Source organism: Silurus meridionalis, chromosome 14 (assembly GCF_014805685.1).
Source record: "Silurus meridionalis isolate SWU-2019-XX chromosome 14, ASM1480568v1, whole genome shotgun sequence".
Lineage (NCBI taxonomy): Eukaryota > Metazoa > Chordata > Actinopteri > Siluriformes > Siluridae > Silurus > Silurus meridionalis.
The window spans coordinates 18,534,749-18,595,696 of record NC_060897.1 but is presented as its reverse complement, the minus strand read 5'-3'; the positions used below and the strand labels follow the sequence as shown (position 1 = coordinate 18,595,696).

Genomic DNA, 60,948 nt, shown 5'->3' with positions numbered 1-60,948 from the left:
GCTGAATGAAAAAGACATGCAGTACACTTTATTTTAAAATGTATTGGTATTCTTACTGATTGGTATTATTGTTTTCCAGCCAATCAGAATCGAGTATTCGGACTGACCAAAGTTTAAATTGATAGATATAATGCATGTTGTTCTTAGGCATTGTTGGCTTATTAATAGACGGGCTGTTATACAGTCCATTCCAGTTTGGTATTATTTATTTATTGGTGATATTTTTTCTAGCTGATCAGATTCGAATATTCGGACTGTCCATTGTAATAACTACATATAATGCATGTTGTTCATAGGAATTTTTGTGCATATAGAGTATAGATAAATGTACAACATTGGTATAATATACAGTATATTATTATGATTTTTTTTTTATTAATTACTTGATTTCTGATTTATCCTATATGGAATGACTGGATCACTTCGGCGCGTTGTGTGTCTTTTGGCTTTCCATAGCAGAGCGCTCCTAAAGCCGCTGATGCTTCTGTAGTCACATTTGAGGAGCAGCAGCAGGACAGGAGCATCTTCATTTCCCAGCCCAGCGCCGGTCTTCATTCTCAGCACACTGTGTGTGTATATATAAATGAACATATATATACATATATATATATACACCGACTTTTGTTCCTCTGACAGCGGGGGAACATGGCAGCACGGGAAAACGATGCAGATTTCATTCCTGGGTCTGAGACTCGGCAGGAAAACGGCTGCTTTCTTCGGGGGAAAGAGATCTTCCTGCTGGATTAACAAAGTGAAGGACAATTTCATTCGTTTGTTATTGTGTTGCTTGGTTTCAGTCGAGATCCAGGACAAAAAAAGGGTCAAAACGGCAGGTTGGATATTATCAGGCTGTTCTTATGACTTGGGAAAATGTTACACTAAAGACAGTTGCTTTTAAAATAACTGATTTCCTATAGAAAAAAAAGGAAAAGCTTCTTTTTTATAAGAAATTTTAATTATTGAGATATTTTAAAGCTTTTTGGCCTGCTGGTTCCAAGGGAGAGAAAATTAAACAAAATTTTGGTGGAATTTCAATTGCAAAAAAAAAAAAAAAAAAAGATCTCAGACAGGGTCACCCATGTCAAAAAAGAGATAGATATCTAGTTAAGCAGATATCTAGTGAACAATAAATTCACCACTAACATTTTATCACATCCCCGTGTCAAATCTACAGCACTATGATGAATTGATCGAACCCCAGACCAGCGGCGCCTTCAGACGTGACATTTGTGTATGTTTGAGTTTTGCATGTCGAGCGATGCTGCTGTGTGACCGAGGCGTGCAGATGCTCATCACCACAGTGGGCGCGTTTGCTGCCTTCAGCCTCATGACAATCGCAGTGGGGACGGACTACTGGCTTTACTCCAGAGGAGTGTGTAAAACCAAAGTCAACCATGAAAACGAAACGAGCAGGAAAAACGAGGAAGTGATGACCCACTCGGGATTGTGGAGAACCTGCTGCCTGGAAGGTAAAGCACTCTGCTTACACCTTGGCAGTGTGTTCACCCCATCTCCCCAGACCACCTCTTTCCGTATGATAGTGGTACTATCTATTTTATTTGAATCCATCTTCATTCCACCAAGCATCAATATAACAGTCCTTCTGAGAGAAAGAGAACGAGAGTATGTGTTCATGCACCTGTGTGTGTGTGTGTGTGTGTGTGTGTGTGTGTGTGTGTGTGTGTGTGTGTGTGCGTGCCGACAATATTGTTTCATATTTTCATTACAGAGACGTGGGCGGCACGGTGGCGCAGCGGGTAGTATTGCTGCCTCACAGCTCCAGGGTCCCCACTTTGATCCTGAGATTGGGTTACTGTGTGGAGTTGATCTGCATGTTCTTCCTGTGACTACATGGGTTTCTCTCAGGGTTTCGTAGTTTTCTCCCACCTCCCAAATGGTGATGCTACACAAAGAATCGCTCATTAGGGTGGTATATGTAGTTGTGTAGGTGTATATATATAATGTGTGTGTGGGGTGGAGTTCTAGAATGGACTGTTGTCATATTCATGGTGGAATCCTGCTTCGCAGGCAGGATCAGAAACCAACAGGACCCCTGACCAGGATAAAGCGTAAAGATTAATGAATAAATGGCACTCATTTTGGAGAAAAAATTACCTTTCCTACCTGTACGCTTGAGCTTGCCATTAACATGGGAGACAAAACAAATTTCACAAATGAACACAGACTATAGAAAGGGCTGGCAAAAGTTTATATTTAATAGTGTAGATGGCAGTTTATGGATATGAGCTTGTAGTGTACAAAAAAGGGTAAGAAATTAAAACTGACACTTTTTTTTAAAATGTTGTTCAATCAGTTACATAAATTGGTCATCAGGGTGGTAGGGCAGGTACCAGTTTCAGAGTTCCAGGGTCTCTGGATTGAGCTTGGGGTGATGCCTATATGGAGTTTTTACGTAGCTACACTGATGTCAGGTTCTCTGGTTTCTTTCTCACATGCATGTATGTAGGTTAAGCACTGTGTAGCGTTCCAGTAGTGCGCTCTACACTCTAAGTACTGTAAAGTAGATGCAAGGTGTATTTCGGCTTTGTAATCTATATTCCCTTATAATAGGCTCTAGATCATAAAAAAATTATAGAATTGATCCACTAAGAATCCGACTGGGGTTTAACCAGTTACTAAAGACAAATGATGACTCGGGACATACTGCACCACAAATCTGGTCATAGTCACTGCAAAAAATAACTACAATAATAAAGCCCACAGCTGCATTGTTTAACTGAGCGGTAGCTTACGATAGCTGAATCATGTTGATGCATCCACACTAGGATGTGTGGGTCTAGCGATCAGTCAGAGGGGCTTAATTATAAATTATGAAATTATGACAGTGCACGGCTGTTTGTCATTGCATTGTACACATGAAAATGTTTGTAACTACATTCTGATCGACACCTTACCCGTGAACACTCCAGCAGCATCAAGCCGTAGGAACGTTAATAAGCAACGCTTTAGAGAGCAGCTCTGGCGAATTTCATGAAAATTGCAGCCTAAAGTTCTTTATTTATCACATCGGTTACAGCAGTGAAATTCTTCTGTTTGCTTGTTGGAAAGTTGGGGTCAGAGCACTGGGTAGGCCATGATAAAGTGACCCTGGAGTGACCCTTAAACAATTTTGGTAATAGTGGTGCTGGTACACAAATATTATAAAAGAGCAGGACTCTAATAGACCAGTAGATTTTATCAGAGAAAGGTCTGAAACCAGTGGGGACTGTGAAAAAAGCTTGAAAAGCAACTATTATTTGTCTTAATTCAAAACTTTACGGTTAATTCATTAGGGCTTTAAAACCCTTCAGGCTACGGTTGCATGAATGAAATGCATATAAAAAAAATGCTTCTGCAGTGGTGTTTACTATTGAATAGAGTTCCACATTAAACAGTGTAAAGCAAAAAGTCTTTAACATGCCGGTCCAGCTTTTTGTAATCATACTAGCTGGGATGTCATCTGTTAATCAGAGTTTCAGGTATCTTCTCATTATTAAGAAATGCATACAATCAAACTGTCTCTAAACAGAGATTACGATTACTATAGACATACATTACTGCTGTATATGACATGATATTGTTAATTGGCTTAAGAAGTTAAGTTTAATGTGCACTAAGCTAGTTTCTGCACATTGGGTGTCAAATGAGAATTTTTTTAAGTGGTAATTATCGCACTTTTTTTTACATTTTACACAAGTACCAATCAAAAACAGAGCTGAGGCAGACAGCACAGTATTTATTTGTACCAGTTTGGCCAAGGAGTTATATACCGTGGGATTTGTAAAGCGATCAGTTCCCATAAATTTAAGGACTATTTATTGGTCGTGAATTTGAGCTGGTTAAACGAGAGAATATGCGGATGTGTAAATGCAGAGTGGGCAAATGCATCGGTTTTGCTTAATTGTGAAAGTAATTTAACAAATATTCATTTATATCAGTGTACTTAACTATGACAAGGACACGGCTCCAGCCTGCCACCATCACGCCTGAGACGTTTTGGATAACTGGGCAAAAGGGGGAAAAAAACGATATAGAAATTTGCATCCTAGCTAGAAGTGTCTGGTTTCTGACAAATGAGGACTGGATGAATTGTTGACAGACTTGTTTAGCAAATTGCAGGATGCAGGATTTGTTTATTCTAACATACGCAAATAGCATTACATGCCTATGGTGCATTTGTCAAAGCAGGTAGTCTGTGCTTGGAAGAATGAATTGAATATTCTTGAATGTCTTTCCGCCTGTGAATGGGACTCACTTTTTAAAAAAGCCTGAGCTTTTGGCCAAAATGCAAAACCAAGTAAAGACGAATGGTGTTGCATCACTCGGTCTGTGTGTAAGAATCTTAAAAGAATCTGAAAGAATGTGAAGAATATAAATGTTTATGAAAGAAGTCATTTGCAGGAGTGTCTTTAAGATGCACATCATCTTATCATGTTTTTTTCCCCCTTTGTCTTCTCAGCAATTTTTCCTTCTCATTGTCACCTCTGTTTTGCAAGGTAACATGTCTAAGAAGGTAGTTTTGAACAGAAAAGTTCTACTACAGCTCATATTCTGCAAGTACAGTTGTTGCATTTACGACTTGATGCCCTTCTAATGTACATACAGTATATCTCAAAATTAAACAACCCCAGGGATAGATTTTGCATCTGCATCTGCACACACTCCTGACATGCCCTTTATTTTATAATTATGAATAATGCGACTGAGAATCATTTTTGACATCTAATCGCACTAATGATACATAATAATGTATAATTTATGATTTTGCTTCTTTATGTATCTGTCCTCTCGCTGTAACTGTTATTGTGAGTGTATGTGTTTTTGCGATGGAGAGATGGAGAAGTGTGTGATTAATGCAGTAGGTCTCAGAGGAGTGCGTTTAGGGAAATCTAGTGGGGGATGCAGGGGAATGGGGGAGCAAAAGCACAAAGAATGAGTGAGGATAAGAAGAATCCGCCCTCAGGGAGAGCAGAGCCTGTCACACACACTCACATCACTCACTGTATACACACACACACACACACACACAAGCTCACACACGTCACCTTGGAAACAGTCCTCTCCCGCCTAAAAGAGACTGAGAGAAACTGAAAGAACACACAGAGACAACAGGAGAGAGAGAAGGAGAGAGTCATTCTTCCTCCTGCTCACTAAGGCTTATCAAGAAATGGTGAAACAAATAATCTAGTTGCTTCTGGTGAATGTCACCTTACAACCCATTTCTAAAGGAAACACACCCATACTGGCATGCTGTTGAGCCGCAGAGATGCATGAAACCTGATGCAAGGCAGCTATTAGGTGAGATGGACACTGGGGAATGGCAGCAGCAATCATCACAAACAGAGATCCTTGGGACCAGGGCACCCAGAGCTTCCTCATCACAAAGAACCTCGTCAACCGAGCAGGCAAAGTAAACAGTCACAACTTGGAGCACCACCACGACTGGAAAAATGGATCCATCCCGTGATCAACAGTTTCTGTTACAAAAAAGCTCTGGGATAAGTACCATTTATGTACTCTTCAAGTATTCCTCAAAAATAAGAAGAGGGATTTGAGAATGCTAACTGCAGAGAAGGTAATGGAGCTTCGTAATGGCAAGTCACTGGTCAGTTACTCAAAGACATTGGACTTGATGGTACAACACTTTACAAGGTGGTATTAAAAGGTTTTGAGAGTAGCTCTGTTTACAAGAAAGTACTTTATTTATCACCTTCAGAATATTCCTCTTGCACAGCAATACAGCGCTCCCAGGGTTCCTGACACTTCTGGAATGTGTCTTGGAAGTCTTCTTTTCGAAGCGTTTCAAGCACCTTTTGCGATTCACACTAAATCTCTGCAATAATGTCAAAACGCCGACCTTTGAGATGGATCTTCATCTTCAGGGAGAGAGCGAAGTCTGCAGGAGTGAAATCTGGCAAGTAGAGTGGGTGTGGAAGTGAGATCATGTGGATTGTTCAAGAACAAGTTGCCAATTGGTTTTAACATTTTGTGGGGTTTGAGCTTGTTGAAGGTCTTCCTGATCTCTCGTCATCTTCTATTGATGCTCTTCCGCTTTTAAAGCACGCGTACCCCTCGAAACACCTCAAAAGACTTGCTGTTTGTCAAACGTATGTCATATCAATCGTATCTCTGGCCGATTTGCCCAGTTTCCTGCAGAATATCATGTTTGCTCTTTGTGAACTTGATGTTCATGATGAAATCGCAGGTGTGGTAAAGCACGTTGTCAGAATAGCACCAATTAGGTGACCAAAAGACAATAGGAAGGATCGTATTTCCAGAACAGAGCTACTCATACAACATGGTACCACACAGCTTGCATAGCCGTAACGATATTGTGCAGCATCACTCAAAACACTGTGGCATGGATTCAGATAATGAGCACATGAATACACACATTACATATGGTGGAGCAAAAACTGGGAAAACCCTTCACATAAGACTACATGTGGAACCACAACTGGCAAAGAGATCAAGCCAGCAAATAAAAAAACAACAACAACAACATACAAACAGGGAAAAAAAGGAAAGAATAAGCTGAAAAATTTAAACACTTGTCAATCTCCAGGAGTCACCAGGACCCTCTTTCTATGTATATCCTCAGCCAGTCTTTTTGAAAGACGTCCCACTGGAGAAACCTTATCAAGCACAAAGTAGCTTATTGATGTTGCATTCCGTGGAAGTGGAAGCGATGGTGACTGTTTACGTGGGTGGTCATTCCATTCCATAAGATTTTTAGCTTTAGTATTGTCGGCTATAACGCGCCGCCCACTTGTTTGGAGTTTATGAGCTGATATCTGAGTCATGTCCTGAGTCTTTGAGCTTGAGCATTTAAGTTACATGAATCTGTGTTGCATATTCAAGTTTTTTTTTTTTCTAAGCTACAAGTCTGCGGCAAGTCTCAGAGCTGATAAATCACAAGAGATTGAACTCGATTTTCTAAGCGGTACATGACAATTCTCAAGTTTCTGAGCAGACATCTGAATTGTATCTCAAGTCTCTGAGCTGCATGTTGAAGTCAGGGTTCGCTGAACTGCAAGTTCAGGTCTTTGTGCTGACATTTGAGACAAATCTTAAATTTTGGAATCGAGATATAGGTCGCATCTTACGATCTCAACTGAAATCTGATAATGAAATGATTTTTTATTGTTAAAAATAGTATTAAAAGTTTTATTAATAAGATCAATCTTGTTAATCACGTATGATTTCTATCACCGTGTGTCTGCATACTGTAGCCTCTGTTTAAGTAGCACTTCAATAAATGGCAGACACTAAACTAACAGACAGCCACACATGGAATAGATTTATTTATGTATTACTGTGTTTGTTTCCACTCTTAATTCATTACTATTATTCCTGTTCATGTGGGGGTTTTTTTTCCAGGTTTACCGTATCAGACAGAACTTTTTACAATACTGGACTGCCAAACATATTGTTTCCTCATGGGGACCAGTCCAATGTCCTCACAAGATTTACATTTTCAGATAATTTGATCGCGATTAGAATTCCTACAAAAACATAAAATATGACCTCCCCTTCACTCACACCATACACAAGTCCAGTCCAGACAGGATAGATTTCTATGGGTGAAATTTGTAATTTCTTTTTATCTCCTCTGTGGTAAAACCCTCATGTCTCAATGACAATTAAATTAATGGGAAAGAGACGTCTTTTAATCTTTGAACTTCTTTGATTACTTTGCCACCAGTTAGCATTAGGAGGACAGCATTAGATGATTAGTACTTCTTTTATATTTATTTGTTTCTAGAAGATTATGCAATGGCTGATGTTATGGTATGTGAATATAGTGTATGAGTCAAAAGTTTGGACTTCAAACTTTCCTTGAATGTTTTTTCTTTATTTGTTTATTTTTATAATCATTGTACAGTAATACTGATAAATTGTACTAATTGTACTAATACTATGAAATTGCAAAAACAAAAACAAAAACGTAATCTTCTTCTTCTTCTTTCGGCTTCTCCCATTAGGGGTCGCCACAGCGGATCATCCGTCTCCATACCCCCCTGTCCTCTACATCTGCCTCTTTCAACCCAACTACCTGCATGTCTTCCCTCACCACATCCATAAACCTCCTCCTTGGTCTTCCCCTTTTCCTCCTGCCTGTCAGCTCCATCCTCAGTATTCTTCTACCGATATACCCCATGTCCCTCCTCTGCACATGTCCAAACCATATCAATCTCCCCTCCCTCACCTTGTCTCTAAAACGTCTAACATGCGCTGTTCCTCTAATAAACTAGTTTCTAATCCTGTCCATCCCTGTCACTCCAATGAAAACCTTAACATCTTCAGCTCTGCTACCTCCATCTCCACCTTCTGTCTTTTACTCAATGCCACTGTCTCTAAACCATACAGCATTCTATACAACATATAAACTTTCCCTTTCACTCTTCCGGATACCCTTCTATCACAAATCACTCCTGCCACTCTTCTCCACCCACTCCACCCTGCCTGCACTCTTTTCTTCACTTCTCTAACACACTCTACATTACTTTGCACTGTTGACCCCAGGTACCTGAATTCCTCCACCTTCTCCACCTCTTCTCCCTGCAACCGCACCACTCCACTGCCCTCCCCCCCATTCACACACATGTACTCTGTCTTACTCCTACTGACTTTTATTTCCCTTCTCTCCAGCACGTACCTCCACCTCTCCAGGCTCTTCTCAATCTGTTCCCTACTCTCACCACAAATCACAATATCATCCACAAACATCATAGTCCATGGAGACTCCTGTCTGACCTCGTCCGTCAAACTGTCCATCACCACTGCAAACAGGAAAGGGCTCAGAGCCGATCCTTGATGCAGTCCAACCTCCACCTTGAAACAGTCTTTTGTTTCTACTGCACACTTCACTGCTGTCACACTGTCCTCATACATGTCCTGCACCATCTCACATACTTTTCTGACACACCCGGAATATGTTTTGTATTTTTGATTTTTGAAATAGCTACTTTTAGCTTTGGTGATAGCTTGGCATACTCATGCTATTCTCTCATCAGATTCACAAGATAGTTACCTGGAATGGATTTAAATTCACAGGTGTGCCTTGTCAAGTTACACTTTTTGTTTCACTTTTTGCCTTCTCATTGTGCTTCACACCATCAGTTGTTTTGTGCAAAGGAACGGTTAAGTACAGAGACAATAGACCTATTAGTGCTACTACAGCTACTGTAGAAATGTATATTCTGGAAAGAAACACTCAGTTAAGTAAAGAGAAAAGACAATCCATCCTTACTTTAAGAAATTAAGGGCAGCAAATACAAAAAAAAATCTTAAGAACTTTAAATGTATCCCCAAGGGCAGCCTCTAAAACCATTATACACTGTAATTAAACAAGCTCTCATGAGGACCATCCCAGAAAAGGAAGACCAGGAGCTACCTCTGCTGCAAAGGATACATTTATTAGAATTACCAGCCTCCAAACAATTTACATACATGCTTCTCAGATTTCAAACGTCAAACACTTTTTAATAGCTACAGTGTGGGTCAGGACTTGCTTATGTCTTTGCTAGATGTACAGAGGGTAAATGTAAATGGAAGTTTCCTAAATGTGTGGCTCCCACTGTGAAGCATGAGGGAGGAGGTGGGGGTGCTTAGCTGGTGACACGGTCGGTGATTTAGTCAAAATTGAGGGCACATTTAACCAGCACGACTACCACAGCATATTGCAGGGATATGCCATCCCAGCTGCTTTGCACTCAGTGGGACCTTAATCTGTTTTCCAACAGGACAATGACCCCTAACATACCTCTAGGTTATGTACGAGCTATTTGTTTAAGAAGGAGAGTCATGGAGTGCTGCATCAGATGTCCTGGCCTCCACAATCACCTGATCTAATGGAGAATAAAGGAAAAGCAGCCAACAAGCACTTAACACCTCTGGGAACTCCTCTATATTGTTGGAAAACTATTCCAGGTGACTACCTCATAAGCTGACTGCCAGGAGTGTGCAAAGCTGTCATCAATGCAAAAGGTTGCTACTTTGAAGAATCGAAAATATGAAACATATTTTATGTTATTTAAAACATTTTGGTTTACTACATAATTCCATACATGTTCTTTCATAGTTTGGACATCTTCAGTATTAATGTAAAATGTTGGAAATAATACAAATAATGAAAAACCACTGTGGCCAAACATTTTACTGATACTGTATATGTTTATACACATGCATACATTATATTGCTTGTACACAGTGTTTGTGCAAACTGCAGTACAAAGTGATTGTGGATTGTGTGAGTTTGTATGTGGTTTCTAAAAGCAGACTGGTGAAAATGTATAAAAAAGAAAAATACCCTAAAGAGCTAAAATGTTTCTTTCTTGTTAAGAAAGGCAGCAGATGTAAGTGCTTGCATATTCTTAATTAGCTGCATTAATAATGATATCAGTGTAGGGTCTTTACAACAATAGTAATACAAGTATTTGTGAGTTTCTGGGTGGGTGGCTGTAGTAATGGAAAAATCTTGTATTTCTTTGTAGGCTATTGCTGAAACTATAATGTAACTAAGTGTTCTATTCTGTCACTGTTTTAAACTGCAGGTTTGAATGCATAATGGATTTTTGCATCATTTATTTATGCTATTTTTATATGCAACATCGGTTACAGACTTCTCTCGTTTTATCCAGCAGGTTGACACTCATTTACTTTTTTGGAAAATAACAAATGCGAATTAATCATGCTCGGAATACAGCTAGTGGCTAATGGGTGCTATGAGTTAAGCATCAAGACTGAACAAAATACTCTGTTACACCTTCAACATTATTATTTTCCCATCTGTTTGGCAGAGGCCTGATTCGAAATGCATTATGTGATAAGGTCTGTCTCATTTGAAATGCCTCATGTAGACCGAAGTGAAGATAGCATTGGACAAATTTGAATTGGCATATTGAGACAGCACCGCAAAATTTGACTGAACAATGGAATTTAACTGTCTCATAGCAAACAATCCTATTTATGTTTGATTGTTAGGTCATGTGCTGCCATGCTGCCATGGCTATATTTAGCTAGGCCAACATAATGCTAGCTAGCCTCACAGGGCCAATCGTAATAAAAGGATAAATTGTTTTAAGTTTTCAGTATGATATCATCATCTCTGGGTTTTTTTTTTTTTTTTCACAATTCTTTCTTTGCAGTCATTGGACATCCAGGCAGAGTTTTGGGGTGATTTGTTAATAAGACAGCTGAAAGAGGTTTAATAGATTACTTTTTAACGGCTTTTGATAGCACCTTTACTACACAAGTTGACAAAATGTAAGAACATTTTTTAAACCAGTTCTGTCAGTTAAACTGGAGTAAAAGATCTGTTGTTAAATTAATCTGCTGATGTGGTCATGTTGCTTTCTATATAGGTATGACATTGTCTGACTGTAATATTTTTTTTCATTTATCCATAGTCTAAATTTAGCCCTTGCCAATTATTTTCTAAAGCTGAGTTACAATGCTTTCTAGCAAAATAATGAATCTAAGCATTTAATCCTTATATTTCCTAATAAAAAAAACTATCATAGTACACCTGATGTGATACTCTAACAAACTACTCTATATCCTGTTATGACTAATTTAAAATAGATGAGGTAGTGATAATAGCTTCAGACTAGAGTGTGTATGTTTTCTGTTTTAAATCCTAGTGCTAGTTTTAAATCATTGGTGTATCCACTATAATGATCTTATTATTTTCTGACTAATTGCTACAATAGACACAAACGTTCGCTAATGGGTCTGTTTGATTAGCAAAATAAATAACTCCAATAATTAGCGCTTTCTCTACAGAAGCCTGCGTGTATGAAACCATGTCTAAAAAATCATAAAGATATTTTGAATACAGTGGGAATCTATAAATACTAATTAGTAGAAATTATTAAGCTATCATTTTGTTGTTAGACATGTTATGTTATGTTATTTGTTAGGTTTATGCTGAGAGAGACTTAGTACTATGCTTCCCATCAGCCAGTGCACACACAATTTTTTTTATGCCTGATCTGCATTCACAGATAATGTGCACTGATATCTATGTCTCACCTTGCACTGCACTGATTTTCTCATATTTGTATTCCTCGGCTGTTGGTGTTCATAGTTACTTTGCATCTTGTGTGTTTTGAGTTTTGTATGTTTGCACTAAAGCTTCTGCACGTTTCCTCCTTATTATGGGACGGGCAGTGAGAAATACAAATGGCTGCAGCATGTTTGTTTTTTTCCCACCCACCGAGCCCACCTGGCATTGGGACTGGAAGGTAAGTTGGTTCAGAGCTACCTAAAGCTGGCTAGATGCTAATCATGTTAAAAAAAAAACTTTTTAGAGGGAGGCGCCGCAAAAACCATTACTCACACACTCAGCCCTGCTGAGGATGTCACTGTGTCACCCTGTTTTGTGGAGGATGTCGCTCTTTCACTTTGTCCTACTGATGTTGTTGCACTGCCGCTTTGCCCCCTCCCCCACTGAGCAATTCACTTGATTACTCTCATGCTAAGGATGTTGCTTTACCTCATTGCTTTGCTGAGGGCGTTGCTCTGCCTCCCTACAATGCAGAAGGTGCCGCTCGGCTAAGGACATTGCTCTAATTTACTGCTCCGCTGATGACAATGATCTGCTTTGCTGAGGACATCACTCCTCCCATTTGCTGAAAGGTGTACCTCACTTCCCCCTTGTGCAAACATGGAGAACATTATTTACCCCTTTTCCATCACAGAGAGCAGCGTCACTCCATGGGGTGTTTTTGGTTGGAGCTTAAGCACAATCACACAATTACTAAATGACCAGACTGTTTAATTGTTACATATGATTAAATAGAAGGTGTTGATTAGCTTTTATAATCGACACCTTTATAATTTTATTGTAAGCGTTTGGCCTACAAACATTTCCACATGCCCAGCTTTTTTTGTTTTGATTTAACAACATAGAGATAACAACCACATCTTTGTCCACAATTTAGCTTTTAGGTGTGTGTGATTAAGTATCCAGATACTATCCACACCCAGTGTTCTTGGAATGGGCTTTAGATTCCCCTAAAAGGATGAGGTCAGTTTCTGAAAGTGACTGATTGAGTGAGTAAGTAAAATTACCAAACTCTAAAGTTACCAGTTTGAACAGACATTCAGAAGTGCCTTTTCAATTTATGGCTTTTATGGTTTAATGGAAATTAAGCATCTGTCAATTCCGTTTTCCTAACTTAATTAATGAAAGAAACATAAATTTAAATGTAACCCTCACCATTATAAAGCAGTTACTGAAGATGGATGATCAATGTAAAATCTTACCAATACATTTCTATTTTGGCACTATTTTCTTTCTATACACAGATTTTCTTTTTTACTTTTTTTATTTACTTTAATTTTACTGTTATTTGTTGATTTTGGAATGCTAGAATGAAACCCTAGTGACTGACAGATTAAAATATATATTTTCTAATGTGTTTACATAGTTTTTGTAATACAAAAGAAGAGATTATTTGTTATCGTTATAGGAAAAAAAGAACACCCATAAACTGAGGCTGGTTGTTATATTACAAATAGGGAACTATTTATCTATCAATAGTGTGACAACAAGGCTATTATGGTTGAGCACTACATCACAAGGTCTCATCAGTGCCATAATAAAAATGGAATGTTGGAACGGCAAGGGTAATTCTTATATATATATATATATATATATATATATATATATATATATATATATATATATATATATACACACCGACATTTGGGTTTGAGAGCAAAAGATAAACAGACAATAGAGCAGAATTTCACTTTCAAGTCCTGACATTTAGCGCATGGTACATGTTACTTTTGGGGAAAGTAGTATATCAGTAGTTAAGGCTCTGGGTTACTGATCGGTAGGTGGGGAGTTGAACCCACAGTATTGCCAAATTGCCACAACTGGGCCCTTAGCAAGGCCCTAACCATCCATGCTCCAGGGGTGCTATATCATGGCTTACCCTGGGCTCTGACTTCAGCTTCCTAACATTTCTGGGGTATGTCTAGACAGAACATCACTGTACTGTAATCCATATTTGACAAGTAAAAAGCCTCTTTCTGCCAGATATAGAATGGACAAAGTGTCAAGAAAGAAAAGACCTGCTCATGCTACAAAATGACATTAGCTCATTAGTCAAGCATGTGAAGATGGTATCATGGCTTCGGCTTGAATGGCGGCAACAGGCTACCTGTTCTTTATTGAGGAAGTAACTCTTGGTGGTAGCAAGAGAACTTCATTAATGTGTAATACTGGGAGTCTGGTCAAGCCAATCACTAGACCATATTTCAGTTCCATGTCTGAAATGTGCAGGTACATTTGTTGTTTTCCCAAATGCAGGATAAAAGTGCCCGAAGGGTATTTGAAGGTCCTACCTGCTCAATGGTCCGAGGATCTTTTCTGTTTTTCTTATTGATGCATGGGCTTACTGTTTGCTTAAATTTAATTCAGACCCTGTAATGTAAAGTGCAAAGATACAATACAAAACAAAAGATAAATCCCAGAAAACACAGGCATTCGTTTTCACCTTTGGTGGCTGAGTGTATAAGGGCTGTATTTTGTTATGCAACAGATCAAAAAAAAAAAGCATTAAGGCTCAAAAGGCTAAGTGGGTTAAGGTTCTCTATCTGTCCCATGTATAGAATCCTGGTTCACGACTTGCTCTTGGAAATTTGCCTCGCTCTTATATTAATAGAACACTTTTGCAGGACAATTGTACAGTAAGTAACAAAGAGTAAAAAAGTAAGAGATGCTGTGGATCATGTGAATGAGCTTTGTTTCTGGACTGAGATGTTGCTGGTTCAAACTCCAGCCAGGTCCTCCAGAATATGAAATGTTTCATGAATGAATGACACAACAAGGAAGGTGATGGGGAGAAAGTACAGGATCAGTGGAGGGTGGGGTATAACTGGGCAGCTCCCTCCTTTGGGGTCTGGGAGAATAAAAGACGGAGTCACAGAGCCTGGAATGAAAGGTGTAATATTTTTTTGGAAGTTTTAGCCAAAAACAACATCTTTATGTTACAGTATGTTACAAGTATGTTACAGCAGTGGTCCCCAACCCCTGGGCCGTGGACTGGGACCGGTCCGTGGGTCAATTGTTACCGGGCCGCACAGAAAAAAATACATAACTTACATTATTTCTGTTTTATTTATTATCTGATTCTGAGCGATGTTTTATTTTGGAAAGTTACCGGATTCTCTTCGTCACATCTGTCTATGACTCACTCTTAATGCATGTCATGATGCCTCAGTCACGTCTTACCTCCATCCACTACCTTCTTAAAGGGGCTGCTCTGGCCGCTAACACAAAATACTTTACCACTAAATTAAAATCCCCAAGCCAGCAAAAAGAGAAAAATACAACACAATGGATTCACATTTATTATTATTATATTTTAAAAAATACCATTTTATGATGGTCATATCATTTTATTTTGTTGTATTTTTCCGCCACACCTTAAAAGCCATTCCGTAAAAAGATTGACATTAAACTGGTCCGTGGCGGCAAAAAAGGTTGAGGACCGCTGTGTTACAGTACATTCATGGATTGGAAAATATAGGTAAATGATTCACTTCATGTCTGGACTGCTAGCTGCCTTGTAAACTTTGGTGGGTTGTTAAATATGATCTTTTTATTAATATTATAGTTATTCATTCTTTGTTAATAATATTATCAGGTATAAAAACAAAGATAAATCCCCCCCAAAAAAGAGCACTGTATGTCAGCTCTGATGGCTTTTTGGATTAAATAGCTGTACTTGTCTCAAACTTGATCCTCAGTTTGCCCCTGTCTTGGTCTTCAATAGTAATAGACTGCAAAGTCCAAAAATGGAGGAATTTTTCTTTATTGTTCCCTATAGGTCAACTGAGCTCAGAGATGCGAGACCTTTAGCACTGACCCACAGCATTTACATACTTTTTAAAAAGTTCATCATGAATAGTAATGGAGCCACGTCCTGATTTTATTTTTACTTCCACAGTGGATTCAAGTCCCAGTTTAGGTAATGGAAGTTTATTTTATTATCAGTATTTTCACTCTCTGAAGGTAGAATTGTTAACTAAAGGTAACCCCCGGTAATTAAAAAAAAATAAAACCTGTACACTAATTATTCAATGGATTATGTTTGAGGGTGGTATGGGTAATGGGGGTTCGCTCCCTATTCCTTTTCTGTTAGCTGGTTTGAAAACAAGCATCTTAAAAAAAAGAGCATAAGGCATCCGCTCTGATGGCTCAGTGGCTTAACCAGCTGTACTTGTCTCAGGTTTGAATGTCGGTTCATCTTTGTCTCAGGTCTGCACTATGGGTTCTAATCAGGTGGAATATCATGCCTAGTTTCACTGAGCTCAGAGATGTGAAATCCTTTTGCACTGAGCCACAGCAGTTTCATTTTTTTAACAGTTTATTACGAATTTTGATAGAGCCACACCCCAGAGAGTTCCCAGAGAACTCTATAAACAAGAGTTTGTAGTCCCAGCTCCTAAATGGGTTTGAGGCCTGATTTAGTTGATGGAAGTTTCTTTCTTTGTCAATAATTTCAGTCAGCCTTAAAGTTGGCATTAAAGCAATGATAAACCTTGTAAATAAAAAAAACATATCATCTCTGATGGCTCAATGTCTGTAGGTGTCTCAGATATGAACCTTCATTTGATTTGAATATCTCATCAACCTCTCTATCATCTCCGTTTCAGGTCCGCAGTCGATGCTTAAATCAGGTGCATTTTGAAACCTGGCAAAATCAAAGAAAATTTTGGACTGTGCCACATAGGTCCACTGAGCTCAGAGATGTGAAATATTTACCACTGACCCAGCAGTTACATGCTTTTAAAGTAATTATCAGGAATAGTGATGGAGCCACACTGAAATGTTTGGAACTTTAACCTAACCAAACCAAAACGGCTTCAAGTCCTGGTTCAGGTGATGGAAGTGTCTCTTCTTTTCAGTATTTTCTCTCTGCTGGTAGACGTGTTAACTAAAAATAAACCACCCAAAAAAACCCCATAAAAATCAATCTGCTTTAATGGCTCAATGTTTTAAGACCATTGTATGTGTGAGAGTGTTAATGGAGGTTTGGGGGTTTGCTTCAAATAATGTTAGTACTTCTGTCACTGTGTCCTTATTTATATATATATATATATATATATATATATATATATATATATATATATATATATATATTGAGAATTAAACTCTCCCTTAGCTTGTATAAAAGTAAAGATAATCCGCCCAAAAACGTTTAAGCTGTGGCGGCTCAGTTTCTAAAGCAACTGTACTTCTCAAGTTTGAACCTCAATTCATCCCTGTCTTGGGTTTGCTGTACTATTAAAACTGAATGTGCTATTACATCTAGCATTATAAAAGCAAAGTGTAGACTTCCCTACATTGGTGCTCAGAGATATAAATTTTTTAGCAGTGACTGTTGAGGTCACACATTTTAGATAGATAGATAGATAGATAGATAGATAGATAGATAGATAGATAGATAGATAGATAGATAGATAGATAGATAGATAGATAGACAGACAGACAGACAGACAGACAGACAGACAGACATTGCACAGTACAGGTACAAGACAACAAAATGCAGTTCCAAGTGGGTTCCAGTTCTGGTTCCGATGCTGGAAGTTTTTTCTCTGGCAGTACTTTTTCTATCAGGTGATATAACTTTACTCTTAGCTCATAAAAAACAATGCATCAGCTCAGGTGGCTGTATCTCTCTCACGTTTGAACCTCAGTTTGTCCTTGTTTTGGGCCTGCAGTAGGTGTTTGAATCAGGTGAACTGTAAAATCCAGCAAAATGAAGGAAATAGTCGTTCGTGCGGGGACGGCGGGGGCTAGGTTCGAACCCCGCTCGGGTGACGCCTGTTTTCTTAAATTTTCCATCGATAGCGTGAACAGATAAATGAAAAAAAAAACTAGCTTTGCATCTGCAGCCGTAGGTTAAGTTGTTTGAGTGTTTAAAAGTTGGTGCAAGTCTGCTTCTGTAATTAGGGGTTTGAATCCAGCTTGTTGTGTTGAGAAGCTTTATGCTAACACTATTGTTTTCTTAACAAAAAATTAAAAGCATATAGAATGACAATAAGCACAGTAATGTAGTGATACACATAGTAAATGAATTATAGTGTAGCATGATATATATATATATATATATATATATATATATATATATATATATATATATATATACAGAAATAAAAATTTTGAGATAAATAATAGAAAGAAGCATGAAAGATGATAATAGTACGGTAGTGTAAATAAATAAAAAAATAGATATATGTAAGTAAAAAAATATATAGTATATATAATGCATGTGTATACATATATAAGTAAATATATAAATAAATAAAATGATATACATATATAAGTAAATATATAAATAAATAAAATGATATATATATATGAATAAATAAAATGATATATATATATAAATAAATATATAAAGAAGAGAGAGCCCAGAGTAGCATAACCCCCTGGTTCACCTCTCCCAGAGGCCCAGGTGGGACAGACCGGACTTTCTCTCTTTCTTTCTTTCTTTCTGCCAGAGTTTTACAGTCCCACCCAAGCGTAGCACCTTTTGCTCAGTGGCGGCCTTGAACCGAGGTTCAGTACCCGCAATGGGTATCGACGCTTAACCCACTGAGCTATCGGAGCTGACAAGTTGCTCTCTTTTTTTTTAGGGGGTTTATCTTTTGTTCTACACCACTACTCGTGTAGAGAGAACTTTACACTATAGAACAAAACAACTTATGAAATGATGTCAGCTGCTGAAGTGTGACTTGAACCAGCATTACAGTTGTTAGAAAGCACCAGTCTTAATCCACTGAGCCACCAACCAGGCCACTTTTTCTTTTGTGTTTATCTTTCATTTCCGGTCAACATGCATAAAAGCAGAGATAAACCCCATAAAAAAAGAAGCCTGCAACATCAGTTCTGTTGGCTCAGTGGATTAAACAGCCGTAAATATCTCTGGTTTGAATCCCTGATCATTTCTGTTTTATGGGTTCTAATCCGGTTGAACCGGATGTGTTTTATAAAAAAGATTGTTAACCTTGTTTCACTGAGCTCAGATATATGAGATTTTTTTGCACTGAACCACAGAAGTTGCATGTTTTGTTTTGAAACAGTTTTATCATGAATACTGATGGAGCCACATCTCAGAGCCTTGAACTCTACAAATGAGACCTCCTAAATGAGTTTGATGCTTAGTTCAGGTGATAGAAGTTTCTTTTTTTTGTCCATAATTTCATTCAGCTGGCATAAAAGAAAAGATAAACCCTGTAAAAAATATATAAATAAATAAAAATAGTAAAACTTATCATATAGCTCCAATGGCTCAGTGTCTGTTCTTGTCTCAGATTTTAACGTTTAATGAAACTCTCTATCATCTACATCAGTAGGTGTTCAAATCATGTGGACTATGAAATCCAGTAAAATGAAAGTCTGGACTGTGCGACATAGGTCCACTGAGTTTAGAGATGTGAGACCTTAGTCAGTGACCCACAGCAGTTACGTCTTTTTAAAGTTTAATCAAGTTTTATTCTCAAATGGCTTCAATTCCTAGTTCAAGTAATGAAAGTGTCTCAGTATTGTATCACTTCTATCTTCTATCAGTGTGTCGCTTCGTATGAAAAGAAAGCCAAATCCCTAAAAAAAAAAAAAAGGGAGCAGTATCACATCACTGATGGCTCAGTAGGTTAAACAACTGTACCTTTCTCAGATTTGAACCTCAGTTCATTCCTGTCACAGGTCTGTGGTATGAGTTCTAATCAGGTGGATTATAACATCCAATGAATAAAAGGGGAAAAAAAAGTAGTGACCTACCTAGTTCCAGTGAGCTCAGAAAAGTGAAATCTTTACCATTGGACCACTTTTTTAAAACAGTTTATCATGAATATTTAAGGAGCCACACCTCAGTCTCAAGCTCTACAAACAAGACAGCTCCTAATTGGGTTTAAGGCTTGGTTCAGGTGACTCTATAGTTTTTTTTCTCAATATAAATTCATAATTTAATCCTGTAGATTAATTCTGAACAATCAACTGAATAAATACAAGTCATGGGGGACAAAGTGCAGGACAGCCAAAGAGAGTGACCCAAGGGGTGGCTAAGGAAGGGGGGTATATCCCGTCAACTGCATAAAGGTCCCTAATGCACTAATAAACAACGCACAAAATAAACTAATTAGTCAGCTACCATTCATTGAATTGAAGTGCACCAATACATTATCAACAAATCACCAAAGATAGATATTGCATGCACACTAGTCAACTACAATCAGAACCTAAGACTTTAACCAGCTCACTAGATTCTTAAAAGGTCAGCAAATGCATTGAAAAATGTCCCATCATCATACCAACTTACCAGCAAGTGTGTTTTGGGAAACACTGAAATGAACTGGGTTCAGTGCCGGGTGAAGGCACACAGGCAGCTGCATAATTGACTTCTAGTGTTTGAAATTCATTCAAGTTCTACTAAGATCATGCTGGGCTTCCTCTGAATACAAATAGAAAAGATTTATTTGAACTTTTCGCACAAATAAAGTTCAAACTAAGCTAATTTTTCACCTCATTTATGCTCATTACACCTTTGAATATTCTTTGCATTATTGCATGTGATTTATAAACAGGTTTTTAATCACCTGATACCGCACTGATAGGCTGTATGAATCAACCGCGTGGGAAATAAATCAGCCCCGGATCACGTCTTCCTCCCATTCAATGCTCTTTTCAATGACGTTTCACTTGGTTCTGCAAAAGTCCAACATAACATGCCTCAAGAGATTTTTTACAGCAAATGTTTCCTACTATTTCTGGTTTTTGATTATAGAAATTTCAAATGTAACATAAGAAAGAGGAGTGACTTGGAATTCTCGGTACTGCATTCAGACTAATACATTGATATAATAATAAAATAATACATTTACTCCGAGGGTGAAAGGTTAGTTGTAAATACGAGCTCCTGCCGCTTGTTGTGTTAGACAGAAGCTTGTGCCATGTTTACAATGATGCTCCTCAGGAAGCTGATTTACCATACGGATAAAGCACAGCGTTCGCCATGCTAGTGTTTAATAAGCGATGTGTGGATTAATTTTGCAATGAGCGGTGAGGGAGATAAGCGCACCCCGTGGAGATCGTTAAGCCTGTGCTTAATGAAAGCCGATGAGTCAACAAGCCATTAGAAGTGTTGTTCTCACTGTGCACTCCTCCACCTGCACCATTACGCGCACTACTTACTGATATTAACAGCCATGTAGCATTAGAAGAAATAATAAAATATATATATATATATATATATATATATATATATATATATATATATATATATATATATATATATATAGGTGGCACCCAGGCATGGCATGGAATTGTTATGCTTTAGATCTTAAGAGTATGGGTTTCATCCTTTTTTATTTTTTTTCATTTTATGCAGGGTAACAGAATAAAGTGCCTACTAAAGGTAAATGAACACACAGATAACTTGACCAGTTGTGTATTTCGTACCTGTGCTTTCAGTGGTGTCCTGCCTGAATCAATCCACCTCTTAATACCATCATTATGATGCCAGGGCTATAGAAACCATCAATATTATACAGAAACTTTGTATAACAGACCCCTACATCACAGGAGATGGCATTGATAAAGCAGACATTATTCTATGCTAGCTAGAAGACCTCAGAGTGGCCAACTTGAAATCTGACTGGGTAACGCTATCGACTTCAGGCCAACTTGGATTTGATGCTACAGTGCACCTGTGGTAAAGTGCTTATGGCAGTTCACTTTTATGCCAGCAACATGTGATGTGACGGCTGAAATCCGATTGGATAGAAACCTAAAATGTATATATTTGAGAGAAAACTTATGAAATGAAGAGATTAGACTATTAGGAATAATTTAATAATAATATTAATGGACAAAAATCATTTAAATCTAAGTGATTCTGATTTTAGGCCAGCAGAGATGATCTTTTGCCATTGGGTTTAACAGTTAACTATACTTCCAGAATATTTGGAGGTAAAAACCAAACGGGGACAGAATTTCCATGCAGAATAAGAACTGCTGTCTCTCTCGACAGTTTCTCAGATGATTTACCTAATGTTGGTTAAAATCAATAGTTTTTAATTTACGGTAACATGCATGTGTGGACCTGGAGAAAGTAATAGTTACTTTTTTAGTTGTTTGTAAAGCCAATGCTGAAAAACACAGCAAATAACATGCGACTGCAAATGATGAGCCATGGACTACAGAGTTCACAGGAGTGGCCAAAAGTCATGCATCCATGGACATCAGCCAAGCGACTTAAAATTTGTTTGACCAAGTATTTAAATGTGAATTGAATGCTTTTTTTTTTTTTTTTACTGCACTGTATTTTCTTTTGCTCAGTTTAGTCGCTGTGTCCACATCCTGATTCTAAAAGATTGTCTAGGACCTTTCCAAGTACAATTATTCGCCTAAGAAAAATCCTTACCAACTCGAAGACCATATCCCTGCTTATAATGCGCAGAGCAGTGTTTGTGTCTGTCTGTTACATTTGTGGATTTTAAAATAGTAGTAAACGCTTCACTTTATGTCTGAACTGCTGGGGGTCTTGTGAACATGGGCATTTGCCTTGCAGGCGCAGGTGCTTTGTTCCTGTCTGCGAAAAAAGAAAGAGAAATCATATGCTTCCCGCAATGACCTCGCAACCTAAGTTTCTCGTTACTACAGAACATTCGTGATTTGAAAACAATTACCATGAATAATCGTGGGATTTCCGTGTGCTTAAAAGGCCACAGTCACCTGGATCCATGTGCTTCACAATTCCTTCAGTTTTCTTTAACAGTCACCCCAGTCACTAGCTCTGAATGAACTAGAGCACCTTTACAATACAGCGGAACTGAGGATTCATAACACGCATCTGGCAAAACCAAAGAAAATACATGATGGACCACAATCACAAAAGAGATGTTTCCAGATCCTTGTGAAAAGGCAGTTTTGAAAGTGGAGAGGGTTCAAAGAAAGGTATATTCCTTTTGCTTTTCCTTTAGTGTTCAGTCTGCATATGCCCATTTCCAAGGAGTTTCCTGCAAAAAAGTTCATTTTTTTTCAACTACCACTTCATCCAGGTCAGGGTCACTTTACCAAGTTTATCCTCGAGACATATTGGCACGGGATGGGACTCCCCTTGAAAGGAAAGACATGAACAACCAAAGAAGGGGCTCTCTTACTGCTAGGCTAAGTGAGGAAACTTAAGAATAAAATCTATAGACCAAGGTGTCCAATCTTTTCCAAACAGGGTGCAGGCTTTTATTCCAACCAGTCAAGGGCCACACAGGATGCTCATTAAAAATCATTCGATTTAAACAGGTAGAATTTGGTGCAGACTTCAATAGAATCGTTGGAATGAAAACCTGCCCTTTGTGGGAAAGATTGGACACCCCTGCTATATTCAGTGCACATAGAAACCAAAATACATCTAATAATATAACATACAGTATATCTAATCATGCAAACACAATCCATTCAATGACCCAACTACAGGACTTAAATAGCATGAATTATATAAAGGGATATATACAAGATAGCCATGAGAGGGAATAATCCATGGTGGCTGTGACCAGAATTGTCCTCTAGTTGTCTGTAAAGGAGTTCTACAAGATGGCCAAGACAAGGGATGTCTTCTGGTTGTCTAGCAGGGAGTTGTCAAAGGTAGCCATAAAAAGGGATGTTCTCTGGAGGTCTGGTTGGAATAATAGTCCAACGTTGAATGTAATGAGAGGAGAAAGGGTCAAAGCTAGCCATTAGAAGGGGTGTCTTCTGGTGGACTGAGGGAGAATTCTCCAAGGTGTGCTCATTCACAGTGACTCCACTCATCAGTGTATTTGGGATTTGAGATGAAACTGGGAGAACCTACAGAAGATGAAAAGAACAATCAGGAGATACGGGAGCTCTGAGGGAGAAATGCTACTTGCTCACAACCAAAGCATCCTTTTAAGAACGTTTCTACAATTAACAGAAATCATGAAATCAATCTAATTTATGATATAGTTGTATAATACACAATACAGTATTATTGCTGGTCAAAATATTAGATACATTGGCAATGCTTTATATTTTTGTAGATAAAAAAACAAAAAACAACATTCAACACAAAGGTTTCATCTGCAGAAGCTGGAAAAAAAATGCATTTTTAAGGAAGCCCTGACATCATTGCAGCATAAATAACATTGTTTCACATGAAGGGTAAACCCCTTTAAGCCAATACTGAATGTGAAAGCAAATGAAGGCATGCGGGTCTTACTGTGAAGTGTGACTAACAGTGTGTGTCAGAGAGATAGAGAGAGAAAGGAAGAGAGATATGCTGTGTCTAAAATAACTCCCTATTCACTATATAGTTCACTGATTTTTCCTGTTCTTTCATAATACAACCTTTATACCCTTTTGTTATTAGTGTTATTTAAACGCACCTATTATTAAAGATGATAAATCTGAAACAATTATTCAGATTTCTTACAAATGGAAAATGTACCAACATTTTGTGACATACTGAATGCTCAGTTTTTAGGCTGTTAAACCAACTAATTGTCTTTAAATAACAGGAAATCTGTGCCCATTTCTGAAAGACTTTCAGAGATAGACCTCACAGACCATGCTGACGGTGCTGGTCCTTGGACAGCGCAAGTTTCAAGGGGCCTAATGGTATACAGATAAAGATGTGGACATATGGAGTACAGATAGTGGCATTGTATTAAACCCCTAATGTACCATATAGTTTTCTATGCATTATTCACTTTGACCATTTAAAACAGCTCCACTGTTTTTTCTTATAAGTATGAGGCCGAAAGGTGAAGAAAGTGTGAAACAAAAGTCACAGCCTTTATATTGGAAGTAGAGAGTCGAATACCAATTGCTACGGATATTTCAGACCCAACCGAGTGCATTTCTACTTTCACTGTAGAAATGAGAACCGTAAGCACAAGGCGTGACGTGAAAGCTCCATATTATGTTGCTACATTATCACGGACGAATGTTATTGTATCGTTCCATCCCTACCGAGAGTGGTGCTTCTAGTCAGTTTGACCCTTTATTCAGTTTCATTATTATTATTATTATTATTATTATTATTATTATTATATTCAAGCTGAAAGGAATGATGTAGAGTATATTGTAGACACTTTCCAGGAAATTAACTTGTGTGTTTAAGATTTCAGGGAGATACAACCCTTTTTTTTTTTTTAAGAAAAATAACGTATAAAATAATGAAAATGTAAGTAATAGGTTGAAATAGTTTCTTTAAAAAAATCAAGAAATCGAAGTTTAGTTTAAACATACTTTATAGATTATTGTTGAAACTCATGTTGCTAACTTTGTGCTTTTTAAATTTTTTTTGTTCATTTGCATAATAGCTGGTATATTATTATATGTATTTTATCCCATCTTGGTGTATTTCCACCGCAAGTCCAATGTTCCCAAGAGATGCTCCAGATAAACACAAACATGCCTACTGACTATGAATTAATTAAGCAAATCTCTTGGATTTTAAGGGTGGCTTTGAGAAAAATGCTGTTCAAGCCAGCCTTCACACATTTACGCCTTTTTCTGCTCACATAAAGACTGAAACGCTTGTACTAAAACACTCAATTTATACAATGATGAAAAACAATTGCAAGATTGGGAAACAGTTTTCTTTTTGTGTGTGTTTTTTTTACCTCATGGTTTTGTTCTTAATATTGTCTTGGAAGCTTTTTGTTGCCACTGTGACCTCCATCTTACTCAGAGATCTAAAACTTTTAGAAGTTGTTCCTGTAAAATTCATGTAAATCTGCTTTGTGACATTGTAAGCAAGCTTTGTATAAAAATATTTAAAAAAAATTTACTCCTGAATAAGGAGACAGTTGCTGTAAATAAATATTAGGTAGTGCATGCTTTTTACATTAAGCTGTACTATAGCTATGTCTTTCCCATCGATAATACACTATCTGGAAAAAGGTTTGTGGACACCTGACCCTGAAGTCTGCTTGTGCTCGTTTACAGTCTCTGGTGTTAGTTAAGTCAGGTCCTGATGTAGGTGAGGAGGCCTGGGGTGCAGTCAGCATTCCAATTTATCCCAAAGGTGTTCAGTAGGGTTGAGGTCAAAGCTTTCTAGTCAGACATCTTCCATTCCAGGCCATGTAAAGCATATTTTCATGGAGCTGGCTTTGTCATGCTGGAACAGGTACGAGTCTCAATTGAAGGGAAAATTTCATGCAACTGCATCCAATGACACCCTATACAATTGTGTACCTCAACTTTTGTGGTAACAGTTTATGGAAGGAGTAAATATCTGGAATGTCAGGTGTCCCAAAACTTTTGTCTGTATAGTGTCTGCCTTGTTATTACTATTTTTTATTTGATTATTATTTCTTTAACTTTTAAATCAGAAACTTTCAAACTTTCATAGTCAAGGGAACGTGCTGGCTACAGCATGACAGTCTGAAAAAAATCCAGAGGTTGTAGCTTAGAAAGCCCTGGTCTTAGTTATGTTTTACAATAATTTGATATGTCAGTTCTCATGTAATAATCTATTTCAGTACCTTTAGTGGGATGTCATTTTTAAATCTAATCACTGCTTAGCAACCGTTGCTATCCACCATTAACTCAGAGGTTTTTCTGCACCTTAGCAGCACGCCAGCAATTCCTCTGGACGTAATCCAAACTTAACGCTTCAGACTTCTCTAGACAAGTAGTTCATGTAGCACCATGCTAGACATGTGTTGGACTAATAATTATTAATAAGTAAATTATTTACTTTAAAAGAAAAAATTCCCCATATTTCTCGAAATGTCAAAGACCATTTCTACGGACAAACATATTGTGGCACCTGATATTTTCAGCCGTGTTTTTTTCCCCCAAACTGTTACCTCAAATTTAGAGGCACACAATTGTATAGAATGCTTTTGGATGCAGTAGCATGAAAATGTACCTTTAATTGAACTTCTTCCTCTTCTTCTTCTTTTAGCTGCTCCCATTAGGGGTCGCCACAGCGGATCATTCGTCTCCATACCACCCTGTCCATTACATCTGCCTCTTTCACACCAACTACCTGCATGTCTTCCCTCACCACATCCATAAACCTTCTCCTTGGCCTTCCTCTTTTCCTCCTACCTGGTGGCTCCATCCTCAGCATTCTTCTCCCAATATAATTCATGTCCCTCCTCTGCACATGTCCAAACCATCTCAATCTCGCCTCCCTCACCTTGTCACCAAAACATCCTACATGCGCTGTCCCTCTAATAAACTAATTTCTAATCTTGTCCATCCTTGTCAACCCAAACGAAAACCTTAACATCTTCAGCTCTGCTACCTCCAGCTCCACCTCCTGCCTTCTACTCAATGCCACTGTCTCTAATCCATACAACATCGCAGGTCTCACCACAGTCCTATAAACTTTCCCTTTCATTCTTGCAGATACTCTTCTATCACAAATCACTCCTGTCACTCTTCTCTATCCACTCCACCCTGCCTGCACTCTTTTCTTCACTTCTCTAACACACTCTCCATTACAAAATGGATTGAATTAATGTTTTTTCTCAAAATGCTACAAACACTACCCCATAATGACAACGTTAAAGAAGTTTGTTTAAAATCTTTGCAAATTTAATAAAAAATACATAAAAATCACGTACATAAGTATTCACAGCCTTTGCTATTACACACAAAATTGAGCTCAGGTGGATCCTGTTTCCACTGATTATCCTTCAGGCGGTTCTCCAACTTGATTGGAGTCTACTTGTGGTAAATTCATTTGATTGGACATTATTTGGAAAGGCAATGCATGTCAGAGCACAAACCAAGCCATGAAATCCAAGGAATTGTTTGTAGACCTCTGAGACAGGATTGTATCTGGGGAAGGGTACAGAAAAATCTCTGCAGCATTAAAGGTCCCAATGAGCACAGTGGCCTTCATCATCCGTGAATAGAAGAAGTTTGGAACCACCATGCCCAGGGGAGAAGGGCCTTAATCAGGGAGGTGACCAAGAACCTGATCGTCACTTTAAAAGATCTCCTGAATTTCTATGCGGGGAGAGAACAACAACCATCTCTGCAGCACTCCAACAATCAGGCCTGTATGGTAGAGTGGCCAGATGGAAGCCACGCCTCAGTAAAAAGGCACATAACAGCTGGAGTTGACCAAAAGACTTGACTGACTCACAGACCATTAGAAACAAAGATTAAACTCTCTGGCCTGGAACTGGGAGACTAGTCTGGATTGAGGGAAAGATGAATGCAGCAATGCACAGAGACATCCTTGATAAAAACCTGCTCCAGAACGCTCTGGACCTCAGACTGGGGAAATGGTTTATCTTCCAACATGAGAACAACCCTAAGCAGCACAGCCACGATAACAAAGGAGTGTCTATGGGACGACTCTGTGATTGTCCTTGAGTTGCCCAGTCCTTGAGTTGAACCCGAATGAACATCTCTAGAGAGTTTTGAAAATGGCTGGGCACCGATGCTCCCTATCCAACCTGATGGAGCTTGAGAGGTTCTGCAAAGAAGAATGTCAGAAACTGCCTAGAAATAGGTGTGCCAAGCATGTAGCATAATACTAAAAAAGACTTGAGGCTGTAATTGGTGTCAAAGAAGCTTTAAGTATTGAGGCTGTGAATACTTACGTACATGTGAATATTTAGATTTTTTTATATTTAATAAATTTGCAAAGATTCTAAACAGACTTATTTCATGTTGTCATTATGGGGTATTGTTTGTAGATGTTTGAGGAAAATAATTAATTTAATCCATTTTGGTATAAACAGCTGTGAACACTTTCCAGATGCACTGTATAAACCCTATTGAACACCTTTGGAATACATTGGGGTGCAGTCAGCATTCCAGGTTTCCTCACCTCACCTACATCAACACCTGACTTTACTAACCAGCTGAACGAGCACAAATCTCCAATGTGTGCCTCCTGCTTTTTCGGTGACAGTTTTGAGAAGAACCACATATGGCTTGGAAAGTACGTTTTGTCCATATACAGTAGTGTATATACTGTATGTTAGGTTACATAAAAAACTGAGCTTGTGTAGCTTCAAGATCTGCAAATAAACTCACAATCTCCTTGCCTTTTGTACATCTGGAGGAATGTAAAAGTGATATTCATTAGAGGCAAAATTTTGTTCTAGCTATTCTGGGATGCATATTCATCTCTGTGTCGTAGCATGGAGATGTCAAACATATCCAAGCTGTGCTTCATCTTTTAAAAAAGCTATATCAAAACTTGCGTTTGTATACTACGCTGTTGAAGTGTCACATTACAAATGATACTCTCTCTGTGACTTGCTTTGTTATTATTGCCTGTATATGTGGCTATACACAGTCTACACCATTATGGGATCAACGGATATACATGGCGGCATTCACATGAAATAACCTAGATAAGGATGGGTTCCCTCTTGAGTCTGGGTACTTTCTAGATTTCTTCCTTGTGCCATCTCAAAGAGGTTTTTCCTTGCCACGGTTACAACAGGCTCGCTCATTAGGGATAATCCTACACGTATTCGTTTTTATTACTGCATTATCTGTGTAAAGCTGCTTGAGAAATGTCCATTGTTAAAAGCGCTACACAAATAAAAATGAATTGAATTGATATTTGGACAACTTACAATGTGGTTACAATTATTTTTGCATACGTGTTGTAAGTGGTTGCACGTACATGTTGCACCATTTCTGTCGATCTTCACATTTTGTATTTTCATCTCGGGTTTAAGCAGTGAGCCATACTTCAGTGTTGTAGTCATGATGTGGTCTCTTTGCCCCGGGAGACTTCGAAGCCGAGTGGGCGATCACTGCTCAGCTGTATTGTTGTTTTTTTTACATCGCTTTCACATCTCGAGCATGGCATCTCTGATTGCTGGAACATGGCTGAGATCAGAATTGTAAGCATCTCCAGGAGTGTTTCTCTGATATGTACAAAAGCTTATTGAGGTGTGATGATTGGTGTGACGAGTGTTTGTGCTGTGTGACATGTTTATACAAGGAATACACATAGTGTACTGATTCGTAGACACAGTGCACTATCAGGACCACTAAACCTCATATTAGCACGTGTGTGTGTGTGTGTGTGTGTGTGTGTTTGCTTGGCTGCACGCTCAAGATGACAAATGAACAAAAATAACATGGCTGCCCTCAAGCAAAGTGTGCACCAATACACACACTCAGTGTGACCATTCATATTAATATCACAAAGGGGGGAGGGAAAAAAAAAATGCAATTGTCTGAAACTTAAAGATATAAAATATTAAATATGCACATCTGTCTCACTCGGTTGCTTTCTCTGTTTTTTTCTTTATATCCGACTCTTCTGCTTTTCCACCCTCTCTCATCTTTCCTTCTGTCTCTCTGTAGGGACCTTTCGTGGGGTGTGTAAGAAGATTGATCACTTTCCTGAGGATGCTGATTATAAACAGGACACGGCTGAGTATTTACTGCGTGAGTCTGCCCTCTCTCCAACACACACACACACACACACACACACACTACTGCTGTATGTACCCACCCAGACAGTTGTTAGGTTCAGATAGATTGCGTTAGGTGCAAGACATTTTTCAGCAATATCTACTGTTCAGAAGTTGGTTTCCCAAATGCATTCAAAGGAAATAGGTTTTTTTTTTCATGCCAAGAAGTGACTCTAGTCCAGCCTGAAAGAACAAGAGAGAGAAAGCTAGCAGTTTGGGTTAGCTAGTGCCAGTGGTGGACAGTAATGCAGTTAATGTGTTACTGATTTTAAGTAGCTTTGTCATGTATCTGTATTTTACTGAATTATTTCCATTTGGGGAGACTTGAACTTCACTACATTTTAAATATCGTACTTTTTTCTCTACTACATTTAGCGAAATCAATCGTTCCTTATTATCTATGAGTGGATAAAAAACGAACTGGTCAAGTTTTGATTGGCGCTTGGTGATATCTATTTAGCACGAACATACAGTTCAGCCTGAGTTCAACAGCGAGCAGAAAATTTTAAGAGGAATAAATGATGGAAGAAACTCCTGTTGGAAGAAGACTTTGGGCTCATAATCATTTGAATAGATATCAATCAGTGTTTGACTCATTAATATCATTCAATTAAATATGGTGTGCTGAGTAACATGAGTCTTTTCACATAAACGTGAATTACCAACAGTCTTGTGACCATAATGATAATAGGAACTTTAAAGCCATAATAAATCATAGTATTTTGGATAATTTTTTACTTTTACTGAAGTAAAACTTTAAAGGGAGCACTTTTACTGGAGTAATATCTTACCTCATGTATCTCTAGTACATGGTTTGTCCACTTCGTCCACCAATGCCTAGTGTTTAATATAAGTTGGCAAGCAGATAAAGTGGACATGAGGATATTAAACGTTATCTTTTATGCAACACACAATGTCCTGTTGCTGTGTTTTATTTATGATGGAAATTGATTTTACAAATGAACTTGCTTTAGAACATCACTTGCTTTTGTAACGTTGTTGAGTAATTTTAAAATCTTGCTTACACTGGCCTAAGTAGAGTGAGTTTTCAGTAAAGGCAGAATATCATTATAATTAGATATAGATACATAACATGGACAAAAGTATGGTTTGTGATTGGTATGTGCGTCGTTTTGAACATCCCATTCAACATTTAGTCCCAATTTGCTGTTAAAATAACCTCCACTCACACAAGTGTTTCACTAGATATTGTGGAGATTTTGATCATTCAGCTACTAGTCAGGTCCTGATGTAGGAGAAGTGAGGAAGCCTGGGGTGCAGTCAGCGTTCCATTTTATCCCAAAAGGTGTTCAGTAGGGTTTATAGCTCTGAAGCAGGAGATCTTCCACTCCAATCCATGTAAAGCATATATTCATGGAACAGGTTTGGTCTCCAAGTTCAAGTGAAAGGAAAATTTCATGCTCCACAGCCAATGTTTAAGTACTTTTGGCCATATAGTGTTATGTACAGTATCTGCAATGTTGGCCCATATGGTGTGATTTTCCCAGAAAAGGAGAGGTTATTATAATGGCAATTAATTAGCGGTTAATTGTAGAATTGGATGTTCAAAAAGCACACAATCTTGTAGTCAGGTTTCGAAAAATTGTTGCCCACATAATCTATTTCTTAAATCAACCATTGCTGAAAGTTATTAAACTGAAAGGCTTGTAGTATCAAGTTCTTTTTTTTTTTTTTTAACTATGTTGACAGGTTTTTGACTAAAATATTCTGTCAGACCTCAACGAGCATGTTCCTCTTCCTCTGTAATTAAACGACGTGACTGATCCATTCTTCAAAAAAAAAAAAAAAAAAAAAAAAAAAGGAAAGGAGAACTGGATGATGGACGAGTGTTTGTTCTTCCCCTGAGCGTTAATAGATGAATGAGCACTGTCACTGCAGTTTGCCAGCTTCTCTGAAGATGCTGATGAATGGTTCACTCTTTGTGTGTGTGTGTGTGTCAGGATCAGGTGTTGGCTGCTAATTTGTTCAGAATTTACACAATTAACCTTCATCCTCTATATTGATATTAATGCTTCAGACTTCTAAAACTGCTGGGGTGGCACATGTGCACTTACGCCATTTCAACAAGGTCACATGACCTGTAATCCTACAACACAATATGGACCTATTTGTTGAGACTATTGTTGACGCTACAGGTGTCCTGTCCCAATAAGCTCAGATTTTTCAGATGTTAGAAGAGTCATTCTTTTAAGAATCAGTCAGGTCTTTTGTCTTTTGTATTCAATGTTAGTGATGGGAAAATCTGATTATTTTTGTGACTTGGCTCATTGAATCATGTTTATCAAAGGTTGATTCGTTTATCAACGACTCATCACTACCTCCATGTATTCACCTCACCTCTACAGGCTCAAAGTAGGAGTCCCAATATTAGTGACCACACTGCTCACATATTTTCTACTGTATACCATCAGCAAGTTGTTTTTTCTTTCATTTTATTAAAGCTCCCTTACCTCAGATGGGTTTCAGCTAATTTAGCGACTCTTGTTCATGTGAATGGAACCCCACAACGTGCATTTCCCATCATTGTATCATCGTCCCTGTTGTTTTTCTCCTTTTAAGCCCTTCACGTTTTGATAGGTTCTGCTAATTAACTGGCTAACGGAGCATGTGGATAAGATGTGCTGCTAAGCCTTGTCAAGTTGATACTTACTCAATGTACCACACTCTTAACTGCTGAGACTGCATTATTAGTTGGGATATCTGTTTGTTCATGAAAAGGTTTTCCCTTTTGAAATAGGTTTTTCCAAACACACTCCCGAGACATATGCTGTCTATCGATGCTTGCATTCCGACACTAGAGGTTTCCTTAGATAAGTGCTGCACTGATGTGTTCCCGAGTGAAAATGTAAAACACTACATAGCATGTAGCATGCACTCTTAATATACTGGCATTTCTTCTTCCAAAACCAAACGCAGTTCTTCTAATCTACAGATGTTAAGCGTTCTTAGTCTTTTGGTAAACATGGGGCACGAGTACCCATATATTTTGTAGATACGGCTCTAAAAAACCCTTTCTGAGCAGTTACTTGAAGGTTGCATGCTGGTAATCAGGATCACTGAATAAGATATGGTCAGTGTTCACAGAGAAGTGCCTGTTTCACTCCCAAAAACATCGATCAATGAGAACTGAACACACCAATGTGCATCAGTGATGCTGGGGATAATATATTGGGGGTAAATTCATCAATGGCTTAGTCTCCAGACTTTGCAGAGTCAAAGAGTTTTGGACCCCTCTTGAGTTTGAAAGGGGTTCTAATCCCATTTTAGATTCGAGAGGATTTAACTAGTTCCTGAAGACTGCTTTATATTTGATTTGGTAAAAGTAGCAAGCAACAGGACTGCTTTACAAGTATGGACCAGTGTACCACTGATATTTATTTACTTGTCGGCTTGAAATAGCTGGCGAGACCTTGGTATCAACTGTCGCTTGACTAACAATCGGGATACTGTGGACAGATCAAGACTGACATTTCAACACCATGACCCTGATGAAGCTGGTTCTATTACATTTTTTTGGTGCTATTAAGTAGCAAAACAAACATAATCTAGCTTTTAACACCTTACAAGTTTCTTGTAACCATGGGGACCAATTAGAATCGAGCACTCCACATGTTCTATCCTACTTTTGAATACAGATAAAGATGGAAGGACTTACAGTGTCGTTCTGGGTTTGTGTTTTCTCAGGTGCACTCCGAGCCTCCAGTGTGTTTCCAATCATGAGTGTGGGTTTGTTGTTTATGGGTGGCTTGTGTGTAGCAGCGAGCGAGTTTTACAGGAGCAAACACAATGTCATCCTCAGCGCTGGAATCTTCTTTGTCTCTGCTGGTAACTCACACAAACATCGAACCACCACACACACACACACACACACACACACCCACTGATTCTGCTTTTGCACAGTCAATCATCTGCCTTTTTTTTTTTTTAACCATCCATGTAGAAGTATTTTGCCTGGTCATTATTTTTGGTTCAAATGTTATCAAATGGACAAAGAATTAGTGCTAACTGAGATATTGATAGAGATCATTATCAATTTTCTTTCTGTTTTTTTCTTCAAAATACTATTTTTTTTACTCCTGCTTATTCTAAACACTTTTCACCCCCACACTAACATCCCCCTCTCCTTGTTCTTTCTCCTTCTTCCCTTTCCACCTCTCCCTCTCCCCACTTATTGGTCATTCTTCGCTGCTCTCTGCACCAACACTCCACTTTTCCCATTCCCCCTCTGATTCCATCCTTTCCTCATTGTGTTGCTGTCATTCTCACACTCTCAATTCCCTCTTCCTCATTTTCATGTCTACATTTCTTTTGCATAGGTCATGTCTAGATCTGATTACGACATCACACACATATGTGATCCAGTCTGAAACGAGACAGCCGAGACGGATAGATGTTCACACCCAGTGTATTTCGTGTGTTTAGACTGTGCTTCCACTGACCACTTGTGACCAGATTTTGTAACTACATAAGTGGGCCGGGTTTGAGGTTGGAAAGCAAAACAAGCTTCATCCTTAACCAAACAGAGAACAAGAACACAGATTGGTCAGTCAAGGCTGCACTTTGACTGGCTGAGCAAGGATTTTCCATTCATTGTGTTTGCAGCTTTCATGTTCATTTGCATTGTAACCTGGTTCCCATGTAAAATTACAAATTAAAAAGAAAAGATTGAAATGCCAGGGCTGATCAATACCTTAGACTCTCAAACCTCTGCTTATTGATTTTAATTCCTCGTTTAATTCCATCTCTCATTTTTCTCCTGTTTATATATATATATATAAAAAATACATGAATCAGTTTCCTGGTGAAAAAAAATTCTGGGTTTTTTTTTGTTTTTACACACCAACACACACAAACATTGAGCATTCGTGCTGATTGTGCATCGCATTTACTTTTCAGTTTAGTATGTCATTTAAAATATCTGATCATATATAAACCCATAAGATGACCAAAAGGTTTCTAGACACCTGACCATCATAGTCATACATGATCTCACTTGGTTATTATGGGGTACTGAGTGTAGGGAAGTCCTAAGAGGCCATGCATTATAATGTTCTTTCTTTCTTGCTGCGATCGTGCTGCCTCTTAAACCTGCCAAATACACAGAAAACTGAAAAATACCAATCATGAGGAAACAAAGCTATGTCAAAATAATGAGGAAATTAAGTCTTGATAATGTGAAAACAAGAAAGAAAAATATAATGCATGGCCTCTTAGGACTACTGTACCAAGTGTAGATTAATGAGAGAAAAATAACTGCAAAATAACCATATTGAAAAAAAGTGATGTGGGTCTGAATACTTTCCGAATGCACCGTATCAAATTTTTGTTTGTCATATCCAGTATATCCATTCTCTCAGTATATGTCTGCTTTTCTCTCTCTCTCTCTCTCGCTCTCTCTCTCTCTCTCTTTTTGCAGGTCTTAGTAACATTATTGGAATAATTGTCTACATCTCGGCTAACTCAGGTGACCCAGGTCAGAGTGAGTCGAAGAAGAGTTACTCATACGGTTGGTCTTTTTATTTTGGTGCTCTTTCCTTCATCATGGCCGAGACAGTTGGGGTTCTTGCTGTGCACATGTTTATCGAGAAGCATCGCAAGCAGCAGCGTGCCAAGACGCTCGTCAAAAAGTCCAGTCTTGGCTTCGGCCGCATCCCCACCTACCGGTACCGGTTCGGGCGTCGCTCCAGCGAAACGCCATCGCGCGACGTGCCCATGTTCACACTCGCACGCGACTCTGACAAAACTGCCGCCGGGAAGCTGCTTGACTCTGACAGGGACTTCCTGCACAACTCTAACGCGAAGGACGCAGCCAATCGGAGAACAACACCAGTGTGACAAAGATGGATTGATTGAGGGTGGGAAGGAGGACAAGAAACCATGACCTGACAAATGGATGGAAATCAAACCGCAGGAACATAAAAGCACACAAGAAGTGACATCAAAAAAGAACTTTACAAGCCTTCTCTCCTAATATAAACCTTCTTCCTATAATAATATTCAAGTCTAGCTCGTGATTGTTAGATCTTTTCATTCTGTTGACTGGTTTAGGCGAGGAACACAAACACACACTTTTTTGCCACAGCTAGAGTTGTTCACAGAGGCCTAACAGGGATTCCTTCGATTTGAACAAAACACAACGGATAATAATTATTTGGTCGGTTGATGTTTCCGAGTCCAAGCTAGATAGTGATTTTTTTGGTGCTTCCTATTATTCCTTGTTCGTTTTCAGTCAAACTTGTCGATGCATCCTTGGACCAAGTGCACACTTTGCTCCAGGGTTTAAAGGCGACATTCCAGCTTTCAAGCCCACAAAGACAAGCTGGGTGCCTACAGAGACCTCACTTATAAAAACCTCTCTACATACTTTACGCAGGAAATGTCTCCACGAAGACAGGAAACTGAGATGGGAATTGAGTTCGGTTGTTGATGCTTCCTATCGTTTGAAATTTCTAAGGTAGAAATGTAGCCTTAAAAAGGTACAGTGGTGGGGGTTTAAGGTCCACTGCTATACATTGAAACTGTTCCTCTAACTAAAGGATAAAGCAAGTACCCGTAAGGGTCCTTCCCCATTCCAGTGAAACCTTCAAATTCCAAAATTTCCCTCTTATTTAAAATGTCTTTCTTCCTTTTTCACTCTTCCCCTCATCTAATACAAACAGGGTCTTTAAAAAAAGGTTATTCATGTACAGACCATTTCAGTCCCTATTGTTACATTTGCCCATTTACATTTAATACTATTCGAAATTACAACAGTAACAAATGTATATGTATTTATTTATGCTATCGTATTGGAGAACAGCATCTGCTGAGCCTAGGTTTATTTCATCTGTAGAGACAAAATGCGATAAAATATATTAGGCACATTCTCTCTGTATCCATAAAGTAAAGACGTTCGGATGCTGCAAAATAAAAATCTCAGAATAAAGAAAAAGAATCATAGTTAACCTTAGGATTTCAGCAACATTAAAAAGGAAAAAAAAAAAAAAAAAAAGACACAATTAGCACTTTTTCAAGTCTAGAGTCATGCATTATTAAATACACACCTATATAAATGTGATGTAAATACATAGATAATATTCTAATACAGTAGTTTAGTGATTGTATTCACATCACACCAAGGGCTTTTAAGTTATTAAAAAAATATATATGATGCTTAAAGGGCTTCGAAGACGATTAAATTCAACATAAAGAAATGCCTGAGGAAATACCGAATCATGTTTTTTTTTTTTCCTCGATATGGCACATTTACATATTCATGTATTCAAATGGCCAGAAGGAATACTGCTATAAACCTAGTAATGCAATGTTACTGCCTTGTACGTTTATCTTTCTGAAAAAAAAGGTAAATAAAATGACAAAGCCATGCCGATATACAGTATATCAAATCGTGTAAAAAAAAAAAAAATGGATAATTTGTCCATTTTCTGGTCTTGTCGTGTTCAAATGTTCTTGGGTCAGATTTTGTCTAAAGGTAATGGGTCCAAAGACACACCCCTGAAAATCATTCGAAGTAGAATGATGCCTAAATTGAATGGTTCTAATTAGACTTGTAGTACACCGTTGGCCATTTTAAGCTATGTTCCAAAAATGTATGTGAGGGAATATTTTTATTACCCATAATGCACCGCTACCGTACATCAGGTTCAACACTAAACCCTACATTCACACTATTAAGCAACAAGTCACTAGTGTTGCTTCAGCATGTAGAGATCGTGCTCCTGTTGCAGTAGCTATAATATATATTTTACATATGAATTATGTTGAATAAATTAGCCAGTGCAAAAATTGGTTATATGTTACATGCTAAGCTTCATATTTTATAGCGGATTCGCAAAAACGCACATAATCCCTGCTACCTCCTTCCTTATTTTTTTCGTCCCCTAATATGTCTATAAACATTTCATATACGACAGGATAAACTCACGGTATATATATGTTTTTCTTCTATTTTTATGTCGAACAATAATTCAGTAGGAACTGCACAAGCCATAAGACTCCGTTTATACAAGCAGATCGTTTGCTTAGCATTGCGTCATCGGTGAATTTGTCCCTTTCTAGAGTGAACGCAGGGTAAGAAATATAATGAGCGGCGAGTTGCTTGCGAAAGGAAAAGTTCGCTACGATATCTGTAAAGTAGAACTAAAAGGCCATATACTGTATGATCAGCGTCACTACTGTGAGTGCCCTCTCAGACGTTAATCTTTAATTAGCTAGCTACTACAGTACAGAAAGATTCAAGTGTTCTCGTTCTAGCAACTCTTTTTGTGTAGTAGTGCCCATGTATGTACACCACCCGAATACTCTACACAACCCCACCAACTCCCAACAGGTTCTGGGGTTCTGTTGAGAAATCTGATCAGCCCTGTTCTAAAGCTTGCCATGACTATTTGGGTTATTGTTGTGCACTGTTATACACTGCTGAGTTTTATTTTGTGTTCTTGAAGTTGTGCTGTTCTATATGTAACCTAATGAGTGTGTAATGAGTGTGTTTCCTGTAGTGTGCATTTCTTTAAAAAAAAAAAAAAAGACAAGAAAAAAACAACAAAAATTACTATTTTTAGCATTACACTTTTTCATTGTTTTGACCTGGAACAAAGGAACAGGTTCAAACGTTTCTTCGTCATGTTGAAACCTGTGATAGGACTGTTACTACTCCTGTAAGCCCCACCTCCATTCCCCTGGCTCAACCAATCAGGAGTTTGTGCCATGCATGTGACCCTTTCGATGAAATTTTCGTTTTAGTTTGAACATGCTGTAGAAAAAAAGCACACCTTTTGAATACTGTAGTTGAAATAAAATTATTATAGTCAGAGATATAAAAAAAATAGGTAATAAAGAACATTTTAAAACTTGTCCTTTTATGTGTGCTGTTTTTTAGTTTATTAAAGGAACAGTTCACTCCCAAATATAGTCTATCATCCAAGCCCTATATGGTGTTTGTTTTTTAGATTTGTATTGAGTTCTGAAGCTAGTGTAGCTAAAAAAGCTAATCTTTGGTCCATCTTCCACAGCAGAAAGCCGTGAAACAAAATGCCATATCTGGAAGATATAGATGGAAATTCAATTGAGAACCATCTCAAGCAAAGGATGAAACTTTAAGGCTTGATGGCTATTATTTCACCTCCATCTTGTATTCTACAATACACTTTTGGTAATATATTTATTTTATCTATCTTTCCAATCAAGTCAGTCTGATGGCAACAGAACCATCTTTAAAAAAATGTAGTACAACAGGAAATGTTTTCATTTTGAAGTACAGTAATCTATGAAAGATCTTCTGTAAAAGCACCAACACATTGTTTTAATGTCTTAAGCTGTATTCTGACTGATTTAAAAATAACTACGTGGTGGACAGTATTGGAACAGCTTTTCTATGCATTGAAGACATTTGTGGTTGGGATCACAATGTTCTGATCCATCATCTCTCATTCATTTATATCTAGAAGTTGGCATCTTTTTTTCAAATATCCACTCATTTTACAAGTGACTAGGTCGATGTGGAATGTCCTGAAAAAGAAAGAAGCCTTTGGTGGACTAACAACTAGACGTTGAATAAGTCTGCTGAGGAAATCAACAGTAGTTGAAGGCAAAACCACTGAAAGTTTGAAAGATAATCCTAAAAACTACAGTAACATCTCCACAGACCAGGGGTGAAGGTTTCATAACCCACTATTCAAAGTACTCTTCAAGAGCAAAACTGACACCATACAAGCTCATCGGGCAAGACCAACGGGACAAACTTACACTTATAAAGAACAACATCTAATTCATTTTTATCACCACATTTGAGACAATGTTCATTGTTAAACGCGTTATACAAATAAAAATTAATTGAACAATGGAATTATGAATTGGGGTTGCATGACTGCTTCTGAAATGGGCTCACTTTTCTGGTGGTGGCAGCATAATGAGTTGAGGCAGCTACATTTTGCCCCCCAATTTGGAGAGAAATGCATCCAGTCTAATTGGGAATCAACAACTTGACCCAAAAATTTTTTAAAAGGACTTTATCATAGGGAAACATTATTTAGACTGACCAAGTCAATCACCAGACCATAGTCCTGAAGATGAGAATTAAGGTCCCCAACCACAATCAATCTCTTTACAGGGCGTCTTTCAGTTGTTGCAGTCAATACCAGCAATACCAAGTGCTTCCTGAGGCTGATCATTTCCCATCTGAAATTCTGCCTGCCCTCGATATTAAATCCCTACCAAATTGCATTCTGCCCAAACAGGTCAACAGAGTATTCCATCACAACTGTACCTCACTCTGCCCCGACCTAATGGGATAATAGGAACTCCTACATTAGGATGCGATTCACAATCTTCTGTACAGCTTTCAACACTGCCACCCATCCAAGTTGATCTCCAAGGTCACCAGCTTAGGCAACACCCACTGTAATTAGACCCTGGGCTTCTTTACTAACGAAGTGCATTCTGCTAACCACCACACCGTCCTCCACTCTCATACTGCTTATGAAAATCAGTGATTTGTCAGCTGAGAATTAATAGCAGTCACTGGGAGGAATATGACTGTGCGTGTTAAAACCCGGACAGATTCATGCTGCATACAGAAAGATGAGCGAAAGGCAATTTATCAAGCATCTCTAGAAAGGGCAAGAATTTAGTATGCTAGAGAGAGCACAGCTTAGCACAAACTGAGCTGTTAAATCAATAAGGGCCCTATTTACACTGCATGAACTGTGAAGTCCACGTCTTTATCATCAGCTTGGCATTACTCTTTTAACCAGGTTTGGGCAGGGGATTAAAAAAAACTGAGAAGTCAAAGATCACTTATGTGTACATCATTTAGACCTGGGAGGAACAAACAAGAGAAGATTGTTAATTAAAATGATGTGGTGTTTGCAGAGCATTAACAGGTTATATTGAAGCCTTCCTCTTCAGTTCACTTCTTTCCTACACTGCCACCAGCACACAAACCTGGTAAAAGCCCAAATCATTGTTGCAGAACTGTGTATTAAGCCATTTTCAAGGTTCCTAAGTGAACCAATCAGCTAAATTATTGACATTGTTTTACAGCTAGTGGGTTTAGGGGTCAAAGAGGAAATCTTTGGCATTATAAATTTTGCATTATATAGTCTGAAAATCTGGTTAATGACCACAAAGCTACATCGAAATCAAAAGTCAGCTGAGGAATCAATGCCTTGAAACGGGATTCTCAGGATAGTGTCTCGTGTAGCTGTTACGAGGGTCAAGATGTTACTGAATAACATTATGGGCTTAAACGTATGAGATGTTTTTACTTTCAAGAATTGATAATTGTGTATATGACCTGAAGTTTGTGAACACCTGAGCATATGATTGGTATGTGCTTCTTGCTAAAAGGCTAAAAGCCTGGGGTGCAGTCAGAGTCCCAATTTATTCCAAAGGTGTTTAGTAGGGTTGAGGTCAGATCTCTAAATTAGGGCACTCATGAACTTCCACTCTGATCCATGTAAATCATATTTTCATGGAGCTGGCTTTGTGCACAGGGGCATTGCCATGCTCAAATTGGTTTGGGTCTCCTAGTTCAAGTGAAGGCAATATTCAATGCTAGTGGTAAGAACTAAATAGAGATGGAAAAGTCAGGGGACCCAATGCTGTCCATATGGTATATATGGATTGCTGTGACTGAAAAAAATCTCACAGTTGAGCTACAAAATTCACATTTTGCTGTTACCCTCAAATAAGATTTTTTTTTTCCCCCACAAAGTCAGGAGTAGAAGGAGGTCTTTGATGTCAATTTCACTGAATAAATATAGTCTTCTCCCTCCATTTGTTTGACTAACAGCTGTGGGGCTTTTTGGATTTTTTATTTCCCCCTTTTTATTTATTTATTCAGTTTCTTTATCAGCAGCCATTAAAAAAGCTGAACATGAATTTCAATTCAAATGCTTCCTCCTGCAGTACGGGGGGAAGCACTCGTAGCAGCTTTTCATAATGTCATTCATACTCTGCGTGAAGGAGATAGGGGTGCTAGGAAGTGGCCAAGTCAATTGGTGAAAACAGATAATGAGAGAGCACACAAGCCGCTTAATACACAAATGAAAGAGTGCAAGCGCTGACAGCACACTTTTCCGGGATTAATGAAAAAAAAACACCACATCGAAGACAGCACTGCTCCAACTCTGCTCGCACACTGTTTATTTCATCTGGACATGGCTGTGTATACGTTGGCTTTGACAAAATGCTGAAATAGTGGCAGATAACAAATAAAAGCAGCTCTTCTCAGTGCATTTAAAATGTTAGACTTTACTGTACATGTTTTACAGAGCTGTAAATATTTGAACTAGATGTTAAATGGTGAGTGGCGTGCTAGGTCGAATAATACAAACAGGGTTTATACACAAGTACTATGGGAATTAGGAGCAGAAGTGGGGAAGACGGGGAAGTCGGGAACTGAACGAAACTTGGATCTACAATACTATAAAAAAAATAAATAATAATAATAATAATAATAATAATGATTACAAATAAAATTGGGCTGGGGAACCAGAAGGGAACTGGTGGGATATGTACTGCTTGAAGTGCAGATATGACTCTGCTCATATTGCATATTGAGAAATAAGAATTACAATCCCAGTCCCAAAAAAGTTGTACATTGGGTCAAATGTAAATGAAAAACAGCTGCAATGGCTTCCTGTTAAAACAAAGCATTGAATATAAAATCCTGCTTTTCGTTTATAAAGGCATTACACAACCTGGCGCCTTCATATTTATCTGACCTACTTCGGACATATAAGCCGTCTCAAATTCTTGCATCAACGTCCTCATCCAGCCTAGTTCTTCGTATGCGTTTGGCAACTCATCCCATTTTGAGCTTTTAGCTCTGCTGCCTCATACCTGTGGAACATACTTCGACTTGATTTCCACACAACAACAACAACAACAACTCGGTCTCCATTTTCAAATCTCATTCGAAAACACTTCAACAGATCATGGACATTGTATTTAATATACAAATACATTTAAATGCATTTGTATGTAATATGTCTTTGTATAGTGCTTCATTATTTTAAACTGTTGTTAATTGTTTAGTTTTTATTGTATGTAAGGTGTCCTTGAGTGTCGTGTACGGTGCCTTTGAATAAAATGTATTATTATTATCACTATTATTAAAAAGATTATGCAATGAAATCTCAAACCCACATTTTATTCACAATAGAACATAGAAAACATAAAACTGTTTAAACTGAGGAAATGTACAATTTTAAGAAAAGAATAAGGTCATTTTGGCATTGATAGTAGCAACGTGTCTCAAATAAGTTGAGACAGGCAACAACACTGGAAGAAGATTTTGCAACTAATTAGGTTAATTGGCAACAGGTCACTAAGATAATTGGGTATATCAGAATAATTTTCCTCAACATAAAATTGCAAAGACTTTAATTATATCATCTACAGTAATTTACATATTCAAAAGCAGAGGTGGGAGGTAATGAAGTAGAAATACTACATTACTGTACTCAAGGAGATTTTTCTGGTATCAGTATATGTCTTCTCATTCCATGCCGTTTTTAGCCCATCAACCAATTTCCTGTCATTGTGTGCCTTTTTCAACCTACCACTTTTTCAAGTGCTCTCATGCACCACCGACGTAGGCTAGTTTACGAAGCTAACAACAAGCAAGGATGAAGGCAACAAGAAGTATAGGGTTTACGTTGATGAGACAGAGGGAGTCAGCGATGTAAACATGACTGACAACATAGACATTTCTGATCATCTGCTTGTGTTCTATATGGTGGATGTTCAGCCTGCATACATTAATTAGGTAACAAAATTTGTATTAATATGATGTGAGGTCCAGTTTTCCAGCGTGACACTAAAACAGGTAGTAGTAATAGCTACTTGGTACTTAACCACATGTCCGAACCCAAACTTCTTTAATTTAGCTTCAGTAAAAAAGTGTAGCGAGTACTTTAACTTTTAAAACAAACCATATATTTAAGCGAAGGATGTGTGTTTTTTTGCCACCTTCGATTATAAGATTCTGGGAAAATCTCTGTGCACAAGGAACACGGCTGAAACACAATATTGGATGCCCTAAATCTTCGGGTCCTCAAATGGCACTGCATTAAAAACAGGAATGACTCTGTGATGGACATCACTGCATGGGCTGAGGAATACTTCCAAAAATCATTGTCTGTAAACAATAAAGAAGACGTATATGAACATGATCCAGAAGCTCTGCTGTCTTCTCTGGGCCAAATGTACTGAGGCAAAGTGAAAAACTGTTCTTTGGTCAGACAAATAAAAATTCTTCTTGGCATCCATGGGTGCCGCGTCCACCAGACTAAAGAGGAGAGGGACCTTCCAGCTTGTTATAGGTGCTCAGTTCAAATGCCTGCATCTCTGGTGGCACAGGAGTGCAGGGACAAACTTACACTTATAAAGAACATCTTATTTATTATTATCAGCATATTATTTGTGTAAAGCTGCTTTGAGACAATGTTCATTGTTAAAAGCGCTGTACAAATAAAAATGAATTGAATTAGTGCCTATGGAACGGGCATCATTTATATGTGGAAAGGCTCCATCAATGCTGAAAGATATATTCAAGCAACATAAGCTCCCAATCCAGAGGTTGTCTGTTTCAGGTAAAGCCTTGCACAATGCTAAATGCATTCTACATCTATGACAACAGTATGGCTTGTTAGTAGAAGAGTCTGGGTGCTGAACTGGCCTGTCTGCTGTCTAGAACTTTCACCAATTGAAAAATATGGAGCATCTTGAAACAAAAAAATATGCCAACAAAGACTCAGGACAGTTGAACAGTTAGAATCTTACATCAGGCAAGAATGGGACAACGTTCCCCTGGCAAAACTCCAGCAACTGGTTTTCTCAGTTCCCAGATGTTTACAGACTATTGTTAAAAGAAGATGAGATTCTACGCAGTGGTAAACATGGGCCTGTCCCAACTTTTTAAAAACAGGTTGCCGCCCTCAACTTCTAAATAATTTATTTTTTCTATGTTCTATTATGAATAAAATGTGGGTTTATGAGATTTGCCAATCATTGCATTCTGTTCTTTTGTACATTTTACACAGGGTCACAATTTTATGGAATTTGGGTTGTACATTTGTCCAAAAAGACCCTCATCTACACACAACCCGGTAGACAGACCTAGCATGTGTCAAATGACATTTAATGAAAACAACAGCCCTGCTTAATGTGCACTAAACTGTCTTTTTATTTTGGAACCAGGAACCAGGTTTAAAAGCAAATCCACACTCATTTGGGTGACACAAGTGGAACCTATCAAGTTATGTGAAAGTTATGACTATTTACGTCCAGAATCATTTCTGAATTTTTATAGTTTTAAATTTACAGTCGAACCTGTTAAAGCGATCTGTTTAATCATAGAGACTTCAGCACAAAACAGCTTTAAGCAAGTGCAATCCTAAAGCTATCTAAAAAAAAATACACCCACTAAGTTGATGTCTGTGTAGTACCGTTCAAAGTAATCGCATGGTGATCTTTAGGCTGTTCATGTGGGGCCATCTTCAGAAGCAGCCATTTTCAGGTATTGAAAAGATGTCAGGCATCAAGATCAATCAGGCAGTTCCAGAGAGCAGAAGTCGGGGTAATTGGTATCTCAGAGGTAGCATGTGGAAGACAGAGAACCAAAAATGATATCCTATTACAAGACAAGAGCATATCTAAAAGTGTACATTGTGTACATTTTGCATATATGATGCATTCACATCTATGACATTTGCCAGATGCTCTTATCCAGAGCGATTTACATGTATCTCATGCAAACAATTGAGAAGCTATTGGGTTAAGGCCCTAGCTCAGGGACCCTGGAGCGGCAGCTTGGTGTGGCTAGGATTTGAACTCACCTTCAGACACAAAGTACAACGCCTAAACCACTACCATCTCCTAAGAAACCATCCAAGGCTTTATTAGTCAGTAGAATTTTATCCAAACTTAGACTAGGAGAGAAATCAGTGTGGATAAGATGATGCAGTGTGATATTTTCTGTATCTAGTAAGGGGCTTTGGCTGCTGAATTCTGGAAAAAAATGGAGCAGTTTGTGTACCTACTGAAAAACCCAGACTAGTAATCAGTAACCAGCAGTAATGCATTACAGTCATCCAAACCAGAGGTAAGAAAAGCCAACTATATTTACTGCGTTTTTTCCACATTGTAATTTGCCCATGCAAACTATGTAACCAGAAAGCTTACTTCTAGCTGTATGTTAACCTAATACAAGTACATCTGCCTTGTGAAAATGAAGTAAAAGAAAACAAGCATCCCCTGTCTAAAGTTCTCTACACATTCCAACAGGCTGATTTCACTTGTTTGCTTAGTTCAATTTAATTTCCCATCAACTCCATTTTGGCTAAAAAGAACACCTTCCATTAGAGACCAATGATCTAGAGCAGGGGTGTCCAATCTTTTCCACAAAGGGCCGATGTGGGTGAAGGTTTTCATTCCAACCAATCAATGGTCACGCCTTATAATTATTGAAAATGAAGATCATTAGATTTAAAAAGGAAGAATTTGGTTTGCATGGTTCTAAAGAAAACCTGCACCCACACTGGCTCATTCTGGAAAAGATTGGACACCCCTGATCCAGAGTGTAGCAGAAAGTTGCCCAGTTCTGATTGAGTTCTGTAGGGTCAGACAGTGAAACCAATTAAAGTCATAAACTCAAGTAAAGCATAAGAGTGGGAGAGTTTTTTTTTTTCTCATAGCTTGTCTCCATTAAGAAAACTGTTATGCGAGTTTGGAATATCAGAAAGTAGAACAAGGGGAAGTAGAATGGAACTAAAGAACTGTGAGCACTAATCACAAAATCACCTGTGTGTGTGTGTGTGTGTGTGTGTGTGTGTGTGTGTGTGTATAATGCTTTTGGAACATCACAGTGGACCAAATTTTGTGCCTTTCTCTTACGTTATCCCCCCACCCCACATACCCCAACCGCCTTTCCGCTCCACACACAGAAAGTGCAATCAGATGCTTTTCATGGCTGCATAAATAAGAGAAGTTCCCGCCTTGAACATCTGTCTCTCACACACTTTGATGTTCTAATTAGCTTTCTTTCATGGTTTTTGCTGCCGTTTTAATTCGCTGAAATTTGGAGGAATGTAAAAAAAAAAAAAAAAAAAAGGCTTTGATTAAATCTCCTACTGGGTAAATCCTGTAGTGGGAACAGTTTGTGGAAGTTTCATTTCAAGGTGCTTGCAAAACGGATCAGTGATGTGCTACATTGGCATAACTGAAATTTGTTCTATACATCAATAACCTCTTTGACCTTATGAAAGTTGTGGTGGATCTCGAGGCCAAACTGAGAATATTCTAACTGTGACGTAAGATTTAACCCTAAACAGGACAGCATACCACACACACACACACACCCTTTATTCACAGATATTGGCATATTTCTATTGCCATTTCACCTATTTTTTGTGTGGAAACCTATAAAGTTTGAGGGGGGGACCCATATGTACAAAGTATAGTCTTGCATACCACCAAAAAGACAGTAACCTGGGCTAGCTATATATAAAATATAAGCAAGACGCAAGAATGTCCAACATGTTTGGCTTTGGTTGAGATTGTCACATTGCCTCCCTGACAGTCTTCCTGATCTTCCTTTTGCACCAAGTTCATCCATCAAAACCTCTAATCCTGATGCAGCTAAATCCAACATACAGTAGATTTGGTCTTACAGACGTGTCTTCTAATGCACCTACATTTTCTGCTGTCACACATGGACAAGAAGGGAAAGATTTAGCTCCTGAGGAATAGTTGCTGTACAGTCTGGAACATGTGGGTGTTTAGAGTTTCGCTCACCAAATTTGTTCTCAATCATTCAACGTCTCATACGTACTGGACATTGCTGTGTTCTATGCAGATGGGGTGCCAACACTTTCAGCTCACACCCAAGCACCCACGGGGCTGCTAAAGCACATTGAGGTTGACTATGTCACCCTTTTCTTTGTCACGGTTAACTGGATATGTTGGTGGTGATTAAAAACATTTCCATGCACATGACAAAATCACTGCCCTACTAAAGAAAAACATATACCAGATTCCCACAAAATCTATAACCAAGAAAAACGCCTACTTACCAATAGCTGAAATGCAGAGAGTCATGAACAAATGTGTTGGAAGCCCACCACAATTTCTTGATGCAATCAAAGTTTATTCTGTATTTAATTGACGATTTCTGACTGAACAGAATATTGTTTTACAGACAATTTGTCAGTGGCTGTACGTACATGACGCTGTATATAAAAAGTGCTATGATTCTTGGGAATAATAAGCAGTTTTTAAACCAGCACCACACTCCATTTATGCTTCTTCTCTCAGCTTCTTCCATTAGGGGTCGCCACAGCGGATCATCCGTCTCCATGCCCCCCTGTCCTCTACAGCTGCCTCTTTCAACCAAACTACCTGCATGTCTTCTCTCACCACATCCATAAACCTCCTCCTTGGTCTTCCTCTTTTCCTCCTTCCTGGTGTCTCCATTCTCAGCATTCTCCCACCGATATACCCCATGTCCCTCCTCTGCACATGTCCAAACCATCTCCATCTCGCCTCCCTCGCCTTGTCTCCAAAACGTCCTACATGCGCCATCCCTCTAATAAACTCATTTCTAATCCTGTCCATTGTCATCACTCCCAACAAAAACCTCAACATCTTCAGCTCTGCTACCTCCAGCTCCACCTCCTGTCTTTTACTCAATGCCACTGTCTTTAAACCATACAACATCGCAGGTCTCACCACAGTCCTATAAACTTTCCCTTTTATTCTCGCAGATACCCTTCTATTACATCCACACTCCATTTTTGCATTGGTCCAGATTTCCAAGACGCCCAAAATTCATGAGGGTAGATTTATTCCAAATGAACTTCAAAAGCAAAGTCAGAAGAAGGTTGAGAAGAAATTACCATTACCACACTCAAGTCACTCACTTTTCTCATGTGGCAGAGACCTGCAGATCAATTCAAAGGCAGGATTTTAGTCCTTCAGAAAAACAAAACATACACCATCCAAACAATAATGATAACATGGCTTAGTAAGACTGGTAATCCTGCTTATACCTGGTATGGACACAGAGTGTATACTTTGTAATAAGTGTGAACAAAGAGTCATCATGTATTATGTGTAATTAAACCCAGGTGTGTGTGTAATCAGCAAGATGGTGAGTTTGAATGAGTTTTTGTAGTTGCTGTGTTGAGGTGTGTGGCAGCCATGTCTGTATGCCACATTTGGATTCTGGGTATTGTAGTTAGTCACAATGTCAAATCAGAAACTCTTCATGTGTAGTGAATGTTTTTAGAAATTGGGCCTTCACTTGGGTTTTACACTCCACAAATGAGGGCATGTACGCTTCTGTAATATTCTGTTCTTCTGAGATTTCACTCTCACTATGAAAACAGTTTTTCTCACAGCAGGGAACTGGTTTTTTTTCCCTGGCATTGTGCTTAATTACTACTTTAAGCCGAGCGCACATCACAATAAAATTACAGTCACAAAAAAAGCACACTTATGTTTGGAAATATTTTTTTAGATTAATGATTCTTTTTATTTTATATATTTAATGTTTTTTGGGGTTTTTTTTTTGGCTAGATGAACAAAAATTTCCAATCATTTTATAACTCAATGGACAGTAAGACAGACACAACGTTCTGTTTAATATTTTCACATATTGGAAATGCTCGTTCAGCCCCTCATCATCTCAAGACTGGACTATTGCAAGGCGTTCGAGCTCCGGAATGCAGCTGCATGACTTTTCCTACGTTCTCTGACACCACCCTAACGCTATGTTCCCCTCCACAGACTTCCTGTAGCTACTGCATCAGATTTCAAACACTGATGCTTGCCTCCGAAGACTAAAACAGAGCAATATCCTTCTACCTCACAGCATTTACCCCACCCCTCGCTGCACTACACTCCCTCCAATCCTTAAACACTCCACAAATGTTCCCAGCATCTCTCAGAGGAAAAGGGAACAGGCTTCAGGACTGTGGTGGAACAATGTTTTACTAGTTTGAACATCTACATCTTCAAGAGGTTATTAAAATAGAACTTTTCCTTTTTATAACAAAAAGTGGATGGTCTGATGGTTTTCTTCCAGCATCAGAATGTATGTACTGACAGACTTCAGAGCTCTGTAGGTGTCTGCAAAATGATAAATGTAAATATTTTTCAAAAGTATAAGTTTGTGATGAGAGAAAGAGAGGGGTGTGTTCAGTCTAGCTGGTTAACTCAAGTCATGTGTGTGTGTGTGTGTGACAGGTTTTACATAAGAGAATGGGAACTGATTATTGTAATTAGAGTTGAGTTCTTTATTTGGTCTTCACATCAGAGAAGAAAATACACAGATGTGTGTGTCACACAGTGCGACAGAATGATACCATTTTAGGGAGATTATTCATCTGCGTGTTCTCCTATATAATTGTCTATATGGACTTCTATGTGTTTGGATCGAAACGTTTTACTACTCCTCCGAGCAGCTTCGTCACTCTGCTGAAGAAGCTGCTCGGATGAGAAGTGAAACATTCTTGCAAGACATGTGAAAAGATGTAAAACATGCTCTAGTGACGGTTTCCTTTAGTTATTGTCCTGAAAAATGTATAGTGTTTACTTCAAACCAATTAAAACCAGCATTGAAAATCATTCCAAATTCTGCCAAGGATTACACATTACTGCCACCTGGTGGTCATAAAGATGAAAAACAAAAACCCAAATAAAACCAACGATATCTGACTGAATATAACAATAAAAATCTCTGAAAAATTAAAGAATAGGTTAAATTATATTTTACATTCAATTAATACTGTTATGATTATGTCAATAATCCCATGAAATTATTTAATCGATTCATCTACTTAAACACAGCCTACTAACAACAATTTGGCCTGGTTATTTACATTAAATCACATACCCAAGTCTGTAGCTCCCCGTATGTTATTGTGAAATCTGGTTCTGTCTTTGCGTAGATGCAGCAAAGCAAATGTACACTCTATGGCAAAAGTATTGGACCACCTGACTTTTCTAGCCATATGTGCTTATTCCCCAAACCGGATGCACAAAGTTGAAGGCGAACAAAAAATATCTTCGCAAGAAATTTTCCCTTCACTTCAACTAGACTCAAACCCGTTCTAGCATGACGATGCCCCTGTGTACAAAGCCAGCTCCATGAAGATATGCTTTTCATGGGTACCTGACTTTATTAACACCTTGGCTAAATGGATCTCCACAAATCAGATGAAAAAGTGGATCATCTTCCCAAAAAAATGCGTTATTATAACAGTGTGGATGGGATGTTCTGAAGGGCAATCTCATTATCAAAATACCAATCTTGTAGTTCAGGTGTCTACAGAATCCTCCAGTAGCTAACAAGGCAGAAATGTTATTCTAAAAAAAAAAATCTTTGTAAGGATTGTTAATATCTGCCAGTATCAAGGTTGCACACGAATCCTGCACCCTGAGCCTAGAACCTTCTAATAAACGAGCATTGAAAAGAAAAGCTCTATAATTCCTTCTCCTATAGTTCAGTTTATTCCATATCCTATCCTTTAACCTAACATTTGTACTTTTCTTGCACAATTCCTCTTTATATATTTTGAATTGAACACTTTAAAATCTGACTGATAGTGTGCAAAGTTCTCACAAAGGAACAGGGAATTCGGATGTCCAACCTGCATCAAGACGCATCCTGGTGGCGCAGGACGAAGACTGCGTGGTGGACGAGCGACTTCCTATAACCTCATGATCCATTTCCTATGTGCACTTATATGGATAAAGGTTTGTGGACACCCAAAATATTTAGGTTCCATTTGCTTTAAGAATGATCTCCATTCTTCTGGGAAGATGTTCCTCTAGATTTTGGAAAGATTTGTGCCACAAGGGTGTTAAGTCAAGTCAGGTATTGGGGGGGGAAGCACATCGTCCTGGAACTGGCTTTGTGAACTTTGTGTTAAATATTATATATAACTACATATGGCTGGAAAAGACAGGTGTCCCAATCTGTTCTTCCCTAAAGAATATATAATTTACGTTAATATATTTTACTGACACTGAAGAATCTCAAACCTATTTGATGGAAAATAAGTCGTTCCCCTGGAAGTCTATTGTGACGCAACACCCAACTTTATCCAGCTCACTTATCAGTAAATACAGAAATGTTCTTTATGTATCGTCTTTAATGTCAATGTAATGAAATAATTACACAAAGTAGACAATTATTTGAAACTTTCGCTTCATTTTATTTCCATTAACAAAAACCTTTTCAAATGTTAATTTAAATTAATCACAAGAATGGGATGTCAAATAAAAACCCAGAGTGGAGGAGAAAACATTCACAGTGCAAACATCTCTGAAGCAGATCATTATATGCTGTGCCCACTGCCCATGCTATGATGAATCTGTAACAATATTTAGCGTACGGTCATAATTACCGCTCGGCCTCTTCCGATTTTCGGAAACAATGAGATGTAAAAAAAAAAATAATAAAAAAGAAAAAAAAAAAAGAAAAAAGGGCACTGTTCACGTATCTAAAGTGCATGTTTTACAGCTCCCTACAGAGTTAATTGCCAAACCATAAGACAAAATAATGAACAGATCCAAAAAATATCGATCAAAAAAACAAAATTTTACTGAACAAATGATTCCATCAGCCTTCATTGTTAAAGGAGGCTCTTCTTTTCATTGGGCAGAGTTCAGCATGGTTAAAGCATTCATTTCTATGGAACATGAACTAAAGAATCAGCTTGAACAGTAGTCTTTATAATACACAGAAATGTCTTTATATGCTGTACCATCGAGCGCTATACATTACATCTCCCTGACAGTCTCAAACTGACCCCTCGGTTTGTTCGTCCTTTGTCCGGTTGTCCTTCTCGTCCTTGTCCTTACTCTTTTTTGATTTCTTTTTCTTATGCTTGTGTTTTTGTCCCTTGGCGTCGGACTCCGATTCGTTGCCGGCGTGCTTCTTGTGTTTTTTGTGTTTCTTGTGCTTTTTGTGCTTTTTCTTTTCCTTCTTGTCCTTCTTGTCTTTCTTCTTTTTCTTGCTGTCCTGACTGCCTGGCGAGCTCGGGCTGCTGCTGTGGGCGTGGCTTCCGGTGGGGCTGGCGCTCCTGCTGTGGGCCGGACTTGCGCTGCTTTCCTGTCCCTTTTCCTTCCGCTCCGCCTTGCTTTCCACATCCGATGCGTCGCTCTCGCTCTCGCTGTAGTCTGGGACGAAGGCGGCCTCGTCCGTCTCCCGCGTTAAGTCGGAGGGAAGACGGGTGGAACGAGTCGAAGGAGGCTTTACGCGAGCGTCGCTTCTCTCGGGGTCGCTCTTGGACTCGGTCACTGAGGTACTTTGGTTCGCTTTGTGCTGCTCCTTTTCCTTTGCTACGCGATTATCAGAGTGTCTGGCTCCTTCTCTGTGTACCGCCTTGTCCCCCTTAGAGTCCTCCGAAGAAGTCGTCTTTTTGGAATCCCGAGACGGCTCCTTCCTGTCTGTGGAACAACTATGTTCAGACAGTCTGGACTCCTGGGAAGCAGTAGAAGCCCTTTTAGTGGTGTCTGAGGGCATTTTCGGGGGCGTTTGTGGAGAGTCCTTTTTCCTGGGCTGCTCTCTCGATTTCGTGTCCCTCTGCCGGAAATCGGTGTGGTCTTTTGAGCTGCTGCGGTGTTCCTGCTTCTTGTCGGCGAGACTGGCAGAGTTTTCTTTACTTGATGGCTTCCTGGAGGTCGATGCTGTCCTGTCGGTTTGTCTGTCTCTGGACGATTGAGACGAGGAGCTTCTCTCGCTTCCATGGTCGCTTCCTCTGTCCTGCGCTCGCTCGCGGTCCTGATTTGAGGTACCGGGTTTCTTTCTGTCCGAGGCGTCGCGGTCGGTGTTGCTTTTGTCTCGCTCTTTGCCTTTATCGCGTTCCTTTTCACACTCACCGTCTTTCTCCTTATCGCTTGGCAGATCCTTGGTAGGTTTGGCCTCTGGATTAACCTCTTTAGGGGCATTAGGCGCTTTACTAGGCTCTTTCTCGCTGGATTTTGAAGCAGCAGAGTTGGCAGCAGAAGCGTCGCCGTCTCCGTCTGCAGAAGAGGCAGGTGCGGCCTTGGATTCATCCTCCTCCGAGTCAAAGTCTTCCTTCTCCCATTTGGAGCGAGGCACCTGGATCATGACTATTTCATCCTCGGCAGGTGTCGAGCTGTCATTGGTGTATTCCTCCAGCGTTTTCACCACGGTCTTCTTCAGGTCTGGTTTCTCCTCATGCCTTTTGATGGGACTTCCGCCAGTTGAGCTGGTGCTGTCAAGACACAAACTTTAGTGCATGATATCCACATGGAAAAACGTCATTTATTAGCATATTACATAGAGGAAAGGATGTCGGCGGTGCATTTTTAAAAAAGATCTTACAGAATGGTGTGAAAAACAATATCTGGTTCTGAAAGTTAAAAACGCTTCATTAATGAGAGAGATCAAAGGGAAATGGCCAGAACGGACTAGACGGTGACTAGAAGGCTTTAGTAACAAACTGTCAAGGTTTCTGTGAGCCTCAGATTCCTATTCTGAGTTGACAGAAGGGGATTCTGAGGAGATTCTGCTGCCACCTAAAAGTTTGATGTGTTGCACAAACGGAGATGCTTTTCTGCTCGTCGCAAACTGTTCAACCAACGACAGTTGGACAGCTGAAGATATACACAATATCTCACAAAAGTGAGTGCACCCCTCACATTTCCGCAACCGTTTCAGTAAATCTTCATGGGACAATACTATAGAAATGAAACGCGGATATATTTTAGAGCAGTCAGTGTGCAGTTTGTATAGCAGTACAGATTTACTGTTCTCTAAAAATAACTGGCAACGAAAGTGAGTACACCCCAAGTTTAATTTCTATAGTATTGTCCCTTGAGAAGATGCTAAAATCTTTGCTGAGATCTGAGGGGTGCACTTACTTTTGTGAGATACTATAGATCTAGTGCATAGAAAACAGGTTCCTCTTACCTGGTGTAATCAACCAGCGTGGATCCAGACCGGTCTGTACCGTGCACCTGGCGTCGTAGCTTGACTTTTGACTTCTGGTCTGGTTTGACCTTCCCGGTGACAGATTCCTCGGAAGAAAGTCGCTCGTTAATCCTCTTTCCCATCTCACGATTGAGCTTGATCTTTCGAGCAGGTTCAGGTTTAATGTCCATTAGAGAAGGGATGGCGGGCTTCTCCTTCTGCATCGGCTTCTCGTTCTCTACCTTCGGCTTGGGCGACACGCTGGCCGCCTCAGCTACTTCCACCCTTGGGGATTTGCTCGGCATGAACTCTGGCTCCTTCGCGGGCAGCTTTTCCTCTTTCCGCTTCCGTTTCTCCACCTTCGCCTCGCTCGCTTTGTCGGTGGGTTTCTCCTCCGTTTTTATGGGCTTTTCCGATTTGGGTTTGACATCTTTAGCAGGAGGTTTCTCAACTTTAGGCAAGTCTTTGGCTGGTTCTTTCCTGGCTTTAGAGTCATCTTTGACTGTTTTTTGCTCTTGGTGAGGCTTGACCGGTCTGGACTGCTGTAATTTGCGAGGAAGCATGATTTTCTCAGAAGTATGCGGTTTGCTTGTTTCAGTCTTATGAGAAGGATCTTCTTTGATCCTTTTGATGGCCGGTTCATTAGAAACAACCCTTTCCCGTCCTGTATCCTCCTTTTCTCTGGCAGGCTTGGTGCTTTTTGCTGGAGCTTCTTTCTTTTGTGTGCTACTCTCAGTCTTGCGTTTAACTTTCTCTGACTTGCTTTTGGTTTTCTCTTTTCTCTCCTTGTCTGAAGAACTCTTGTAGGGCACGGAGGTGCTGTCCATGGGCTCGTCCCGGACGGGCGTGGCATCATCGCGACTCGAGTTCATCAGCATCGAGTCTCCCTTCCGTTCATCTTTCTTCGATTCGTCCATAGAGTCTGAATGACTGAATATATCTCCATCCTCGCCTTTCCTTTTTTTCCTATGTTTCCTGTGTTTGAGACTCTTCGAGTCCACAGCGGCGCTTGTGGATGGTTCTCGTTCTTTGGTGGGTTTCGGCGCTTCTTTGTTCGTTCCTCTTCCAATCGGCATATTGTTGACATGAAGATGGCCGTACTTTTCCGCGCACCTTTCCTGATACGTCAACGGACGATTTCTTGGTGGGGCGCCGTGTGCTGGATATTCTTCCCGGCGACCCCTGCCATACGGCGAATCGTCCCTGGGCCTGTGAGCTGCGAAACGCTCTGGAGAATATGCATCTCGTCCACCTGGACCACGGCCTCTGATCTGACCGCCTTGCGATGCCTCGTAACTCTTGAAATACTTCTCGTACCACTCTCTGTACTCTCTCTCCCACTCTCGATACCGTTCCCGTTCATAAGGGTCGCTCTGATCCACTGCTCGACCGTAGAAAGCTTTGGCGTCATACTGAGGAATTTCCCTGTACCGCCCTGTATATTTGCGCTCCTCTGCCTGAGCAGCCGGAGGCTGTTTCTTGCCAGGACTGTGGGTCCTGTAGATCGGCGACCTAGAGCGAGATCGATAGATGCCTCCTCCTCCACTTATTCCTGCTCCTTCTCGCCCTCTGTAGGAAGGAGAGCGCGTTCGAGACCGATGGTACGGAGGCGTGCGGGATCGAGAACGATAACTGCGGCTACGACCTCTGCCTCTTCTGGAGTATGGAGAATAGGATCGAGAACGGGATCGTGAACGAGAGCGGGAGCGAGATCGAGAGCGAGATCGCGATATGGAGCGCGAGTAGGAACGAGGAGATCGGGACCGAGATCTGGACTTTGAGTACGAGTAGGATGAGCCACTGTAGGAGGAGCGATATGGAGACTTTGACCTGTAGGGAAGATAATGGAACGTTTTTTTTATTGAGTCACTCGTCCCCCCCCCAGAAATTAATAAATAAATAAAAACAAGGTTGGGAAATACATACCTGGAATAGGACCTTCTTCTCTCCTTCTGGATCTTTCTGTACTCCAACAACTCTTTGGCAAAGTCATTGGTAAACTCCTCGAGTTTGGACTTCTCCCTAATTGCAAATTAATAAAAGATTCATTCACTTTAAATATTTAAAATATATAATATATATATAATATGTATATATATATAACTTACAAAGAGTTACAAGGTACATACTCTTCCTTCAGTCGACGCTGTTGTCTGTAGAATTCCTCTTTGGACAAGAAGTGTGCGGATGGTAATGGGGGTACAGTGGGGTTTGTGATTGGGGGCTGAGAACCTGGCGGTACCCATGGACTAGGTATATTTGTTGTGGCAGGGGGATAACCTGGGGGAGGCATATTGAAAGGGGGGGCAGGTTGTTGACCTGGAGGGAACTGCAACGGGAATTGTGGTGGAACAACACTAGAAGGGTGGGGAATAGTATGCTGAGGGGGAGGGAAAAGAGAGGGTGGGAAAAGGGCTGGAGCAACAGGAGGCGGCTGGACTGGAAGAACGGGCGCCCTCTGGTGACGATCATTGGGAAGGGGCCGACCTCGCCCCGGGGACCTAAAATGGGTGTGCAGAGAGACAAATTGGCCTATTTTCAACTCTTCTTCTAGCTGCCAGGAACTCGATCACAGATTATGTCCTAATACCAAACTCGATGCAAGGGCAAAATTTTTCAATCGAGGCTCACATTGAGAGTTTTCATTTTAAAAGTCTCAACAGTGAAAATACTCACGGATCCCACACAGGACGAACTGCAGGCAGTCTTGGGGCACCAGGTCTCAGTGGTCCTGAGACTGAAGAAGAAAAAACTATTTCATAATCTAAAATGGAAGTCTCAAGTTGTCAAAACAATATATACATATCGTTTAAATCAATCTTTTTAACATTTTAATAGAAAGAAATGTAAAGTTTATTAGTATTTCTGTGAATCAGCCAGTTTTGTACTGTAGATACAAGCGTACAAAGCCTCACCTGGTCTGGGTAAAGGGAGAGGAAGTGGGTGCAGATGTGGCTGGTTCATCAATGAAATGTGGGGCCCCTAAGGGAAATTTTTTAAAAGTGTCATAGATCTACAGACAAAATGACCTTATCAGATTTTAAATGTCAGACTGGGTACCAATGAGAATTTGCAATACCTTTGGAATAATTGGAGTAGGAAGCAGACTGTCAGGTAAAACCAAAGGCTTTAGCTGTATTTCTGGCTCTCTGTTTGGGTGGGGGTGAGAGGGACAAGACAAAACGATCTGCATTATAGACTCAGAAAGCAACAAAAGCTAAACTTTAAACTCGCTGTCATTCATGTTCAGGCATAATATTGCTGAATCCAATTACACTTTGCAATTTCCCACCGATGCTGAGAATCAGCAATATTAAATAATGCAGAAAAATAAAGTGCTCACTTAGGTAGGACGACATCCTCCTGTTTGGGTGGCTGCTGTGGTGGGGACAGAGCCGGTGCAGGGGGGCCACTACCGGTCTCGATCGCAGGAGAAGCATCGACCTCAGGGGGTGTGGCCGAGGACTGCTGAGTGACAGCAGTTGGTGGTGTAACGGCACGGGGTGGAGTCACGGCCGCAGGTGGTTGAGGTACAGCCGCAGGTGGAACTACAGCAGCGGGTGGGTTTTGGGGCGGCGTGCGAGCGCGTAACGGATCCTGCTGGCGAGAGTTTAGAAGTTTGAGGGGCTGAACAGGCCGCTGGACGCGGGGCTGAGGCTGAGGGGCTGGAGTAGAACTCTGAGCAGCGGCTTTGCGAATTCTCTTGGTGTAGCCCGTTTCATTCCTGAAGTTGTTCACAGCCTGGACAATGAGAACAATCACAAGGAGAACTTGTAAGCAATAGAGTGAGGTGTATATAGAGAGATAGATGTATTACACAGACATCTTACACGAGCTAACTGTGTTTCTATCCACATCTTACCTGACGTAGGAATTTGTTGGCAATTAACGCATCAGGTGAAACTTCAGACTGGTTGCAAGTGGGACAGATGTGCTCCTCTGACTCCAACAAACTTGTTCGAATACCTGTACAGAAACAAAAAAGCATTCCTATGTCAGTACTCAATAAGCGGCGATTCGTCAATGTGTATGAAATCTACAAACCTAACAAAGCAACAAGACCTACAATAATCATGTGAAAATTTGCATACAGCTTAAAACAATGTAGTACATTATATGGACAAAAGTTTGTGGACACCTAAGCAGAAGATAATGTGATGATCGAACATCCCAGTCTACATTTCATCCCTGTGTGCTGTTGGAATAATCTCCATGCGTCTGGAAAGACTAGATTTTGAAGTGTGTGTGTGGAGAATTTATGCTCATTCCAGCCACAAGGGCGTTAATAAAGAGGCCTGGAGTGCATTCGGCATTTTCATTGATCGCAAAGGTGTTCAGTAGGGTTAAGTTCAGAGCTCAATAGCAAGACACTCAGGATCTTCCTCTTCATGTAAAGCTTATCTTCAAGGAGCTTTGTGCACAGCGGGATTGTCCGGGTCTCCAAGTTCAAGTGAATGAAAAATTTCACGCAACTGCATCCACAAGACATTCTATACAACTTGTCTGACAGAAGCACATATGGCTGGAAAGGTCCGGTGTCCCAGTACTTTGGTCCATATAGTGTACATTAGGGAGAAAAAAGTAAAACTCACAATCATCACAGTAGCTGTTTCCGCAGCAGGGAATCACAACGGCGTCGGTCATCAAGTCTTTACAGATCAGACACAGCAACTCATCTGGAACGGGATCGTCATCATCAGAGGAGGACGACTGCTCCTGAGGGACAAACGGGGGCTTCTCCTTCTTCCCGATTGCATACGCTTCGCTGTTAACACGCAAAGAATGCAAAGAACAATAGCCCACCATTACAAAACGGTACACTCTGCGGGAGAAACGTTACGGACTCACGTGTGCTCAACGTGTGGTCACACTGCAGTTTGGATAATTGTATATCAAATATTGCATAGCGACGGAGCTCTTGTGCTTACGCGTCAATGGTGGGAATGGCGTAAGTGCCCGTGTTGGTCAGCATGGCACCTTTAATGTTGGGATCGTCCACTTCCATCATGAAGCTGCGAGGAATCCCTGTGCTCTTTTTAATCCGCTGAGGCGCCTCAAAACTTTTATCCTGCTAACACAACAGTCAGGTTCAATTAGAATTGGCTGGAAAAAAAGCAAGATTGTAAAAAAAATATATACATGTTACTTTCTTGTACTCTTGTAGCAGAATAAAACAGTAATTAATTTTAGGGTTGAAAAATTCCAGGAATTTTAATCTTTCCATGGCAATTAACAGGAAACAATGGGAATAAACTGAATTTAGAAAAAGAAAAAAAAAAAGGATAATCCTGGTTTAAACCTCCAGATTTAATGCAATTTCAGTTTCCATGCCCCCTACATATACATATATATATATATATATATATTAGTTTGTATGCATGTCAACTTATGACCAAACAAAATGTTTGTATATTTTACAGTTTGCATACATTTCCCCTAATTTCTAATTATTTTATATAAACGATACGTTTTCCATGCACGGTTTCCGGAAATTTGCGACCCTAATAACTATTAATGAAAAC

At 39.4% G+C, this 60,948-nt stretch overlaps 2 protein-coding genes and 1 long non-coding RNA gene across 12 annotated transcripts in view; 1 reads left to right on the top strand and 2 right to left on the bottom strand.

Annotated features, from left to right (window-relative positions):
• Nucleotides 1–511: 511 nt before the first annotated feature.
• On the top strand, nt 512–39,329 carry cacng3b (calcium channel, voltage-dependent, gamma subunit 3b). Its single transcript, XM_046865767.1, has 4 exons — nt 512–1,469; nt 30,347–30,430; nt 34,162–34,302; nt 35,894–39,329. Exons 1-4 carry the CDS (start codon nt 1,259–1,261, stop codon nt 36,310–36,312), a joined length of 855 nt encoding a protein of 284 aa, XP_046721723.1. The 5' UTR covers nt 512–1,258; the 3' UTR covers nt 36,313–39,329.
• A 3,266-nt stretch (nt 39,330–42,595) lies between these two features.
• Nucleotides 42,596–49,660, bottom strand: LOC124396614. Of its 7 annotated transcripts, none has more exons than XR_006927810.1 (4): nt 49,530–49,660; nt 49,377–49,420; nt 45,930–46,071; nt 42,596–43,320 (listed from the first exon to the last, which is right to left on the bottom strand). It is a non-coding gene; the product is annotated as an uncharacterized LOC124396614 (long non-coding RNA). The 7 variants fall into 7 exon arrangements; XR_006927807.1 differs by having other exon boundaries at nt 45,930–46,114; nt 49,401–49,420; XR_006927808.1 differs by having other exon boundaries at nt 49,401–49,420.
• Nucleotides 49,661–52,671: 3,011 nt separating this feature from the next.
• rbbp6 (retinoblastoma binding protein 6) overlaps nt 52,672–60,948 on the bottom strand; it is an 18,641-nt gene continuing 10,364 nt past the window's right edge. The window contains exons 7-17 of one of the 4 annotated variants that reach the window (XM_046865759.1): nt 60,355–60,497; nt 60,019–60,191; nt 59,289–59,392; nt 58,770–59,167; nt 58,506–58,575; nt 58,342–58,408; nt 58,103–58,163; nt 57,535–57,927; nt 57,353–57,448; nt 55,427–57,256; nt 52,672–54,728 (exon numbers count right to left, since the gene is read on the bottom strand). In XM_046865759.1, the coding sequence (XP_046721715.1) occupies nt 53,288–54,728; nt 55,427–57,256; nt 57,353–57,448; nt 57,535–57,927; nt 58,103–58,163; nt 58,342–58,408; nt 58,506–58,575; nt 58,770–59,167; nt 59,289–59,392; nt 60,019–60,191; nt 60,355–60,497 (4,776 nt within the window). In that variant the 3' untranslated portion in view covers nt 52,672–53,287. The remainder of the gene's footprint in view (nt 54,729–55,426; nt 57,257–57,352; nt 57,449–57,534; nt 57,928–58,102; nt 58,164–58,341; nt 58,409–58,505; nt 58,576–58,769; nt 59,168–59,288; nt 59,393–60,018; nt 60,192–60,354; nt 60,498–60,948) is intronic. The other 3 variants (XM_046865761.1, XM_046865760.1, XM_046865762.1) reach the window with 3 other exon arrangements.

Excerpts from the sequence above, each read along its gene's own strand:
- cacng3b (XM_046865767.1), top strand. The coding sequence starts at position 1,259 with ATGCTGCTGTGTGACCGAGGCGTGCAGATGCTCATCACCACAGTGGGC. Across the intron at positions 1,470-30,346 it reads GAGAACCTGCTGCCTGGAAG|GGACCTTTCGTGGGGTGTGT; the intron begins GTAAAGCACTCT and ends GTCTCTCTGTAG. Across the intron at positions 30,431-34,161 it reads CACGGCTGAGTATTTACTGC|GTGCACTCCGAGCCTCCAGT; the intron begins GTGAGTCTGCCC and ends GTGTTTTCTCAG.